The 68,485-nt window shown below is 49.8% G+C and overlaps 1 protein-coding gene across 6 annotated transcripts; it reads right to left on the bottom strand.

Annotated features, from left to right (window-relative positions):
• Positions 1-11,093: 11,093 nt before the first annotated feature.
• On the bottom strand, positions 11,094-56,661 carry FGD3 (FYVE, RhoGEF and PH domain containing 3). 6 transcript variants are annotated; one of them, XM_022564529.2, is made up of 20 exons: positions 56,585-56,658; positions 55,374-55,486; positions 45,932-46,115; positions 45,654-45,782; positions 44,540-45,059; positions 34,696-34,785; positions 33,851-33,987; positions 32,113-32,269; positions 30,549-30,687; positions 29,933-29,991; positions 27,025-27,171; positions 26,588-26,680; positions 25,304-25,383; positions 23,895-23,925; positions 22,865-22,972; positions 21,751-21,813; positions 13,541-13,663; positions 13,102-13,242; positions 12,300-12,446; positions 11,094-12,037 (listed from the first exon to the last, which is right to left on the bottom strand). In XM_022564529.2, the coding sequence occupies exons 5-20, from the start codon at positions 45,008-45,010 to the stop codon at positions 11,795-11,797; spliced, it is 2,229 nt and encodes a 742-aa protein (XP_022420237.1). In that variant the 5' UTR covers positions 45,011-45,059; positions 45,654-45,782; positions 45,932-46,115; positions 55,374-55,486; positions 56,585-56,658; the 3' UTR covers positions 11,094-11,794. The 6 variants fall into 6 exon arrangements, with proteins under 6 accessions (XP_022420237.1, XP_022420238.1, XP_089769102.1 ...); XM_022564530.2 differs by having other exon boundaries at positions 45,654-45,749; XM_022564531.2 differs by having other exon boundaries at positions 11,926-12,037; positions 12,300-12,522; positions 56,585-56,660.
• Between the last annotated feature and the right edge of the window lie 11,824 nt (positions 56,662-68,485).

Genomic DNA, 68,485 nt, shown 5'->3' with positions numbered 1-68,485 from the left:
TATTGTGCCCAGGAGTCTTCCTTCGCATCAAGACCCAGCTCAGCCCAGGTGGTTCCAAGCTCATGTAGATCTTGGATATCGCTGTACTCTTTTCTCCCCTGTCCTCTGTACCCCCATGGTCCCGGTCCTCCTGGAGACCACCTTGTTCTCAGCTCCTTTGAGAGGCTCAAGGAGGGCCAGGGGAGGCCAAGGCTAGCCCATCTGGTGAAGGCCAAGACGCTGAGGGTGCTGCACGGGCTGGATCTCTTTGTATCTCTGCGCTCACTGGGGCCCCTGTGCAGCAGACAATCTGTCAACTGAACACTGTGACCCTCTGTGGGGAACATGCCCCTTCAGCCTTCAGAGGACTGTGAGTGCAGAGGTCCTGCCTTCCCTTGCTTTAAGAGATGGCCACCACCTCTTAAAACCAGACTCAAAAGGTGATTAGGTTAAAAGGTCCCTGCCCAGCTCTTCCTTGACTCCCTCTCTTATTCCATCCAGTCATCAAATACCTGCTCCTGCCTGGCTCTGTGCCCCATGCTGCTGACCTCTGTGATCTCTTGGGTCCACAGGGCCCAGGAATAAAGCCCTCAGTTAAGCTGACTTTCCTTGCAGTCTACCCAGCCCTGTGGCTCTCCTCGTGCTTCCACAATTCACTCAGGTGCCACTGCTTCCAGGAAGGACTCCTTGCCTACCCAGGCTGGCTTGAGGCAGACCATAGGCTTGCGACTCCTTCTCTCCCACCCAATAGAGAGATTGTACCTGGAGTGCAGGAACCACACCTGGTTCATCTCCTTGGCCCCAGAGCCCAGCACAGGCTAAGCACAGGGCAGGTGTCACTAACTGTTTGAGGAATCTGAGAACGAGAGATGGCCCAGGTAGAAAATGTTGGTGACACCTTGGGCAAACTCCTGCTGTTCCTTTCTCTCCACTCACCAAATTGAGCTGTGGATCAGATTGTGGAATTTGGCATCAGTGACCTTAAGCTCAAACCCTGGCACTGCTGTGGTGACTTTGGGCAGGTCGTCTGTGACAGATGCTGCCTGTGCCCACCATGTCTCCTCTGCTAAGCTCACTCAGGGCCCTAGGCCCAACTCCCAGCTGCCTGAGTCTCCCTCTGGGGTCCTGTGTTAGTCATGTCTTTTATTTTCTATGTTCTGATGCTTTGACACAGGCCAGGCTGACCCTGGAGGGATGGCCTCCAAGTCCTAGAGAGAGTAAAGCAGTTGCCATGAGCACACCTTTCATATGCAAACCAACACATCCAGAGCTAACGTCACACTCCAGACCAGTGTCCACCCGCCCTAGTCACCCCAGGGCCAGGTACCAGACAGCTAGTCTCTGTGCCCTGGTCCACTAAAATGATTCAAACTGGCCAATCCTAAGCCTGCTCACGCTGCTCACTCGTTCCTTCCTATGGAAACCACAGTAAAGGCCCTCACCACATGTCCCCCTCTCCCTCTGCCTCCTGAGCAAACCTGGTGCTTCCCTGTGTGGCCCTACATGGTGCAGTGTGCTCCCAGCCCCCTGGCCCCTCAGGCAGGTTAGCTCTGAGGTGCTGGTTCTATACAGTGAGAAAGCCGGGCCCTGGGGCTCTCCTGTTGAACATAAACGGTCACAGAACATCAACATCAGACAAGATCACTCTGAGACAAAGAAACAATCAACTGTACCTATCCTGGGGATATAAGTGGCTGCTGCTTTGTTACCAACTGCCACTTGTGCTTCCCTTCATTCCTTATACTTTCTAATAAAACTTATTGATACGCAAACATAGAACAAACCCCACTTCCTAACAGCATCCGGTCCAGCTCTGCTTCTTTGAACCTCTTCAAAATTGCCTTACATGAGCCCAAACCCTACTCAAGTCCTCCCTAACACCATTGCACTGAGACGCCTTACGATTTCGCGTGGAAAGTGTTTCCCCTCACCTCATCATGGCAGGTCTAAACGATCCCGGCGTCATCCTGGGGTCTCTGCTGGGACAGGGTGAGTGGCACACAGGCTTCCCCTACAGCCAAACTTCAGTTGCCTCCAGACCTAAGTTGCTTGATACCACACTCTGTGTATCAGTGTCCTGGGGCCACTACAACAAAGTATCACAAATCAGGAAGCTTAAAACAACGAATGAATCCTTGGCCTTCCTTGGCTTGTAGCTGCACCACTGCAATTCCGCTTCCACCATCACATTTCTGTGTGTCCTTTCCCTCTTCTTTTTTTTTTTCTTTTTTTTATATTACACACTTTAAATATATGTAGTTTATTGTGCATTAATTATACACCAATAAATCAGTTAAATAAATCATTAAATTATTTTGCAATTTTCCTGCTTCTGTCTTGAAAAAATAATCTGGAAATATTATACCTCCAAAATAATAGAGAAATATTTAGCAAGTCTTTCCCTCTTCTTATAAGGACACCAGTGATTGGATTTAGGGACCACCCTAATGCAGTAGGACCTCATCTTAACTAATTACATCTGCAAAGACCTTCTGTCTTGGTCACATTCTGACATTCCAGGTCGACATGAATTTTGGTAGGGGACACTATTTAACCCATCATAATCTACCCTTTGACCCCCTCAAAAGTCACTTTGGTCCCACTTTCAAAATATATCCACCCCATCCCAACATCTCCCAAAGTCTTAACCCATTCCTAAAGGGAGAAAAAGGAAGGAACGAAGGAGTCACTGGTCCAAAGCAAGTCTGAAGCCCAGCATGCACATTCCAGTAGATTTCAAGGCCTGCAAATAACACTTTGTGGCTTGATGCTCTGTCCTTTGGGTGCAGGAAGGTGGCCCTGCTCTCTGGCGCTTTGGCAGCAGCTGCATCCCACCTTCTCTGGTCTCTGCCTCTGCATTCATGGCTCTGCCCTCCAAGCCATTCTTTCTTCACTTCATCTCTGGGCCTCTCAATCTAGATTGGCAGAGTTTCCACTAATGTAACAGTCTCAAAAGCCTTGTTGGTCTTCTGCATAATTCACAGGGAGCTACACCATCAGGTAAGAGGCTCCACAGATCTTTCCTGAATAGCCCCACCTCTCTTCCTGCATTCCGCTGGGATGGTGGAGTATACCCGCAAGTCACAGATTTAATCTCTTCAACACTAGGTTCTCCCACAACATCTTTGGTGCTGTCTTTAGACCACACTTTCTGAACAGTGAATTTCCTAATTTTAACAGCCTGAGGACTTCTCAAATCATCAAGTGCTGGTTCCTTTTGCTTAACAGTTCCATCTGCAATTTATATCTTTCCTCTCAGATTTTACTACAAGCAGCAAGGAGAAACCAGGCCATATCATTCATATTTTGCTTAGAAATTTCCTCAGCTAAATATCCAAGTTCATTGCTTACAATTTCTACTTTCCACTCACCACTAGAATACAATTCAGCCAAGTTTTTGCTGCTTTATGGCCTTTCCTCCGGTTTCCAATAATTGGCTCTTCATTTCCATCTGAGACCTCACCAGAAGCACCTTTCATGTTCATACTTAATACCAACATTATGTTCATGACCATACATGTATTCTCTGAGACAATAGACACTTTCTCTACATTCTCCTCACTTCTTTCTTTTCTTTTTTGGAGGTTCTTTTTTTTTTTTTTATTGAAGTATAGTTGATTTACAATGTTGCATTAGTTTCAGGTATACAGCAAAGTGATTCAATTATACATACGTATATATCTATTTTTTTCAGATTATTTTCCCTTATAGGTTACTACAAAATATTGAGTATAATTCCCTGTGCTGTATGGTAGGTCCTTTTTGTTTATCTATTTTATATATCGTAGTGTGTATATGTTAACCCCAAACTCCTCATTTATCCCTGTCTCCCACTTTCCCCTTTGGTAACCATAAATTTGTTTTCTATGTCTGTAGGTCTATTTCTGTTTTGTATATAGGTTCATTTGTATCATTTTTTTTAGATTCCACATATAAGCGTTAACATATGATATTTGTCTTTCTCTGTCTGACTTATTTCACTCAGTATGACAATCTCTAGGTCCATTCATGTTGCTGCAAATGGCATTATTTCGTTCTTTTTTATGGCTGACTAATATTCCATTGTGTGTGTGTGTGTGTGTGTGTGTGTGTGTAGATCACGTCTTCTTTATCCATTCGTCTGTCAATGGGCATTTAGGTTGCTTCCATGTCTTGGCTATTGTAAATAGTGCTGCGATGAACATTGAGGTGCATGTATCTTTTCAAATTATGGTTTTCTCCAGCTATATGCCCAGGAGTTCTCACTTCATTTTGACCTCTCTCTCCCCAGAATTGCCTTTATTGTCCATATTTCTACCAACAACCTCTTCAAGGAAATCTAGGCATTTTCTATCATGTGCCTCAAAACTCTTCCAGCATGTATACGTTACCCAATTCCACAGCCACATTTTTAGGTATCTGTTATAGAAGCATCTCCCTTCCTGGTACAAAATCTGTGTTAGTTTTCTAGAGCTGTTGTACAAATTTCCAAATTTAGTGGGTTAAAACAACAGAAGTTTATCCTTTCAAAGTTTTGGAGGCCAGGGCTCTGAAATCAAGATGTTGTCAGGGCTGTGCACCCTCTGGAAACTCTAGGAAAGGATCCTTCCATGCGTCTTCCAGCTGCTGGCCACTCTGGGTGAACTTTGGTGTTCCTTGGTTCATAGCTGCAGGATGCCCATCTCTGCCTCCATCATCACAAGGCCTTCCCTGTGTGTCCCCTCCTCTTCTTATAAGGACACCAGTCATAGGACTTAGAGCCCACTCTATTCTCATCTTAACTAACTACATCTGCAAAGAACTTATTTGCAAATAAAATCACAGTCTGAGGGTCCAAGTGGACATAGATTTAGGGTGGGGGATACCATTCAACCCAGGAAGCCAACTTGTGTGGGCTTTCTTCCCTTCTCTGCCTTATTCTCCATCCCCCTACTATTCTTCCTGTGTTGCCTCCCAAATAAACTCCTTGCATTCAATCTGTGTAGCAGGATCTGCTGCTGGGAGAAAACTACCGAAGACACAGGCCCCCTGCTGTGAGCCAATGGGGACCCACCTAAGACATGCCTGCCCCCACCCTGTGACCTACTGGCAACCCATTTAAGACATAACTCCTGGTGCTGAGCTACAATGTCCCCCTCTGTGAGTGGAGTGAAGATAATGGCCCTTTCCTTTGAGGTTTCGGGAGCACAGAGGAGAGAATGCTGTAGGGCTCTGGGTTTAGGACCACACACAGGGAATGGCCACTCCCTACTTCTGGGAAGTGGGGTGCTTTGGGAATGACCCCAATATTTTTCCTTGCAGTGGATGGGCTACTCTTTTGTCAGTTTTCCAGTGCCCCTAGGGGGCAGATGTCGTTCTGGGGGGCTATAATGTGCTTTCTGAGTTCTGATAGAGCACAAGGAAGTGGAGCTCCCTCTCCAAGATGGAGATTCATGGGATGGTGGCATGTGCATTTTGAAGTGCTTAGGACCAGGCTCCCGGGGCAAGCCTGGCCCTGGCAGGAAATGGAAGATTTTTGTCCCTCTCAGGGATACTGCCAGCCTGGATTCTGCTGCGGAGAGAGGGTCAAGGCAGGACTTTTTGGAGGGTGCAGGCTGGTCCCTGCAGATGGGGTCTGGGGGGTGGGGCAGGGCCATAGAAGAAATCAGACTCCAAATGAACTGTATTCTCTCATGGCTGCTTCAGGTGAAGTCAGAGGTGGGTTTCTTCCTGCCTCTGTTCTCCCATCCTGGTTTGGGCTCCCCGGGAGGCCCTTCCATCCCATTCCAGGATGGCCCCCTCCACCCTCAAGCGGGGGACTATCTTAGGTCACGTGGCCATCTTGGACCAACCCCAGCAGAGGGAGCGGGAGAGCTGGTCAGTGAGCCTGTACCACAGGAGGGCTAGCTGGAATCCTTCCCCTGTAACCTTCACTTTCTAGGATCTTGGGGCCAGATGGCCCACCCAAGCCACCAGCTCTTCTCCTTGGCAGGAAATTCCCTAGGCACTACCTGGTATTTGCCATCCTGCTGGTCAGAGAGGACCAAGTCCAGTTTGGGGACAGCACAGAGGGGCCATCAGGAAGGTAAGACAAGGCTGAGAGAGCAATGTGGGAGTGCCACCATCCTCAGGGATCCCTGGTATGCTCCCATCAGTGTGGGGGGGGCCACTGAGGCCCAGCAGACAACGGCTTGAGCACACCTGGGCTTTGAGGGAAAGAAATCTGCAGGCTGCGAGATGGCGCGGGTGCCATGGGACAGTGGCTTCCTGGGGCTGCAAGGGCCTCCATCAGAGCTTTGCACCTGTGAGCACGGCACCAAGCCCAGAAATTTGTTGGGTCAGCAAGACCAGGCCTGGTGGGCCTTGTGGCCAGGAGGGCGGGGGAGGCCAGCTTTCTAGGACGGAATGTGCAGAATGTAGGGTGGGAACCTGGCTGCTCCCCATGGCCTGTCCTAGCCCCACTTACTTCTCTGGCCCTTTTTCTCTCTCAGTTTTCTCTTTTGTAAATGGGGGGCAGTGGTGGGTGTGGGAGGGTATATGACCAGGGAGCAGCCTGGCCTCTTGTCACAGCTGGTTGCCTTGGGACCATCTGGAGCTCCTCAGATCACTTGGAGGACTTAGGAATACCTGGAGCCCCCAGGGGACACCTGGAGCCTCACAAGGACCATCTGGAGCCCCTGGGGACCATCCGGGGCCCCCTGAGACAAACTGGAGACCCTAAAGAATCCCTGGGGCCCTCAGAAACACCTGGAACCCCTCAGGACCACCTGGAGCCTCCTAGGACCCCCGGAGTCCCTCAGGGACTGCCTGGGGCCCTCAAGACCACGTGGAACACCTTGTGACCACCTGGAGCCCTCTGGGACCACGAAGAGCCCCTTGGAGACCCCATGAGGAGGGGGAGGTGACTGAAAGGAATGGGCGGTGGGGGGTCCATAGTGCAGCCACCCTCTGTTGCCAGCTGGGCCTCCCAGAAGGATCATTCAGAGAGAGCTCATCTGTAGAAACATTGCAGTGGCTCTTGGGGAGGTGAGCCCACCCTCCTTCCTAGATGCCAAGCACCTGGACTAGCTGCTCACAGGGGCTTGGATTCTAGGGCCCTGTCAGACCCCAGGAGGTGGGGAGGCCCTTTGAGCATCTGGGGGATGAGGGCTAGAGCCCCCCAAGGCCTGGGCTCTGAGGCTTAGGGTAAGCAGGGACTTCAGGTGCTGATCCTGCCACTTCCATGTGCACAGTGGTCCGCTGTCCCCTTGGAGGGTGGTGAGGGATGCGCACAGGTGTACGGCGGACCCACCTGGGTCCAAATGCCCCTCTGCTGATTTCCTGGGGCATGGCAGCCCCTTTGGGTCTTGTGTGCTGGTTTCTGCAATGGGACCAGACATCTGAGGAGGAATTGGCTGTATGTCCTGGAGACCTGGGGACCTCAGCGGAGGCAGGAGAGCACTGGGCCTTTATGATCTCAGGCAGCCTCTGTCTCTCTCTGAGCCTCGATTTCCCCATCTGTTAAAAGAGGACTCCAGACCCAAAGTGCTCTGGGGCTGCATGGCAAGAACAAAGTCTCTGAGCTCTCACCCAAGCTGTTGGCAAATATTAACTGAGCACATACTCTGTGCCAGGCACTATTGTAGGTGTTTCATTCTGCTCTCAGAACTTCTGTTCTAGATGAGGAGACAGAGGTTAAACAAGAGAGCAAATACCCCAACAAAAAGTAGAAAGCCTGGGGCAAGGGCTGTTTGTTGAGGTTCACGGAGCAGACTCTTGCAAAGTCCTGCAGGAAGAAACCCCAGGCAGACAGAACAGCATGTGCAAAGTCCCTGAGATGGGAAGGAGACTGGTGTGTTCTGAAGGTCCAGTGGCTGGAGCCTGGTGACCTGGGGTGGGAAAGGAGCAGTGCGGGGGCGCCGGACAGGAGAAAATGAGGCTGGAAATGTGACAGGGCCAGAGGCTACAGGGCCTGAGTCCAACCCCTGAGTCCCAGAAATCCAAGTGGCCGGCACACAGGAGGTATGCCAGCAGTGCCTGCTGCATGAAGAAATGGACAAAGAGTGAATGAGTGACTCCTGGCTGGGTCCCTAACTCACTGTGTGACCTTGGGCAAGTGTATTTCCCCCTCCCTGGGGCTTAGTTTCACTGCTACTAAGACACCCTGAGTTGTCATTATTTTCAGCGAATGGCTGGGCTGGGTGCCTGGCTGCAGCAGGCCCTTGTGTATGTTGGCTCCTTCCTCTTCCCAGGACTGTGAGGGACACGGCCAGCATCCCCCCTGGGCCTAGTGGGGAATGTGTGTTCCCCAGGCTGAAGAGGAGCAGCTCCCGGGGGCACAGAAGACCCTCAGCTCAGGCCTTTGACTCCTGTGACAGTTGGGTACTTCAGACCCTTTTCCTGCCCCGTCTGGCATTCTTTAGGACCCCAGAGGCCCCAGGGCCCACCTCCTGCTCCGCCCACTGGCCTCCCTTCTCCCTCTGTCCAGGGGATGGCCTCCTGTCCTGCAGGGTTGGGGGCTGGACTTGGGGAGGAGGAGGAGGAGGGACAGAAAAGGAAGGTCAGTGGAGAGGCTGAAAGCCAGTGTGCGTCCAGCCTCCACCCTCTGTGGGTGGGCAGTGCAGACTGCCCAGGCCTCAGGCTATGGGAGCAAGATGAAGGTGGACAGAGGTGGGCAGTGTGCAGGTAGGAAGAAGCCCAGGCCCAAGGGTCACCCAAACACATGGTGTGGAGACTCCAGGCAGGCAGCCTGCTTCTCAAGTCCTTACTGGGGCATCCAGAGGGCCAGGCCAGATGCCCCAGCCGGAAGGGTCCCTGGGGACAGACCTGCCTTCTGGGGCCATGCACCGGCCACCCACCCCATGACTTCAGACTCCACAATAGTTATTAACATTTATCAGGATATTTCACAAGAACACCTGAGTTTCTTTCATCTCCTGAAAAGCTGGAAGCTCTGGCCACTCAAGTCCATACCTGCGTGGGGACAGCTGGCAGAGGCTCCCCTATATCACCATGCCTGCTGGCCTCCAGCATGCCTGTCATGGGGGTCTGTGTTGAGACTTGCTGGAGACACCAGGCCCTGTCTCCAGCTCTGCCCTGGTTGCCCCCATCGCGGCCAACTGGATCTGTTAAGACCCCCAAGCCTGCCCCGTGGCTCTTGCCTCCTGGAGCATCACCAAATGAGACTCCGTGGAGACCCCACGACCAGGCCTTGTCTCCCCCATGCTCCCTCTGCTCCTCGCTGTGTGTCACTGGCTCCTCCAGGCCTTGGTGGTCCTGCACTCAACTTAGGCACCCTTCCTGCAACCCCTCCCCCAGGGTGTCCTGGCTGGGAGTGGGGCTCCTAGGGACCTCCTGCCACACCCCCTGCCATGCCCACTCCCCTTCTGTTCCTCCCCTGTGGCTGCACATCTTCTCAATGTCTCAGTGGGAATAGCCACTCCAAACAGAGGGATTCCTTTCCTCTGTGTTCTCAGGGCCCAGCACTGTCCAAAATGGACAGCGAGGACATTTTTCCGGGTCCTGCTGCAGCCACAGCCTTTGGGACGCCTCCTGCTTTCACCCTTGTAGCTGGCCCCAGGACATATGGACCGTGATGGAATATAATGTCCTGGTGTACCCCGAGCTGCTAGGGACAGAATGCCCACCTTACCAGCCTTCCGATGTGCTGACTGAGGACAGGACCCTCCTGAAATTACTGTGGAAGCTTGCATGCCGGGCCCCCCAGGCTGTTGGCTGGGAGAGGATAAGGCTCAGGTCTGCCCTGGGGCACAGAGAGCTCACTGGGAACTGGCCACGGGGACCCTGGGCGGGAACCCACAGTGGGGGCCGCGGGTGAGGACCCTGGATGAGGGGCCCAGTCTTGCCCCCTCAGACCCCAGCAGAGTGGCACCATGTCCAGCAGGTCAATTCCAGCTGCCCACTTGGTCTGGAGCTGTGGGACTCTTGGGGGCATCCTTTCTGTGACTGTTTCCTCAACTGTCAAGTGGGAACATCCTGGGGTTTAGGTGAGACTGGAGTATTACAGAGTTGACCCTGAGAAGGAGCCCCACTAGGCCCACGCTCAGTCAGTGCATGAGGCAGAAGGAGCCCCACTGAGCCCCACGCTCAGTCAGTGCATGAGGCAGAGAGCAGAGCTCCGAGGGAGAAGGGGCAGGCCCAGCGGGAAGAGGCCGGCTGGGCTCCAGGTCCCTTCAATGCCTCTGACACCTGCTGTCCCTGCCTTGGCTCCATGGGCAGGGACTTTGCTGTATTTCCTTGAGTAAGAGCACGGTTGGAAGGGCCTGGCCTCCCCTTCCCAGTGGGCAAGTTGCTGGTATCAAGCAGCTTCAGAACACCCACTGCAGGGTGGTGAGCTCTCACAGATGCAGGATTGAGGCCCAGGTATGCAGCAGGTATACAGCTGCAGCAGCATCCAAGCATAGCAGGGTGGGTATGTGGGGGACAGCGCTGACTCATGCCTAAGCTCACCTGTGCCCTGCCCACCTCACCTGGGTCTCTACTTTACCCGTGTCCTGTCCTACCTCACCTGGACCCTGACCACCTCACCTGGGCCCTGCCCACTTCACCTGGGTCCCAACTCACCTGTGCCCTGAGCACCTCACCTGTGCCCTGTCACTCCTTGCCTGGGCCCCACCCCTGCCTCACCCATGACCAGTCATCCATTTCTGGTTCCCACAATGACCCTCTCAGCCCACAGGTATGTGCCCTGCAAGTCTGCCCATGGCTGGGCAGTGACAGGCATCCCTTCAGGGTGCCTTGCGGATGTTAGAGGGATGGGGGTCCCAAGGGACTGGACACCCCTCAGTCATCAGTTCCTAGGTCCCTCTGCTCTCCCTCAAGGCCCTCGGGGCTCTGGTGCAAATAGACCTTCCTGACATCTTTGTGAGTAGCCAGCACTCCCACGATCCCGTATCTAAGTCTGGCTCCACTTGCTACAGGGGCAAATGGCCCTGTCTACCTCACTAGCATGACCAGGGACACAGAGCAGGTCTCCAGGCATGGCACCCTGTCTAATGCCGCTACATCCTGGGGCACCCACAGGGGTGTTACTTGCACCCTGCAGGCCTGGATTGGGGTCCAGGGCATCATGACCGGCTGTGCCCATCTGTTACCCTCATTCTCCAGCCAACCAGGCCCACTGTGGGGAGACCCTGCCCCAAGGCTGCGTCCACCTGTTGGCTGCCAGCATTTATTTATGTAGATAAGCACTGTCCACCACCGACCAGGGGAGGCAGGCACAAATCTCAGGCCACAAATCACGACGCCTGTGTGGTCCCCCTGTAGTTTCGCAGCATGGCTATTCAGGAACCCACCACTCGCTCCCTTGGGCATCTCCAAATGGGGTGGCGAGCTACGAGGTGGCACAGGGTGTGCCCAGTCCCCGGGAGAGGAAAGAGGAGAGAGGAGGAGTCCAGGGGGCCAATATGGTTCAGCTCACATGGATGTAGATGGTATAGATGGGTGGGCAACCATCAGGAGGGGTGGCATGACTGCAGACATCCACCAGGTGTCCCTGGGCACCACCCATGAGCTCCTTCTGTCTTCCGGCGCAGATGACCCCTCACTGCCCACTCGGAGTTTTCTTGACAGTCACCCCACGCCTCACTCTGGGCCACACTTCTGGGCCTACAGGCAGAGGCCCGGGTCTTTGAGGGACGTGCTGGGTGACCCTGGGCAATTGGCTGCCCCTGTTTGGGCCTCACTTTTCTCCTCTCTGACATGGAGGAACCCTCCAGGGCCAAGTGCTATGTGGCCTGTTGGTCCCTCAGCAATCCAGGCTCCCTTCATGCCTGCATGTGGCCTGATGCCACCTCTCAGATGAGTACAGGCCCTGCCACGGTGGCTGTTCAGCTAGGAGACACGGCAGAGACTCAGCTCATGGGGCAGCTGGGGCCTGGGGCTGCTGGGCCCCTGGGCTGGCCTGGGCCAGATGCCCGTGGGCTGCTGAGCTCAGGGCCTCCAACCACTGCTGCTGCAGCTCGGCGGACGGGGCACTCAGGTACAAAGACTGCTGGGCCTGCTGCAGCTGCCACATGTGTCCAGCATCCAGCCTCTCTGCGGGGTCTGGCACACTCACCCTGCAGCCAGAGAGGGGGATGGCATGCAGCAGCTGGCCATCCTGCAGGAGAGGAGAGGAGCGTCAGCACTCCGGCCTCTGGAGTCCTGGCATCACTAAATGGCCCCACAAGTGGGCAGCAGAAGGGTGATTCTGGACAGCCGGGGAAACTGAGGCCCTAGGGTCACATGAGCCACCCACCACGTGGGGTTGGGCCCAGGCTGCATGGCTCAGGCCTATCTGGGCGCCACGGGCTTGAGGCTGTGGGCTGCCGGAGCAGGGTGGACCCCCACCCCCAGTGCGGCCCAGCGTTCAGAGGACACACCTGGCTGCCGCCTCGAAGGTGCAGCACCAACTCCAGGGAGTCCGACTCAGAGATGGCAGCCCACACCTTGCTCCAGGCTGTGCCGCCATCCGACACCAGCAGGGGGCCACAGAGCAGGCTGGGCGGGGGGTCCACCGTGGCTGGCTTCTGGGGACACAGAGGACAAGTCAGGTGGAGTCTCCCTTGTAAGAGCCACTCTGCAGGAAGCACCAAGGCTGAAGCTCTGGGGGGAGAGAGGAGGGGGAGACAGACTGGACAAGGCCTGGGCCAGCCTGAGCTTCCCCAGGGTCACTGCAAGGCCACTTGGGATTGGGCTGGACCTTCTAGGCAGTGAGACCACAAGAAGGGTCAGGACAGAAATAAAGATAAGGTAGGAAAAAATGGAACAGCAGGGAACCAGAATGTGGCAGCTGTGGATGATTTCCCTGTACACACACACACCTCTCACACACAACATCACACACCGCACACATTCACATCCTCCAGGACTATGAGGAAATAAGTTTCTGTTGTTTAAGCTGTCCATCCTGTGGTATTTGTTACACAGCCTGAGCTGACTAATGCACCATCTAACTCCTGAGTGCAAATGGTTCCCAAGCTCTCGGCCATGACTGGATCCTAAGAGCCCAACACGCACACACGTGATATTTGGCATTCAACTGCTAGCTGCTCTCAGTGGCCTATGGACCCAACTGAGCCCTACCAGTCCTGGTCCCAGGGAAGGCGACAGCACTAGGAGCACAGTCTGTCAAGGCTTCTGGGGTCTTGTGTCTGGAAGGCTCACCAGCCCCAGCCCACCCACCTCTGTGCTCTGCTTGGGCTCCAAGGGCTCCTCGAGGCTGGGGCTCGAGGGGGCCACCGGCTGGGTCAGGAAACACTCTCGGCAGACACGGCTCTGCCTGCCGTTCTCGGCCTTGAACTCGGAGCACTTCCCACAGATGACCTGCAAGACAAGGGCACCTGTGACCCCAATGCCCAGGGACAGAAGACTATCCAGAAGGAGGCTGGAAGGAGAGGTGTAAAGGCCTGTGGAGGGGAAGGGCTTGTCTGTGAGCCATGGGAGTCGGGAGCCTTGTCCACAGGGCAGAGACCCCAAGTCTGGCCCCTGCTGGGCCTCCAGAGCCTGACTTCTTGCTCAGAAGTTCCAGGATCCAGGGGTCTGTGTGCATGGAAAGAAGATTTGGAGGAGGAACTAAGCACATGGAGGTCCCAGCAGCTGGCCTCCTCCCACCTGGACTCACCGCCCCGCACAACTTGCAGTGGTGCTTCCTTTTGGTGATGGAGTTGAAGGTCTCGCCGCAGCTGCTGCAGCCCTGCTTCTCCTTGTCACGTCTGGTCTTAGACGACCCTCTCCTGGGCTCAAGCTGTGGGAGGCAAACGGCTGCAGTCAGCTTCCCAGCGCATGTGGAGTGGCAGCTGTGCGATACACAGGCAATGCACATACAGGGCAAGAAAGCCGGACGTGCAGAAGGGAATTAAGCAGGAGCCACCCTGGCCATGGCCCCCTGCCCAGCCTCACTCCCCAGAAGCTGCCCTGCTGTCACACGGGGTGAGATTCCAAGGGGAACAGGAACTCTATGCTTGGAATGACTTGTCCCACCATGGAGGTCAGTGACTTTGCGTGTCTGCAAAGATAACAACCGGAACCCACACTGGGGGAAACGGTGGCTGCTCTGCACAGGAGCCCAGACGCCAAGGACTGGGGTGTCCGCACCCAGCATCCAGCCAGGTGGCCCTTGCTTCCATGCTCTGCCCTTTATTGGACCCCAGAGCATGGTCCCTGCTCCATGCCAGGCACTCAGAGGTGTGCAGTTGCCCGCCCAACACGTGTGAGAGCACTCTCCAGGGGTGGGAGCAGGGTCAGGGGCTGGACTCCCCTCTCTATCTCCTCCGATGCTGCCTGAATTTCCCACAAAAGAGGGCAGTGATGAGTCCTTTCAGCAAGACAACGGGAAGTCATGAAACATGGTGTGTGTTCAGAGAGGTTAGAAGATCTTTAAGACTAGTCACAAGAACACACTATAAAATGCTTTTACTTCTTTTTTGTTTGTTTGTTTTCTTTTACGTTTAAACAAGCTGTTTTGTGTAAGGTTTCTCAAAAAGTTTTACAAGAACCACATCAAACTCCTTGGAGCAAAAAGGAATTGGAGAGTGGCAGGCAGCAGTGGGAGAGAGGTTTTCATTTTATTCTATCACTTTACTTTTTTTTTTAAAAAAGTATTTATTCCTTTTTTAGTTAAACATATTTACAAATTTTAAAAAATCTAATGCAGTCTAAAACTAAGGAACAGGTATATAAATCATACATGGGAGGTAGATGTCAAGGCGACATGTTGGAAGACTGTTTAAAGGTGTCAAGTTATATTGCTAAGGGAAACAAGCAAGTTGCAAAATAATGTACAGTAGCGTATAATGTTTATACCAAAAAGAGTACGTGCATGAAAAGAAGACTGGAAGGAAGCACACCTGATGATCTTATTGGCTGTTTGGGGTAGAGTAACTCTTATCTACTCTCTTATCTGGATTTTCTCAAGTGTTCACCAAGAACAGCTTGTGAAAGAGGAAGAAAACCAATAGACACGTAGAAAAGCAAACCAGCCACTCACTGACCAGCCCCCCTAACCCCCCCACCTCCTGCCTCACATTCCCATTGAGGACTGTGTTCCCTCTGCACTGTGGACAGCGGTTTGAGAGCTGGGTGAGGGAACCTATGTGGTCCACTCTGGCTGCCTACCCCTGGCCATAGTGACATCAGTCGTGTCCAGGACCCCAGCCCCACCAGATGCAAGGGCTTGGGAGGTGAGCAGGAGGCAGGAGGGAGTGAAGGTGGGAGTGGGCACCGACCATGCAGGGTGAGGCTGGGGTGGGGGCTCAGTAGCGCTGTCTGATTAGGTTTCCCCATATGATTAGGAGTGGTGCAAGTTGGGGGACAGCTCCCAGGCCCTTGCCCTGCCCCTCATCAGCCATGAGACCCTGCACAAGTCACTTCTCCTCTCCAAGCTTGATTTCCTCATCTGTAAAGTGGGGTGAGGAACCGCCCCTGGCCCTGAACCCCATCACAGCACAAGAATCCTGACTGGTTTTGCTGATTGCCCTTACATGTTACCATGGCTCTCAGGAAATGCCCCGTTGTTTGATGAAACAGCTTTCTAGCTTTGAACCCCCCCAGCCCCTTAGCATTTCCTCTCTGGGTGGGTAGGGGGCGCTGGGGTCCCAGCAGAAAACAGAGTCAATTCACCACAAACTTAAGATTTTAAGAAATGTCACAGATATGTATCAAATTCCCCAGAATGTCAGAGCTAGAATGGCTACTGGAAGTGCTTGTCTCAACCTCTCCCCTGCACAGATGGGGAAACTGAGGCCCAGAGACAATTTTTCTGTTTAAAAGAGAAACACTTAAAATAAGTTTAACATTAGTGTTTCTGAGCAGAATAAAATGAGGTCTGAGATTTGTTTTAAAATATTCCAGAAGAAAGAAGAGTATGTGGGGGTGGGGTGAGGATAGGGGTGGAAAGACAGGTAAAACATGAACAGCACAAAGTTGAAGTTGCTCCAGGCTGGTGTGGGGGGTCTCGCCGTCTGTTATTTCTACTTGTGTGTGTCCAAAGCTTCCCTAATAAAAATTTGAACAAAATAAGCTAAAAATATGTTTAATATAAACTCTGCAAGTTTAAGGAGAAAGAGATGCACTAGTTGGGGGTGGGGGAGACAGAAGGGAGGGGCTTGGGCATTGGAGGCTGTTACGGGCTGAATTGTGTCCCCCAAAAGTCATAGTTTGCAGTTCTAACCCCCAGCACCTCAGAATGTGACTGTATTTGGAGAGAGGGCCTTTAAAGAGGTGATTAAGGTAAAATGAGGTCACTAGGGTGGGCCTTAATCCAATATAACTGGTGTCCTTATAAGAAGAGGAGATTAGGACATGGTCACACACAGAGGCAAGACTATGTGAGGACACAGGGAGAAGATGGCTATCTACATGCCAAGGAGAGAGGCCTGTGAACAAAAGAAGAACAAAGAGTGCCACTCATCATCCAGTTATATAAGGGTTAAGATGCACCCACTGCAGTCACCCACGACAGTGCACCCGGGAGGGAATTCAGGATGAAAAAAACAAGATGAGGCATTCTGTGTGTTGGAGAAACAGGCCCCGAGATAGAGGCACATCTCAGAAAGAATTTCAGTGACCCCAGATTCTTGCATCTTCCCATGCAGAGAAAATCACTTAAAAGTATTAGCTTAAGATATCTGCTCTTTGTGATATAGCAGGAATCTTTTACCAAAATGTATGCTTGACTACATGTATTTCCTAGCCAAAAAATTCGTACATATACTGGCTCCTCCCCTCCCTCTTACAAGCAGTTCCTCAGAGCTGTCTCCCAGGCTATAGTCCTCAGTAAGATCCTGAGTAAAACTGAAACTCAACTCTAAGTTGTGTGTTTTTCTTTAAGTCGACAGGCCTCAGGAGAAACCAGCCCTACCAACACCTCGATCCTGGACTTCCAGCCTTCAGAACTGTTAGAGAATAAGTGTCTGTGGCACTTTGTTAGGTAGCCTGAGCACACTAATTCTGGCCTATGCTTCCAAGCTCTGCTGCCTCTGCTCATAGACCCCACTGTGGGCCCCACCACTGTGAGGCCAGTGCTGGCCCCCTGGTACGAGGAGCCCTGGGACCAGCTGGTGCCTCTGAGGGTGATAGGGACGCTTGCTCTGTCCAAGACCCCATCACCCTCCTCCTCCATCTCATGACCCCTGACCCCATGGACACTGGGTGTAAGAAAACCTTGGGCCCCCTCTCGGTTTATTCCATGCAGCTCAGGACCACAGAGCCCTGTGGGTGGAAAATGGGTGGCACAGACACGACAAGCAATACTGACGCTCCGCACAGCCACATGCCTTACTGGAGGCCACCCCTGTCACCCGGCCTTGGCTGCCAGCCACACTCTAGCCCTGAGGCACATCTGTCTGCCCCACTCAGGGCTCCTCCCCTTGAGACCATCTCTCAGGACTGCTGGGGCTCAGACATGAGAAGAGAGAGGAGGGGCCATCCCTGGGTCTGCTGTGGCCCAGGAGCCTCAGCCCTCTACCAACCTTCATGGTGACCCTGCCATGCCTGTTTTCCAGGTGAGGACACCAAGGGCACTCGAGGTGGGAGTGGTCAGTGGCAGGTGGCTGGATCCGCGTCTTGCCTTCAAGCACTTACATGTGCTGCAGAACCTGGGCTCTCCAGACCCTGAGAACAGCGCTGCACAACTGCTGAGAACCCAGAGCGGCCCTGGGGGCTACTGGGGCATCCCTGAGGGGCAGGGCTGCCCACAAGATGGAGGAGAGGCTGTAGCGGGTCAGGGGTATGTGGCCAAGAGCTCAGGTGCTGAAGGTCAGCAGGGACCCCGTCCTGGTCAGAGGGACCAGAGGGCAGTTCCTAGAGCTGGGCATCTTAGGGCTGGGGCTTGGAAGAGCGACCCATCCTGGCTTCCTTTTTTTAGGCTGCAGTTCGGTGATCAGACAGGGTCTGAGTACCAGCTTTCTTGGCTGGGTACCAGCTTCCTCGGTGCTGAAGACTGTAAGCCACCATGGCCCATGCTTGATGCAGCTCCCCCAGGCAGTTCCCGACACCAAGGGCTGGTGACCAGGTGGCTGAGGTGAGCCCACCTGCAACGTTGAGGACAGGTCTTCCTGGCCAACCATACTTCCTTTTTGGATGAGGATATAGAATAAGTCAACCAAAGGGAGGGGCTCAGATTTTCTTTTTGGATGTGGAGACATTGGAAAGGCCTGGGCCAAGTCTAACCAGGGAGGTGTGGAACCGTGGCTTCCCTAGTAACAGCCAAGCGACTTCACCCAAAGCGCTCCAAATGCACAAGCGTGGGCCTGGGAGGTCTGTGCTGAGGGCCTGTTTTATTCAACGTTTTCTCTTCAGCAGATTCACTTACAAAGCAGGGAAGCAGGAGGAAAATTCAGGTAAGAATTGGGTCCCAAACAGTGGCCCTGACAACCAGCCTCAGAAGATGGAGCCACACAGTTATCATCAGTCCTAAAGGGTGTGGACATAGGCCCGGGTCTTAGGCCCGGCCCTGTGGTGGGTGCAGCCCAGGCCCTCTGCCCTTCACAGGCAGCCCTGTCCTGGGCTTGGGGTGGAAGGGCAGCACTAAGTTCGTGCATGCTGAACGACGGGTGGCAGGGATGGGGCCTTTCACGACATCGTGGAAGGGTCCATATGTTGCCATGGTGGCTCTGGAGCCCAGGGAGGCCTTGACATTTCTGTGCTTCCGTGAAGAGAGACACAACTTTTGCAGAACGGGGAAGTCTTTGGATTCTGCAAGACTCCCTTGCAAAACTTCCTGGTTTGGGTTTAGCTTTTCTTAGGAAAGAGGGCCTAGTGGGAACTGTGCGTCTGAGGACAGCACCAGGAAATCAAATGAGCACATCAAGAGTGAGTGTACATTTCCTCTCCAAAAGCTTACATCTGGCATGTTGTAGCAAAGATCACTCTTTCTAGTGTCAGAATTAAAACCCACTTTGGGGTTCTTTCCACAAATATCCACTGAGCACATCTCGGACTCGCCCTGTATGGCAGGAGCTTCACTGAGCTGCCCTCCTGGGTCCACCGAAACCTGTGCTCGTCAGAAACACAAATGAGAAAAACCATGGCCGGGCCATGTGTGCCGGGGCCGGAGCGGCAAGTCTGTTGCTGACAAGCGTTTGTCTATTGTAGGGCCTGGGCCTGGCTTGGGGTAGATAAAGGAACTGGGACAAGGAGGCCTGAACTTAAATTGTGATCCCAAGCATCTGGCAAGTCAATGATGCTTCAGAGCCCTTGGAAGCCTGAGCCCCTGGGTAGAAGAAGGTGGGGTGGCCTGCATATCCACTGGCTGAGCGTTGCCATCGATGCACAGCAAGTCTGCAGCCTGGCCTGGGCAGACCCCTGGACTGCGCTGAGGCCCTGAGCCTCAGGGGCTTGTAGCTACCTTTTCACCTGTCAAAGGAGTTGGGCAACCAATCGGAGGGGCACCCGAGTGGCCAACAGACACCTGACACAGCTTCTCTCTCTCTTCTCCCCACCCAAGGGAAGGTGAGGGCAGAGGGGGAGGAGTTGCCCAAGGCCTCATGTCAGGACCCACTCCACGTGTTAAAACATTAAACATGTGACCTTCAGGTCCCTTCCAGCTAGAACATTCTCCGATGGGCACTGCCTGTCGTGTGTGCCAGCCCCACCTCCTGCTCCTCTGTCTCTGCCTTGGCACTGGATCTTCCTCAGCCCTGTCTCCCTGACCACACAGCCCACAGCCACTTCTACTTTACCCTGCATCCATGGACTGAGGCCTGCCTGTGGACTCACCCTACAAAGAGTGGGGGTTGCTCACGGCCCTTGATGCCTTCCAGCATGCCCCAGGCCAAGGGTCGGATAGCAGAGGGCCCTGCAGGGGGTCCAGCTCAGCTCCTCTGCAGAGACAGGGAGAAGCTGTGCTTCATGCAAAGGGCCATCATGGAGGTTGTCAGAGACCCTGGCCAAGGGACCCTGGAGCTGATTGGAAAGCTGAAGAGGCCCCATGTGTCATTTTTCTCTGGGCAGTTAGTTACACAGATGAAGCTTGAGTGTGCAAGCTGCTTTTCACGATGTTCCTAGACGTTCCAGAAAGGAGCCCAATAGCACACTGCCAGCCTCACACGCACAGTCTGGTGATTCAGAAAGCTGATGCTGGGTTGCTTCATGTGAGAAACACTTGTCAGTGACTCTGGGGTCAGCTGCGAGGGCTTCACAGATGAGGCCTTGGGGCACAGTAGGCATAATTGAGGCATTCTGCACAGAGGGGATAGCAGGTGCAAAGGCCCTGGGACATGGCCAAGTGAGGGAGGCCAGGGCATGGTGGGGGAGGGTGGGCTGGAAGGAAGGCAGGGCCAGACAGAGCCACAATGCAGGAAGCCCCTCAGGGAGTTTGAGGGGCTGTGACAAGACCATCTCTCCCCTGCTGATAATGCTGCCTTCAGATTTCCTGACTGAGTTCAAACAAATTAGCACAGACTCCCTTTGGTTCTCGCAGTGCCACCCTGTGGCAGCAGTAGCACTCAAATAAGGGGGTTCCCTCCTCTCACTTGGTCCCTGAAGCCCATCATGCCCTAGAAATGCTCCATCCCTCCATGGGAGCCCAAAAACTCCTCAAGGTTTTCCCAGTGCCTGGCAGTCAGAGACACATCGGGTCAGGGGTCGTGTGGTGACCTGGCAAAGCTTCTGCTCTTGTAACAGAGCAGGGGACTGGAGCATCTGGGCACACCTGTTCTGGGGCCTCAGCTGGGGCCCAATGCTACCCAGCAGCATGGATTGTGTGGGAGGAGGGGACTAGTTTTCTTACTAAAAATCTAAGCCAGGACAGGAACATTTACTCCCCGTGATGAGCTAGACATCCGTCCCTCCCTCTGCTGCTGTCCCAGGAAAGTCAAGTCCCACCACAAGGCCTTTGAGCAAAAGGCCAGGTCTCCTCACCTATCAAGCCCGTTTCCTATTCCTAAAATGGGTTGACCCTAACAAGTGCCAACCCAGAATGGCTGTGATGACCAGCAGGGTGGCCCTTGTAGCCAGGAAAGAAGGAGCTCTGCAAGTTGGTGCTAAATTCAGGCAGACTTTGCTGTCCAACTGGGGGGCACCTGCCACCAAGGGAGTGCTGGCCCAGATGAGGGATGTGAGAAAGAGAAGTCAGGGGGAGGGAAGGAGAGGCAGGCCCAGTGGAGAGAATGTGGGGGCAGTACCGACCTACCCATGGAAGAAGTTCCCCTTTAGGAGCAAACCCCCTGTTAGGGGTCAGGCTGGGGCTCAGGCCTCCACTCATTCCTTCTGAGCCTGGAAAATTCAGGGATAGGGCAAAGCAAAGATGCCCAGGAGAATCCCCTCTCAGGATGCAGGGTACAGCAGCTCCTTGGTAGTCTAGGCTTATAATTGTCATCAGACTTCACGACTATTAGGCCCAGTGGTTAATAATGATGCTTCCCTGTACTGGATACTCATTGCATGTGAGGCGCACACATTTACCCTGTTACTAATCTCCCAAACTGACAGAGCAGGAGGGACTCGGGCATAGTCCCGTGGCCTGGCCCTGTCAGGGTGGGGACATGCACACAGGCTATCTGACCCTGGACCACGCCTTCTCCGCCCACATTGACTGAGCCTCCTGAGGGCCAGGTACCGCCTTGATCCACATTTCATCCAGGCATACTTTACCTGTGGTAAAGAGCACAAGTCTTCAGAAGAACTCAGCTGCGTAACCTTCACCCACCCAAGGAAATGGACATTTGGGTCCCAGCGGGCTTGCCCCAGCCCTCCACCAACAGGCCCCAGAGGCCATCACTGTGAGGACCCAGGTCACATGGAAGGCGGAGGCTAAACCCTCACCCTCAGGTCACCCTGGTCTGACCCCAACTTCCACCTCCCACCCCTGTCAAAGCTGGGGGGGTCACTCACCCCTGCAGCACCCCCTCCACCAGTGGCTACCGCTGCAGGCACCTCTGAGTTGGCGCTCACCATCTGGAGGGGACAAGACAGCTGGCATGAGCAGAGGTTCTGTGGCCACATGCTGACATCCAATGCAGCGTTGGAATGCCACCATTCCTTCTGTCTGGTCACAGGGTCAGGAGGAAGACTGTCGGGGCCTGGTGTTTGCTATGACTTTGGGAATCTGTCCTCCCTGGCCTGAAGGCATCTCAGAAGAGTTATCATTTCCCAGCTGGGGTGGAGGGCGGTAGGCAGGTATGAACCTTGAGGCCCACCAGGCCTAACCAGCTGCATCACACCAAGTGAGGTGGCCCTGGCCTCTAGCTTTCCTCAGGCATCTGTGGAGAGCTCGGTGCCCTGCCTTCTATGGTCAGGCTCTGTCCCTGCACCAACTTTAATGGCAGGTATGGGGTGGGGTGGGGGGTTCTGTTTCCAGGTCACCTCTTTTCAAAGTAGGGGACAGTACTTTCCCTGCCCGGGGACAACACAAAGTTTTCTTCTAAAATAGTCCAGAAAGCAGACAAAATGGAGATTTGATGCAAATATTAAGTGGATAATGAGGTGGCCTGTGGCCCACAGACCAGTGAGACCACAGGGAGGCCCAGCCCGGCCTGGTGTCTGGGACTCAGGGCTGCTCAGCCAGGCTGGGCTGGGTATCCCTTAGCTTCAGGGATGTCCCTGAGGCATGGAGTGAGGGACCCTCACTGTGAAGTCATGTTTGGTTGTACCTGGACAGAGGGGATGGCCAAGGCCTAGGGGGGACCCATCTGGCCCTGGGTGGGGATCCTGCTTCCTGGCTCCCCCCAGGCCTGGGGACAGCTTCCCATGGGGAGCAAGCTACCCCTGCTGATAAGATCACAGCCCCTAGGTGCATGTGATAGGACAATGCCTCATGTAGCAGCTTTATCCAGGCCTGTCTTTCCCTCCCTCCTGTCCAAGCGTTGACCACCCCAGCTATAAGGTACAGGCGTCCCCACATGGATGCTCAATAAAGGTGGGCATGAGAGCATGGGGACCAGCTTCCCCCCCAAACACCAGTCCTTGTGCAAAGGGCCTGGGTTGCCCCAGGGACACTGGCACTCACAGGCGGGTCTGGAGTGAGGGAGGAATCCTCATCCTGGCCGAAGGAGCCACTGAAGGCCTTGAAAGTCTGGCTGTTCTGCTTGTGCTTCTCAATGGTGGCCTCAATGACCTGAAACAAAACCACAGAGAACAAGGGCCCTCAGAGAGCATTCCAGGAGGGTGAGGACAAGGGTCCCGTGGTCATTGCGTTTTCCCCTGACCAACAGCCTCACATGTCCTCTGAGATGAGGAAACAAGGCTCAGGGATGTGCTCAGTGACTGACCAGGTCCCCACTCCAATCTCCATGGGTCCCAGTGCCACCCCACATGCAGTACTCCAAGCCACGGGCAGATGCTCTTGGAACATTTTATATGGATTCGAGGCCATGTTTCCACTTCCTGCAACAGCATTCCCATCTAATATCTGTTTGAATTTCCTTTTTCTCTTCTCACTCAGATTTCTGTGTTATGAATTTTGGGAGCCGCTAATGGTGGCTAACCATCACTAATGGTTAGCGTTTGGCCTGGTGGTGGTCTGCCAACCCCGGTCACTGCCTTGGCCTCCGCTCTGACGTGGCCCTCCTGACCTGTGTCCCTACCATGGCTGGTTCTGAGCTGAGCCTGCTCTGGCTGCCCCAGGACACTGCCTGGCCTGTCTTTGGAAGCACAGGCTCCGTCCTGGAAGTCAAGCTGCTCGTCCTGCAAGACCCACCGCTCCTGCCAGCCATGGAGAGAGGGACAACAAGGACCCACCTTGGAGCTGCCAGACAGTGGAGATCTTCCCCAGGGTGAGGGCACCTCCCTGCATGTCCACCTCCAGGCCTTTATGTTTATTTGTTTACTGGGGAGCCCCAAATAAGAGAATGGATTCAAAGGTTTGTGGAGTCCGAAGGTGCTTATAAACTTGGCCACCCCATCACTTCAAGGTGGATAGGTGGGTGGGTAATACCTGGGGGGGACACGGGGCCATCCCATCCCTTGCTCCAACATGAAATGGCCATACCGCTCAAGAATTTGGTCATTTGGTTACTTTAAAACTTTAGGAGCTTCACCTGAATCCATTCTTTCTTTTCCTCTTCTGTCCTATAAAAGCCAAAAGAGTATTTTATTCATTTAGTCTTGGATACTGACTCTAAACCACCTGATTCCTCTCAGCCCTGAAGTACATGCCTGTGCTGCTCACTGCCTGGAAGGGCAACTCACGGCTTGGGAGAGCGGCCCCAAAGGCTCTGGAACACTGTGGCCAGTACCACCAGGTGCAGTCAGGCGAGGTCAAGTGTGGCCAGGTGGAGTTAAGTGTGGCCTTGTGGGTGCAGGTGGGGTCAGGTGTGGCCAGATGAAGTCAGATGTGGCTAGATGTGGTAAGCTTGGTATGCAGAGCCCTCTGCAGTGGATGTAAACCAACGCTTCGGTGGGCCACAATGGGTCATTGCAAAGATCTCACGTCATTGGCGGAAGTGAGAGATGGGCTCTCCCAAGCCCCGCCACAAGTCACGCACCATCTTACAGGGTAGTGTGACAACAACCACCAAAATTTAAAGTGGACATGCTACCCTTTGGCCAGCAATTTTACTTCAGGAATCTACCAGATGGACGTAACGACACATATGTACGAAACTTGGTTCATGGACACTGCTTGCAGCACCATTTGCGACAGCAAGACCCCAGAGGACCTAGGTGCCCGTCAATGGGAACCAGCCAACGATCATATTGGAAAATTATGCTGCTTTAGAAAATGGTGCTCATATATGGGATGATTTCTGATAAATTAAATGAAAAAAGCAAGATGCAGAACAGACTAGATAGAAAATGGTCATCTGTGATTTAAAAAATAGAATACAGGGCTTCCCTGGTTGCACAGTGGTTAACAATCCACCTGCCAATGCAGGAGACAAGGGTTCGAGCCCTGGTCTGGGAAGATCCCACATGCCGTGGAGCAGCTAAGCCCATGCACCACAACTACTGAGCCTGCATTCTAGAGCCCGCGTGCCACAACTACTGAAGCCCATGCGCCCTAGAGCCCGTGCTCTGCAACAAGAGAAGCCACCGCAATGAGAAGCCTGCGCACCACAACGAAGAGTAGCCCTTGCTCGCTGCAACTAGAGAAAGCCTGCGCACAGCAACAAAGACCCAACACAGCCAAAAATAAATAAATAAATTTATTTTTAAAAATAAATAAATAAAATTAAAAATAGATACATATGTATGGGGACAGAAATTCCGGAAGAATACTTCAGAGATGGTTAAGAATGTCTGCTGGGGGTGGGGAACAGGGTGTGGGCAGAGGCTTAATTTTCATTGACTTCCCCTTAGTACTGTTACATTTTAAACCACAAATAAGCGAGTAAAATGAACACAAACACATCGAAAGTTTATCCAGTTTAGAAAAGGAAGCCATCTGCTAAAATTTCAGGTCAAACATATTCACACAGCAGCAGACACCAAGGCAGCTGAAACCTACCGAGTTTGTAGCTCCAGGGACCTTTTCTTTCCAGTTATGATGAATGTGTAGGCTGCATTTGACTTGACGACATCCTGCACCTGAAGGCATACAACAAAGGACAAAACAAAAACAGTAGGTCACTTTTAGCAGGTCCTGAACTGCGGACTCACACTCTCAGACTTGGAGGCCTTTCCCTGAGAAGGGTGGGGAGAGGTGACCCAGTGAGTCTGCAGGGAAGTGCTCGGCTTAGGGTCATGGTTGCTGCGGGCCACTCCATGAGTCAGTCCATGGTGGAGGGTGGACCACCGACCTGCTCAGGCAGGGCTAGAACCGCTCATTCACTGTTCTTGGAACTGTGCCGGCCAAATCTGCCTGCTCTCAGGGCTTCCCAGGAAGTCAGCCCCAGTGCCTTTCCCCACAAAGGTACCCACAGGCACTCCCAACACAGGGATGGGAATCTTAGGAGAAGAGCCAGGAGGATCTCCACTACCCTGCCGGGGTTTCTGAGGCCCCATGGGCAGGTACCTTCTATCTGCAGGTGTCTGCAACAGGGAGCCTTCCCTCATCCCCTAAACACTCTACTCCCACAGCCCTTGGCTGGATGTGGCCCACAGGCTGGCCACTGTCAGAAGGGATTTTTTTGTATCACTAATGCAACACTTCACTTTTTAGAATAAAGAAATACTTTGATTTAGCCAGTATTTTTGGAGTGCCCGTTAATTCAAAGCACTCTCCCACAGAAGAGGGGGACTGACTCCAGCTCCAGCAGCCCCACAGCACGAGACATCAATGGACGCAAGGAATAGGGACAGCAGGGACAACAGGTCATCTGGACCTTGGGTACAAGTGCCTGCAGAACCTCATCTGGGCTCCAAATTGGTGCAGGAGTGGAGAGAGCATGGACCAAGGACAAGGGAACAGGCAGGATGGGCACCCCATCTGCATTCACCCCAAGTTTCCCTTAGAGTCTGTAAGTGGGGCCCTTAGGGCTGACTTCACAGGGGACAGGGGATGGCCCAGGTCCTGGCATTGCCCTTCATCCCGCCAACATGAAGCCGGCAGCGCACTGGCAGGTAGGCCAAGTGGAGGGACAGGGGATCCTGCCCATTCAGCCCAGGATGCTAGGCCATGGCGCCCTCAGAGATGTTCCCCCATGCCTGGGTCAGGATAGAAGCAAGGCTCAGAGAAGTAGGCAGGCAATCAGTTGCACAGCAGTGAGTACTTTGGTGGCTAAAGCGCTGTGTCCCTACACCTGCTCTGTGCTTTCTCAGGGGAACAGATCGGTGGGAGGGGCTCACCCACCTGGAGGTCGGAAATGTCCATCTTCTCCCGGACACTGAACTTCTGGCCCATGAGCCGCAGTTTGGGCACACAGTAAAGGATCATGCTGTTGAACTGCGATAGTGACGGGCACGTATGGGGTGAGGGGCGGTTGACTCCACAGAGGAGCACCCCAGGGAGGAGGTGGGGCGTGGCTCTGGCAAGAGTGGGCAGGGCTAGGCGGGGCTGGGCTGAATGTGGGAGTGGTGAGGGCACGCTGGGGGTTGGACTGGGGGAGTGGCTTAGTGGTGGGGCGGGGCTCTGCAGCTGGTTGGGCCTGGGTTGGGTGAGGGTGTGGCTGAGTGGCTGGGTAGGCCCAGGCTCTGCCGCTGGGCTGGGTGTGGCGTGGCAGGGGCGTGGTTCTGCAGCTGGGCTGGGCAGGACTGGGCAGGGCTGGGTGTGACCGGTTGGGGGCTCACCAGGAAGAGGTGGCGGTCCTGGGTCGTGCCATTCTTGGCTGATAGCTTCTGGATGTGGCCCTCCTTGATCAGCTCGTTCGCAGGGTTGACGATGTCCTCCTCCCCACCCAGTCTCTCGTATACCTCCAAGAGCTTGTGCATTTTCTCCTGAGAGGGACACGGGGCTCAGGCAGCTGCACCACCACAGGGATTGGAGGCCTGCCAGGGCTGGGGACCCAGTGGTGTGTGGAACCCTGCCCTGCAAGTGTGGTCCAGAACCAAGGAGGGACCACGATCCTGCTGACAACTGTGGGAGGGAAAACACGGGCCTTGAACAGAGGTTCACCTTGCAGAGAGTAATAAATAATAACAACAGTTAGCACCATTGCTATGTGCCACACCTTGTTCTAAACACAATGTGGGTATTAATTAATTTAATTCTAGCACCCGCCTTAAGAGGCAGATGCCATTACTATCCTCAATCTATAGACAGAGAAACTGAGGCACAGAAAAATCAAGTGAGTTGCTGGAGATGTCTCAGCTAGAGAACTGGGACTGGCTTTCTTAGCCTCCACAGTGAAGGGCATTGGGTCAGAGGAGATACGTTGGGCAGCTGCAGCTTTTGCCCTGGACAGTCATCCCTTCTTGTGGTAGCCTTACCTGGTTTCCTGCTCCACCCTCAGATGGCCCAGGGCCATGATGAGACCAAACCTCTGCCTATTTGCAGGTCATCGCCCTCTGTTCTCGAGACTGGTTGTGTGGTCATATGGCCAACCAGCACCCTTGTGGTGTGAGGGGAGAGGGTAGGCAGCTCGTTGCTCCAGCTCTGGGCCAAGAGGCCACAGGCCCTGATCAGGAGCTTGAGCCAGGAATGAAGGAGTGAACTCAGCAAAAGGCAGAGCTGAGCCTACAGGAACCTTAACCCAGCAACAAGGAGCATGGATCCACCATGCTACAGCAGCCACTGCCCTTGGACCTGACCAATCTTAGCCTGCACTCCCTGGAAGCAGGCTGGTTTGGTAGCTCTTCTGCCTCTGGTATGGAAACAGGTGGTAGATGTGGGCATGGGAGCAGGAGGGGGAGCCAGCATGGAGACTGAGGAAGAGCAGGCTAGGCAGGGCCAAAGGGCCTTGTGTGTACCAGGGGCTGGGCGTGCAGTGGACATGTAGGAGAGCTTATGTGTGTACATGTGAGGCAGTGGCAGGCCAGGAGGCTTCTGGACAGGGAGTGACAAAATAAGCAACCCATAGAAAGCTCTGAGTAGAGAAGTACAGACCAGAGACCAGGGAGATTGGAGGTGGGGAGGCAGGGGTGGTGGTCCAGGTTGAGGGGATTAGGGATGGACAGGTAGAAGCATGAAGAGGGTCCCATGAGCACACATTGATAAGCCTTCCCCCACACCTGACCAGAACCCCCTGCCGGTCACAGAGGCCTCACCAGACTTGGAGCGAGAACTGCCACACAGTGGACATGCTATTGTGGGACAGGAGTCCACCCCAAGCCCCTCAGAGATGTAGGCCCATGGGGGCTCCTCCATGGGCTCTGTGTGAGCTCATGACCACAGAGTTCCATGAAGCAGCTCTTTCTCCTCCGTTAGATTTAGTCTCGGGGAGGAAAAAAAGGGGAAATTAGATAAAAAGTATCTAGAGTGAAATGTCACCTGTTTAGGTTGCCATGGGTGCCCCACTGTGGGCCTGACCTCAGGCGCATCTGGTCTGGGGGCTCCAGACCCAATCCCGGGGACAGGCAGGTAATGAGGACACAGAACGTGGACCACACATAGCAAGAGCTGCCCCAAAACAGGTGGCCCGTCTCTCATTTCTCCTTTTTGAGAGATGTGGGGTCAAAGAAATATTTCACTTTCTTTTTCCTCTCAAAAAACAACAGTGCCCATGTGAAAGTAAATAGGTCTCAGGACTGAGGCAACCAGGGCTGGGTAGGGACTGTGGCGGCCTGGAGAGCCGGCCCACTTAGGGGGCACCTCGCCTCGTCCCAGGTTGTAGTGTGGGCCTGGGGTTTTCAGAGTTTTCCAGTAAAGCCAGGAATTTGGATTCTCCTGTGAAATGACCTGATCTCTAATTCTGGACAAGGATTTAGAAATGCTTACACCATGTCCAGGCAGTGTGCAGGCCAAACAAGGGCCTCTGAAGACAGGGCCCACTGGGTCAAAAGGCATTGGTATGAGCTAGGAGGCCTCCCCATCGGCAGAGCCTATTACTCGGGGGCGTTAGATCAACAAGAGGACACCATCTCCTCCACCTTCAGGCTGTATTTGGAGGTGGGGCCTTTGGTAGGTGATTAAGTTCAGATGAGGTCATGGGCATGGGGTGGGGGAGGGGTGGGGGCATGATGAGATTAGAGCCCTATTAAGAGAGACACCAGAGAGCTTGCTCTCTCTTTTTGCCATGTGAGGACACAGCGAGAAGGTGGCTGTCTACAAACCAGGAACCAAATCCGCCAGCACCTTGGTCTTGGACTTCCAACCTCCGGAATGGTGAGAGTAAATGTCTGCTGTTTAAGCCGTCCAGTCTACAATACTTTGTTAGAGCAGCCCCAGCTGACAGAGCTTCAGTGAGTGAATGAACGAACAAATGAATGATGCTGACACCAAGAGCTAACACTAAATTATGCCAGGTCCTGTTCTGAGCACTTCATGTAGAGTGATTTAATCCCCACAACAGCCCAATGAGACAGATTCTGTCAGTGACCTCATTTAACAGATGGGGAAGCTGAGGCATGGAGTGCTATATAACTTACCAGCAATCACCAAGCTAGTAAGGGACAGGCCTGTCTGGCTCTCAGTGGAGTCTCTGTCTTCCTGGGGGACAGGTGGGTGAGTATGCATGCTGACAGTGCCTGGCCCACCCTGTGCCCTCCCTGCCCCAAACTACTGGTCCCTTGGGCATCTTCCAGGGTCGCCCACACTCACCATTTTCCGAATGGCAGCGTTGGAGTGGTTGGCAGCTGTGGAGATGAGCTCCAAGGACCCTGCAGGAAGAAGACAGAGTCAAGCTGCAGGGCGCCTGGTGGCTCCACCCAGGTAGTCGCCCCACGAGGCTTAGTGTCAGGTTCTGCCCTGCTCCTGCCCTTTCCCACGGCTGTACCAGGCTGCTCATGAGACCTGGCCCTGGGTGTGGGGATGCGACCCTGCAGATGCATCCCATTTGCTGGGGGTCCGCTGGGGCTGGCATGCCACTCCCCTGTGCAGACCTTGCCCCATGCTGCCTGCCAGCTGCTGCCCATGCACCAGGAGCAGCCTTGCCAGCCCCATAAGGTCCTCCGTGAGGCCTAAGCTCTGCCAACACTTAGCAGCCCCCTCCACAGAACCATCATCCACCCCTCGCACTGCAATGGGGGCAGGGGCGGTTTCCCCTTACACTCAGACTCTCAGTCACCTCCTTGTTTAGGGGTCACTTGGAGCTCTCTCCGTCTCTCTGTCTATCTCTTTGTCTCTCTTTCTGTCTCTGGCTCTCAATGTGGGCTTTCAGCAGGGGCCCCAGCTCCCACTGCCCAGGAGCCCTCAGCCTGCGGCCGGCTTGGCTCACTCTCTGCATCCTTCCAGTCGGGGGCATCCTCTGGGAGCCTCTTCAGATAGTCCTTGAGCAGCAGCTCGTAGCGGGGGACCCTCTGCACGGGCTCCAGCATATGGTGCTGCAGTGTCAGGTTTCCGCACATCTCCTGCTTCTGTGGGGAGACAGAGGCAGTGTGGGGCACCCGTGGACACACATGTGGATCCCCCAGGAGGCTGCCTGGAGGACTGTACCCAACTGGCTGCAGACCACATCTTACAGCAGAGGAAACTGAAGTTTGGAGAGGTTGAACGATGGAGTAAGGAGCTGGACCCCAGGCAGGCCTGCTCTAGACCCAGTGCTGGCCTTTTTATACACATCCTCATTGGAGACTGTTCTGTGGGGACAGCTGGGAGGGCCCAGACATAAGTGAGGGGGTGAGCGTGCAAGGAGTGCAGGCAAAAGGGGAGAAGGAAACACTCTGATAGTATCAGAGCTATCCTCTCTGGGGAGGGACAGGGATGCTGAGAGATGCAGGGGGATCTAGGACCCTACGCTGAGAAATCATGGGTGACTTGATTACAGTGGGATCTGGGGAAAACACAGAAAGTTATCAAGGGGCCACCCCAAATCCGAGCCTGGCCTCCAAACCCTCAGCACAGGGGGACTCTGTGCCCATTAACCCTTCAGGGTACAGTGAGGAATGTAGGTGCACGTATGCATGTGTGAACACATATGTATGTACACATATGCACATGTGCCTATGTATTACGTGTGCACATGTATGCATGTATGTGCATGTGGCACATACTTGAAATATTTTTTAAAGAATTACTTTATTTAAAATTGGTGAATGTGGCTAATTAAAACCCCAAAATTTTGTATGGAAAACAAAATCATACATAAAGTTAAAAAATAAAACATCAATGGAGAAAAATAATTTGCAACACATTTGACAGTTAACAGCTGACATTCTTAACATATAAAAACCTCATGAATCAGTAAGAAAAAGACCAACATGGCAGCAGACAACAGCAACCAGAGGTGTGAACAGGCTGTTTGCAGAAAAAGAGAAAGAAAAGATCAATGCAACATTTTCCTAAGTGCTTCCACTAGCCATTGAGAGATGCTGTGGAGGGAGACCAGCATGTTTGGATCCAGGTCCTATTGAATAATAGTTTCTGATGACATAGATCGCACAAACTTTTTTTTTTTTTCTTGCGGTACGTGAGCCTCTCACTGTTGTGGTCTCTCCCGTTGCGGAACACAGGCTCCGGACGCGCAGGCTCAGCGGCCATGGCTCACGGGCCCAGCCACTCTGCGGCACGTGGGATCTTCCCGGACCGGGGCACGAACCCGTGTCCCCTGAATCGGCAGGCGGACTCTCAACCACTGCTCCACCAGGGAAGCCCTGCACAAACTTTTTGAGCCACGATTTCCTCACCCATGAAATGAGAATGATGATTTGTCCCTGGAAGTTATTTTAAGGATCAAAGCATCAATAGAGCATCTGGACACATCCCACAATTTTACGGATTTTCTCCATGTTGAAACACAAAGCCAGCACTGTGCCCATGAAGCAGAGGTGGGACCGCCCTACCTGGATGCCTTGGACAATGTCCTTAAATACCGGTGAGCGCTGGGTCCAGGTGCTCACCAGCTCCACGGCCCGGTCAAAGTTCTTGACGTATTCACCATACATCTTGAGGAATGGGGCCAGCTTCTGCAGGATGTCTCCAAGCCGGGGGTTTGTGTCCCTTTGTGGGGGAGTGAGTGAGATCGTCAGGCAAACAGCTCCACTGAAGTGCCAGGGTGAGACAGGGACTTCACCAGGGAGCTATGGGACAATGGCCTGACTCCCAGCTCTGTGTGATGGTGGGCAAACTGGTCACCTCCCCTAAGCCTTACTTTCCTTCCCTGTATCACATGGGATGGAAAATAGTGTGTTACCTAGAGGATCATGTAAAGTACTTCAACCATGCAGTCATAGAACGATTGCTCAAAACCAGGAGTTGTTAGTAATAATGGAATCACTTTAATGATGAGCCACAGTTATCAAAAAGAATCAAGAAAACCCCATTATACTTCTTCTATATGAGCAAAGATTAGGAACAATGGGGCAATCTAACTCTGGCAATGTCATGGGAAAGCAGCACCGTGTAATAATGAATGGTTTGGACAGGGATTTGGAAATAAATTTCAAGGAGCAGAAAATATATTAATAACCTTTGACCTTAGAACTGTGGGAGATTTATCCTAAAGAAATAATCAAAAAGAAGAAAAAAAGGCATATGCATAAAGTCATCCTCCGCAGCATTACTAGGAACATGCACTCAGAGGCCCACCACCTGTGAAGACGGATGGGCAAGCTTCTGGACTCTCGCACCCTTATTACACAAGGAGTGTCTGTGTGCTGACAGTCACTCCAGGGCCTTGAGGAGAAAACTTATATCTAGCGGGTGTGCACTGCATCAGCCAGAAAGCCAATCTAGCCCTGAGCTTTAACCTCATGGCCTTGGACACAGTATAACCTGCTCTGCAGGCGGAGCATGTCTTTCTAAATATTTACAAATTGCCCTGGACCCCTGCTGAGCCTTGCAGGGGCAGGGACAACCCCCAATCAAGCCCCCTGGCCTCTGTGCTCTCCCTGGCCTGGCTGCAGCTTGGAAATGGCCTCTTCTCTTACCACAGAACCACACACTGGCTCAAGCCAGGCCAGTGAAGAGGGGAGACAGCAGAGACCCCAAAGCAAAGCTGCAGCAGCACCCAGAACAGAGGGGGAAGCACATAATATGGAGAATGGCAAGCTGGGGGCCATGCCTGTAATGTTTTATTATCATTTCTTACAGCTGGGCAGTCCCTCTGCCACAAATGAACGGAAGCGGAAGAGGGACAGAGGGACAGCCCTCTGGGGACACTGCTGAGGAAGAAAAACATCTCATTTTTTAAAGCAGAGGTGCAATATACACTAGGGGGGAAAATAAACCAATAAGCACTGTCTATTCACTGGTGTTTGCAGATGGCAAACCTCATTTAAATTCCACAAAGCCCTGAGCAGGTATTGCAGATGAAGAAGCTAAGACACTGAGAGGGCTTGGGGTCAGGGTTGGCCCAGGACCCTACAGAAAGAGAGCCCAGGGCACTATGAGACAGGCTCCCCAGGTGTCTCCTGGCTTTTGGGCATACAAACCCCAGATTCAGAGGCTGCTTGGCAGACAGTATTCAACAAAACCACTGCAATAGTGTCACCATGACCCTCAACCACCAAGGGCATTGGAGCCAGACTCCCTGGGAGATGCCAGCCCCTACACTTCCCAGGCACCATGAGCTGCACTTACCACTCATTCATGATCCGTGTCTGCAGCTCAGGAAGGAGGAACTTCCCGTGGAAGCAATAGATGGAGGAGATGTTAGAGAAGATGCCTGTGGTGACTTCCGAAGGGATCCCTGCTTCCATCAGTCGGGTGCAGAAAACCTGGGAACGGAGAAGCCCATGCAGTGGTCACTGAGTGTGGGTCACTGCAGATGGTTACGATCATGCTTCTGCTGCAGGTATGGGAGCTCAAGAGAGGCTGCCGTTGCCTTATGTTTTCTTAGTGAACCTTCCACTTCATCAAACTGGCTCAAAGAACCTTATGGTCTTAAAGCAAGCTTACTTATGGCTAAGAATTGGGGGTGAGGCAGGGACAGTCCCCTCTAGATGGGGACAGGCCATCTTTCTTCCATCTGCCCTTCAAGGGAAATGGATGGTCCTGATTTCCTTTCTTTGCTTTGTGAGCTACAAAGAGAAGAAGCACCTGTCAAAACCCAGTTTCTGTTGCAGTTTTACTTCCTGTGCTCATAAACCCCACGTTGCCAGGTGGACAGGGAGAGTGCCACCCACTTTCCCAACTATTTATGCAGGAAGAAGTCCAGAGGCCATTTAAATGCTCAGATAATTTAACTGCCAAGAAGAAAAAAACCCCAAGGTGACTGGATGAGACCATTGCCCCAAAGCCACAAGTTCTGAAAGCAAAAACTAAGACTTTCTGGAGGAGACTTAAATTTGTCCAAGTTTTAGTATTCACGTCAGTCATACTCCAACTGCAAGCCCTAGCCAATGCTAAGAGAGAAAGTTTGCCTCTGAAACTGTCCACTGAAACTCTGGAAGTGGACAAAGGCAGGCCCAAGCCAGGAGGGCTACCTGGTCTAGCAGGTGTAGACGCTTCACGTAGGTCTCCTCAGTATGCAGCAGCTCCTGGGCAATGTGGAGCAGCTTCTGGGGCTCAGCGCACTGTAAAGAGAAGAGCCATAGCTCACCTAGGGAAGATGAGTTTTGGGGAGGCAGCATATGACAAAGGCTACCCGCTGTATGCCAGGGATGACCAGGGGCCCCAAAAGACCAGAGGAGGCTGCTGGGACTGGGATGTGGGGCTCAGTTCTCGCAGATGGAATTTCCAGGGAGGTTTCTGGGGAAGACATAATAGTTTCTGCCAACCCCCCCAAACCTTCTGCAGCCCAGAGAGAACTCTATCTTCCCGGGGCTTTAACTACAGAGGAGCTGCAATAGCCACATCAAAATATATTGTGGAGTGACATCAGCAAGGTGGCAGATTAGAAAGCTACAGGCCCTCCCAACAGGCACATGAAAAGATGCTCCACATTGCTAATTATTAGAGAAATACAAATCAAAACTATAATGAGGTACCACCTCACACTGGTCAGAATGGCCATCGTTAGAAAGTCTACAAATAAGAAATGCTACAGAGGGTGTGGAGAAAAGGGAAACCTTCTACACTGGGAATGTAAATTTGTGCAGCCACTATGGAGGTCCCTCAAAAAACTAAAAATAGAGTTGCTATATGATTTTGCAATCCCACTCCTGGGCATACGTTCTGACAAAACTGTAATTCAAAAAGATACATGCACCCCAATGTTCATTGCAGCACTATTTACAATAGCCAAGACATGGAAACAACCTAAATGTCCATCAAAAGATTAATGGATAAAGAAGATGCGGTACATATATACAATGGAATATTACTCAGCCATTAAAAAGAATGAAATAATGCCATTTGTAGCAACATGGGCTAGAGATTATCACACTAAGTGAAGTAAGCCAGACAGAGAAAGACCATATGATATCGCTTATATGTGGAATCTAAAATATGACACAAATGAAATTATCTATGAAACAGAAACAGGCTCACAGACATAGAGAACAGACCTGTGGTTGCCAAAGCGGGGGGAAGGGATGAATTGGGAGTTTGGGATTAGCAAATGCAAACTACTATATATAGAATGGATAAACAACAAGGTCCTAGTGTATAGCACAGGGAACTATATTCAATATCTTGTGATAAACCATAATGGAAAAGAATATTTTAAAAAATATATATATGTATATATATAACTGAATCACTTTGCTGTGCAGTAGAAATTAACACAGCATTGTAAATAAACTATACTTCAAGAAAATATATTAAAAAAAAAAAAAGAAAGTTATAGGCCCTCCTTCCCCCACACATGAGTTAACAATATACAAACAAGAATACCTCTGTGGAAACTCTGGAGACCAGCTGAGAAGCTACAGCTTCCAAGGCATTGTAAAACTAAGAAGCGATTGTATCAAATAGAGAATGAAAATTGGCATGTTTGGAACACCCTTTTGTGTTCCTCCCCCACGCAGCATAGCACAGCACAATGGGGAAGAACCGCCTCCCCCCCAACTAGGGCTCCTCCCTCAGGATGGAAACAAAGGAGTGAACTGTGCATCCAAAATTTTGGCTCATCTGGAAGCTGCCTGAGGGACTGGTTTCTGTCTTGCCTGATTTGGAATGCTGTCATGACCAGCGCCAGAGTTGGAAAACAGAGGCAAGCAGCATGTTAGAGCTGATGTTCTGCAGGCAGATGCCAGGGGAGCAGGAGATCAGAAAAATTTTAATAGGTCTTAGAAATTCCAGCCTGATTGGCTAAGGTTTTCCCTGCACAAAGCCAGCATGCAAAGACTGGAGAGATGGTCATTTTTCAGATGCTCAAATTCCAGCAAAAACTTACAAAGAAATAGGGAAACATAGTGTGATTAAAGGAACAAAATAAAATTCCAGAAACCAAACCTAAAGAAACATAGCTCTATGAGCTGCCTGTAAAAAATATTAAATACCTGTCATATAGATGCTCAATGAACTAAAAAAGAACACAGACAACTAAGTGAAATCAGGAAAGTGATGCATGAACAGAATATCAATAAAGAGATAAAAACTATTTTTAAAAAAAGAGCCAAACAGAAACTCTAGAACTGAAAATTGCAATAACTAGACTGAAAAGTTCAAGCTAGGTCATTTGAAATCAGAAATCAGGGAAACAAAAAGAAAAAACAATGAAGAAAGCAAAGAGAGCCTAAGAAACTTATGGGATACTACCCAAGGGACCAATATATGCACTTTGGGAGTCAAGTACAGCATACTTGAAGAATTAGTGGCTAAAAATGTCCCAAATATGAGGAAAGAAATGGACATATGAATTCAAGAAGCTCACAGAACTCCAAATGGGATAAATCCAAAGAACCACACTGGGACACATTATAATAAAAAAAAAGGGGGGGTGGGAGGAGTGGGATGATATATTTAAAGTGCTGAAAGAAAAATAAAACTGTCAACCAAGAATATGTATCCAGCAAAGCCATCTTTCAAAAATGAAGAAGATGATACCAAAACCAGATAAACATATCACAAAAAAAGAAAATTACAGGCCAATATCACTGACAAACATACACACAAAAATCCTCAACTAAATACTAGCAAACTGAATCTAACAACACATTAAAAAGATCATACACCATGATCAAATGGGATTTATCCCAGGGATGCAAGGATTCTTCAATATACACAAATCAATTAATGTGATACACATATTAACAAATTGAAGAATAAAAACCATATGATCACCTCAACAGATGCAGAAAAAGCTTTTGACAAAATTCAACACCCATTTATGATAAAAACTCTCCAGAAAGTGGGCATAGAGGGAACCAACCTCAACATAATAAAGGCCATATATGACACATGCACAGCAAATATTACTCTTAATGGTGAAAAACTGAAAGCATTTCCTCTAAAATCAGGAACAAGACAAGGATGCCCACCCTCGCCAACATTATTAAACATAGTTTTGGAAGTCCTAGCCATGGCAATCAGAGAAGAAAAAGAAATAAAAGGAATCCCAATTGGTAAAGAAGAAGTAAAACTGTCACTGTTTGCAGATGACATGATACTATACACAGAAAATCTTAAAGATGCCACCAGAAAATTACTAGACCTAATCAATGAATTTGATAAAGTTGCAGGATACAAAACTAATGCACAGAAATCTCTTGCATTCCTATACACTAACAATGAAAGATCAGAAAGAGAAACTAAGGAAACAATCCCATTTACCATTGCAACAAAAAGAATAAAATACCTAGGAAAAAACCTACCTAAGGAGGTAAAAGACCTGTACATAGAAAACGATAAGATACTGGTGAAAGAAATCAAAGATGACACAAAAAGATGGAGAGATATACCATGTTCTCAGATTGAAAGAATCCACACTGTGAAAATGACTATACTACCCAAAGCAATCTACAGATTCAATGTAATCCCTATCAAATTACCAAGGGCATTTTTCACAGAACTAGAACAAAAATTTTACAGTTTGTTTGGAAACCCAAAAGACGTCAAATAGCAAAAGCAATCTTGAGAAACAAAATTGGAGCTGAAGGAATCAGGCTCCCTGACTTCAGACTATACTACAAAGTTACAGTAATCAAAACAGATGATACTGGCACAGAAACAGAAATATAGATCAATGGAACAGGGTCAAAAGCCCAGAGATAAACCCACGCACCTATGGTCACCTAATCTATGACAAAGGGGGCCAGAATATACAATGGAGCAAAGATAGCCTCTTCAATAAGTGTTGCTGGGAAAACTGGACAGCTACATGTAAAAGAATGAAATTAGAACACTCCCTAACATACACAAAAATAAACTCAAAATGGATTAAAGACCTAAATGTAAGGCCAGACTGTATAAAACTCTTGGAGGAAAACATAAGAAGAACACTCTTTGACATAAATTGCAGCAAGACCTTTTTTGACCCATGTCCTAGAGTAATGAGAACAAAAACAAAAATAAACAAATGGGACCTAATGAAACTTAAACCTTTTGCATAGCAAAGGAAACCATAAACAAAACGAAAAGACAACCCTCAGAATGGGAGAAAATATCTGCAAATGAAGCAACTGACAAAGGATTCATCTCCAAAATATACAAGCAGCTCATGCAGCTCAATATCAAAAAAGCAAACAACCCAGTCCAAAAATGGGCAGAAGATCTAAATAGACATTTCTCCAAAGAAGATATACAGATGGCCAACAAACACATGAAAGGATGCTCAAAATCACTAATCATTTGAAAAATGCAAGTCAAAACTACAATGAGGTATCACCTCACACTGGTCAGAATGGCTATCATCAAAAAATCTACAAACAATAGGACTTCTCTGGTAGCACAGTGGTTAAGAATCCACCTGCCAATGCAGGGACATGGGTTCGAGCCCTGGTCCAGGAAGATCCCATGTGCCACAGAGCAACTAAGCCCGTGCACCACAACTACTGAGCCTGTGCTCTAGAGCCCGTGAGCCAAAACTACTGAAGCCTGCGCACTTAGAGTCCATGCTCCACAACAAGAGAAGGCACCACAGTGAGAAGCCCACACACCTCAATGAAGAGTAGCCCCCGCTCGCTGCAACTAGAGAAAGCCTGTGCACAGCAACGAAGATCCAAAGCAGCCAAAAAGAAGAAGAAAAAAAAAACTGCAGACAATAAATGCTGGAGAGGGTGTGGAGAAAAGGGAACCCTCTTGCACTGTTGGTGGCAATGTAAATTGATGCAGCCAGTATGGAGAACAGTATGCAGATTCCTTAAAAAACTAAAAATAGAACTACCATATGACCCAGCAATCTCACTACTGGGCACATACCCAGAGAAAACCATAATTCAAAAAGATACATGCTCCCCAATGTTCATTGCAGCACTATTTACAATAGCCAGGACATGGAAGCAACCTAAATGTCCATCAACAGATGAATGAATATAGAAGATGTGGTACATATATGCAATGGAATATTACTCAGCCATAAAAAGGAGCAAAATTGGGTCATTTGTAGAGACATGGATGGACCTAGGGACTGTCATACGGAGCGAAGTAAGTCAGAAAGAGAAAAACAAATATCGTATATTAATGCATGTATGTGGAATCTGAAAAAATTGGTATAGCCAATCTTATTTACAAAGCAGAAATAGAGACACAGAAGTAGAGAACAAACATATGGATTCCAAGGGGGAAGCGGGGGATGGGATGAATTGGGAGATTGTGATTAACATATAAACACTATTGATACTATGTATAAAATAGATAACTAATGAGAACCTACTGTATAGCTCAAGGAACTCTACTCAGTGCTCCGTGGTGGCCTAAATGAGAAGGAAATCCAAAAAAGAGGGGATATATGTATCTATATAGCTGATTCACTTTGCTGTACAGCATAAACTAACACAATGTTGTAAAGCAACTATACTCCAATTTATAAAATAAAAAAAAATAATAAAAATTTTTTAAATGAAGAAGAAATTAAGACTTTCCCAAATAAACAGAAGATAAAGAGTTCATTACCACTAGACCTGCCATACAAGAAATGCTAAAGTAAGTCCTTCAAGTTGTGAAAAGATGGTAGATAGCAACATGAAGCTGTACAAAAATATAAGGTTCTTCAATAAAGGTAAATGCATGAACAAATATAGTAACCTGTACTATAATAATTTTGGCAGAAAATAACACAAAAAGGACAAAAACATTTAAAAGCTATAAATCTATGTGAAAGTGCATACTATATATATAAATACATAATTTGTGACATCAATAACATAGAGTGTCTGGGAGGGGGAGCTGAAAAGGAGTAGTTTTTGTATATCATTGAAGTTAAGTATTGTTCAGCTTAAAATAAAATGTTATACAGATGAAAAGATGCCCAACATCACTAATTATTAGAAAAATGCAAATCAAAGCTACAATGAGGTATTACCTCACACCAGTCAGAATGGCCATCAGCAAAAAGTCACAAAAACTAAATGCTGGAGAGGGCGTGGAGAAAAGGGAGCCCTCTTGCCCTGTTGGTGGGAATGTAAATTGATACCTCCACTGTGGGGAATAGAATGGAGTGTCCTTAGAAAACTAAAAATAGAACTACCATATGACCCAGCAATCCCACTACTGGGCTTATACCCTGAGAAAACCATAGTTCAAAAAGACCCATGTACCCCAACGTTCATTGTGGCACTATTTACAATAGCCATGATGTGGAAACAGCTTAAATGTCCTTTGACAGATGAATGGATAAAGAAGATGTGGCATATTTATACAATGGAATATTGGCCATAAAAAAGAACAAATTGGGTCATTTGTAGAGATGTGGATGGACCTAGAGTCTGTCATACATAGTGGAGTAAGTCAGAAAGAGAAAAACTAATATCAAATATTACCGCATATATGTGGAATCTAGAAAAATGGTACAGATGAACCTATTTGCAGGGCAGGAATAGAGATACAGGTGTAGAGAATGGACATGTGGACACAGGGGAGGGGAAGGGGAGGGTGGGATGAATTGGGAGATTAGGTTTGACATAAATACACTACCATGTGTAAAATAGATAGCTAGTGGGAACATGTGGTATAGCACAGGGAGCTCTGCTCAGTGCTCTGTGATGACCTAGATGCATGGGATGGGGGTGGGTGGGAGAGAGGTGCAAGAGGGAGGGGATATATGTATACATATAGCTAATTTACTTTGTTGTACAGCAGAAACCAACATAACACTGTAAAGCAATTATACCCCAATAAAAAGCAGATGGAAGATCTTTAAAAAAGTAAAATACTATAACTTTCACTATTTTATGTAATTGCAATAGAAAAAATATATAGAATATACACAAGAGGCAATGAGAAGGGAATCAAGCATATTATTACAAAAAAATCAATTAAACTTAAAAAAGGAAAGCAGTAAGATAGGGACAAAAAGCTACAAAACATACAGAAAACAATGAAGAAAGCAATAGTAAGTCCTTCCCTACCAGGAATTACTTTAAATGTAAATGAATTAAACTCCCCAATCAAAAGACATGGATTGATTGAACGGGTTAAAAATAAAATCCAATTATATGCTACCCACAAGAAATTCACTTTAGATTTAAGGACATACATAGACTGAAAGTGAAAGATGGAAAAAGATATTTCATGGAAATGGTAAACAAAAGAGATCACGAGTGGCCATATTTACATCAGACAAATGAACTTTATGATCTTTTTTTTTTTTTTTGCGGTACGCGGGCCTCTCACTGTTGTGGCCTCTCCCATTGCGGAGCACAGGCTCCGGACGCGCAGGCTCAGCAGCCATGACTCACGGGCCTAGCTGCTCCATGCATGTGGGATCTTCCCGGACCGGGGCACGAACCCGTGTCCCCTGCATCGGCAGGCGGACTGTCAACCACTGCGCCACCAGGGAAGCCCCAGACAAATGGACTTTAAATTAAAAAACCATTACACAATACAAAGAAAGACATTATATAATGTTAAAAGGACCAATTCACCAAGAAGGTATAACAATTATAAATATTTATTCATCAAACCTCAGAGCTCCTAAATATATGAAGCAAACTTTGGCAGAATTGAAGCAAGAAACAGATAGCAACAGAAGAATAGTAGGAGATGTCAGTACTCTACTTTCAATACTGGATAGGACATGCAAAACATCAATAAGGAAGCAGGGGATTTGAATAATACTGTAGAACAAATGAACCTAACAAACATATGCAGAATATTCCATATAACAACGGCAGAACATACATTCTTCTCAAGTGCACACAGAGCGTTCTCCAGGTCAAACCACGTGTTAGGCCACAAAACAAGTATTAACAAATTCAAGAAGATTGAAATCATATAAAATATCTTTTCCAATCACAACAGAATGAAACTAGAAATCAACAGCACAGAGAAAACTGGAAAATCCACAGATTTGTAGAAATTAGACAATACGCACTTAAACAGGAGTCAGTAATAGAGATTAGAACAGAGGTAAATGAAACAGAGGGTAGAAAAACAAAGGGAAAAAACCAACAAAACTAAGAGTTGTTTTTTGAAAAGATAAACAAAATTAACAAACCTTTAGCTAGACTTACCAAAAAAATGAGAGAGAACTCAAATAAATAAAATGAAAGAGGAAATATTACAACTGATACTACAGTTGAATACAAGGGATCAGAAGAGACGGCTCTGAAAAATTAAATGCCAACAATTGGATAAGCTAAAAGAAATAGATAAATTCCTAGAAACACAAAACCTACCAAGACTGAGTCATGAAGAAATAGAAAATTTGCACAGACCGATAACAAGTAAGGAGGTTCAATAAGCCATAAAAAACTTCCCAACAAAGAAAAGCCCAGAAGCAGATAGCTTCACTGGGAAATTAATACCAATTGTTCTCAAATTTTTCCCAGAAAACTAAAGAATAAGGAATGCTTCCTAACTCATTCCATGAGACCAGCATTATCCTGATACCAAAACTTTGGGGCCTTGTTGACCCTGGAGGGACTGTCCCTCCCAGGGTTCGCTGATTCCTAGAGATGTAAAGGATTCGCTGGCAAGAATGTCTTTCAAGCGCAAACCAACCCATCCAGAGCCCACACCCAACCACCTTCTTTATACTTGCTTTCCCCTATTCCCCTGCCCTAATTACGTGAGCTATCCAGGGAGAGCCCCTGTGCACAGAACCCACTGAAATTATTCAAACTGGCCAATCTTAAGACTGCTTACCCTGTCTCACCCATCCCTTTCCTCAGAAACCACAATAAAGACTCTACTGTAACTTATATAGTATTTGTACATAAACTATACTTCAATTAAAAGAATAAAACCATTACATGGTTAAAAAAAGACTCTTGCTCACAATTTCCACTCCCTCTGCCTCCTGCCCTACCCTGGTGCTTTTCCCTCTGGTTTCCCATGGTGTGGTGTGCCCCCTCCTCTCGGGAACTATGAGTAATAAACTGTCTTTAAATGGCAGTCATCTCCTGATTTGTGGGCTTCACCATTCCTGAATAATAATAAAACTTAGCTTAAAACATGCCCCCAGCCCACTCGCTGAGAATTTAGCTTTCAACAGTGCAGGCCTGTGGCTGCCCTTTGCCCACGAAGCCTGCCTCTTGATGCGGCCATGTTAGTCCATACCATCTCTACCAGGAGCCAGCAGGTCTGACCCTGGCCAAATGCCACTTGTGCTTGTCTTGGGACCCAGTCACTTGCAGCTTACCTACGCTGTTCTCCTCCCATGCACAGGTGGTCTCTCTAAGCCGGAGCTGTCGGCTTTACTTCCATGTCCCCACAAGTCCCAGTGTAGAGCCCAGAGCCCAAAACGCTAAAGGGACACAGATGAGCTTTCTTGCAAGGCCGAGCCCCCACAGGTGGGCACGCCTGCTTCCCGGAGCCATCTGCACGGGGCTCCCCTCGCGTGCCTGGGCTCCCTTCCTGACTCTGCCACACACCATGCGAAACCCTGGGGTTTCCCCATTCATAAAATAAGGTGACAAGCATGCTGTCTTCCTCATGCGGGCTCTGCAAGGCAGGCAGCAAGCACTGGCAAAGAGTGGTGGCAGCGCTGTTTCCGCTCAGTTGGACCGCCACAGCCACCCTGGGGTGGGGTCCCTGTGCCACCGTGGGGCCATGGAACTAAGGCTTGGGAGTGAGATCATTGTCTGATGTGTCAGGGAGACCCCTGCCTGCGTGGTCCTTCCCCAGAGCCTGCCCATCAACCCGTAGCAGGGGCTTCTCTGAGCATGGTGTCTGAGTGTACACCCTGCTACTGGCACCAGGCCTGGGTGATGGCCCTGTAAACCTCAAATACCCTCAGAGGAGAGCTCTGCAGCCCCTGACACCTGGGACGGGAAGGTGGCCTACCTTGGCTGGATCCGCGTCAGCCCTCAAGGGGCTATTCTCGGGGTCTGGCTCCTCACTGCTGCCCTCGCCCATATCGCTATCGGCCTCCTCCCGTGGGGCCTTGCCACCTGGGGCTGTCTCCAGGTGCAGCCCTTTGCTGGTGGGGCCTGGGCCCGCCTCGCTGCCGTCCTCGCAGGAGAAGTGCTCGCCGACCACGCTGCAGGAGGGGCTGTCTATCCCGCTGTCCCGGTTAGGGATCTTAGTGCCGCTGCTGGGTTCGCTCACAGAGCCCGCGTCCCCCGCAGAGGCCTGGCTGCCAGGGCTCCCGGAGGCAGGGTCACCGCAGTGGGCTCCAGGCCCAACAGGGAGCGCTCGGAGCTTCCCCGGGTCTGTGCTTGGATGCTCCGGGGAGGAGCCGCTAGGCCCAGCATCTGGCTCCCCCCGGGTGGCAATGGGGGCTGGGGGCATTGAGGACACCCCTCCTGGCTCCATCCTCAAAGTTGAGTTCTCTGAGCTCTGTGAGGGGCTGGCCGGGGTCTTCCTGTCAGGGAGAAATGAGCATAGTCAATGCCAGCTGGGCCATGGACCAGCCCCCAGGTGGGGCCCTCTGGAGAAAATCAACATGGAGGAGGGGGCTGGGTCTGAGTGTGAAGTGAACACCCTGGTCAGCCTCAGCTGGGTCCTGACTAGGCAGGCTTTGGGGCAATGGCAAGTGGAAAGCATTTTATTCTAAAAATAAATTTCTTCATTAAAAAAAGAAGGAAGAGAGAGAGGGAAGGAGGGAGGGAGAGAGTGAGAAAGAAAGAGAGAAAGAAAGAAAGAAAGAAGGAAGGAAGGAAAGAAGGGAGGAAAGAAGGAAGGAAAGAAAGAAAGAAAAAAGAGAGAGTGAAAGAAAAAAAGGAGAGGAAGGAATGAATTCTGTAGCGTGACGCTACCTGCCCCTCAGTGAATTCAGAATATATGTGTAAACGAGTAGCAATAACCACCATGAGCACAGTGAATCGGGTCTGTTCTGTGCTTTTGGCACTCTATCCTACCATGTAGCTCTGAGGTGAGGCAGGATCCCCATCGAGACCCTCCCTCAATATCACTGTCGATATTCTGTCTGACAGGTGACCTGTCATTTTCCAGAGACCTGGAGGCTGAGGAGGCTGGATCTTGGTTCCCAATTCCTCTTCCTGCTAAGCACTGGAGCTACTTCATGCCCTCACATGGTGCCTCTTCTGGAAACCTTCGTGGAGGAAAGACACCTTCAAGTGTCAGTCTAGGTGCACAGAGAGGGTCAAAGGTGAGACTAGACTGGGAGGAGATTGACATTTCCCCAAATCTTCCACTTGAACCCCCAGTGGAGCTGCAGAGGAGGTCAGGGACCAGGAGCGGCAGTCACATATTCCTGGGCAATAGGTGGGTTACCTGAGGCTGTCAGACTCCGCAAGGACACTGAGGTGGAAGGGTGGGTGCCAGGCTCCCTGCTGGCTGTGTTCCGGGTCCTTTGAGTTGGCCAGGCCAGGCCTTGCACAGGGTTGGAGGGCTGGGGGGATTTGCTGAAAATCTTTTTCTTGCCCAGCAGTTTTGAAGTGGAGCAGTTCAGGAGGTTCTAAAAAAAAAACGTGAAAGGAGAATGAAAACCACCTTCTCCACTGGCACTTGGAGCAGCGTGGGTGACAGACCCAGTGCTCAAGGGAGAACATGGAAGGGCATCTTCATGCCACCACCCAGTGCAGGAGACCCCCGGGCAGGCCATAGAGGTCTGTGGGTGGATGGAGCATGGCTGAGTCCCTGGCCCCCGTGCAGCAGCTTCTAGGCCCTGGCTTAAAACTGGGGCCAGAACTGAGCTTGTCCCCAGTCATGCAGTGACTCAGGGAGAAAGGGTCCCCTTGAGTGTGCAGTGCCCACTGTATCTGAGGAGAGCTGGCTGGCATCTCCACGTGCCCTCCCAGACACAGGCACTCACTCAGCTCTGCTGCCAGTGGCTTCTTCACACATTCCCTTCCTCCCTTGCTAAACAAAATAAAGAACCATCAGTGGAGATGCAGTTTCCCCTCCCTGCAACACACACAACCAAAAAGGTGTCCTGAAGCCTGACCCTCGGCCACCCATGCAGCAGAAGGGCCTCCGGTCAGAGTGTGCTCAGAAGAGAAGCATGAGCCACCTCTGTGCGTGCGTGGCCTTGAGGGCTGGCGAGGGCCCAGGAGTCAAGCACCAACTCCAGCCCCTGTGATAGTCTCCTACGCTCTTGCCTTCCAGTGCAGTCAGATTTCTTCTGAGTGAACCTTTTTTTTTTTTGCGGTACGTGGGCGTCTCACTGTTGTGGCCTCCCCCGTTGCGGAGCACAGGCTCCAAACGCGCATGCTTAGCGGCCATGGCTCACGGGCCCAGCCGCTCCGCGGCATGTGGGATCTTCCCGGACTGGGGCACGAACCCGCGTCCCCTGCATCGGCGGCGGACTCTCAACAACTGTGCCACCAGGGAAGGCCTGGACCTTTCTTTAAGTGACACCAAAACCAGTGCAGGGTGCACATTTAGTATTGGCTACTACCACATTCTTAAAGAGCTTAATGGGGAGAAATATCAAGATTTCTAAACAGAAAATGCATGCTTTGCTACATTTTTCTCATAGCACAGGTGATAAACTCCAGTTTCCGGAAATCAGACATGACACAGCAGTCAAAATATGCCAGATGGAATGCAGGCCACGCTCAGCTTTGGTGTGTCCAATGCAGCCATCTGGTGCCAGGTGGAGCCTGCTGCAATCACACCTCAGGGATTCCTCCTTCTGGTCAAGATGGAATAACAGAAACTGGAGATACTCTCTCACTGGAAACAACCAAATCATGGATAAAACATATGAAACAACAGTTGAGAGACACCTTACACCAGGCAGCAAAGCGCGGTGCTCCTGAGAGGTGGGTACAAGTGCAGTGATCCCTCTCTCACCCCAGCTTCCTGCCCAGAGAAGGGGATCTCAGGTAGACCCCTGAGTAAGGAGACAGAGCTGGGAGTCCAGGAACACGAAGGCAGCTGGAGGTCACAGGATAGAGCACTAGAGAGAGAGCTGCACAGAGAGAGCGCAGAGAGCTGACAAGGGCCCTCGGAGATGGCTCAGTGCATGTGTGAGGAAACTGCAATGCTGGAGAAAGATCTACGTGAGAGGGTCAGAGGGAACATCACCTGGTGCTCACACAGGGCAAGGAATATGCCTGTTTCCACCAGCTAGACTGGAAACCCCAAGATCCACAGGGAGTTAGAGAACTTGGAAGGGTCTTGCCTCAGTGTGGGGCATAATTAGCCCCATGGTGAGCTCTGCTCAGGTCCCACCTAACAAATACTGATGAATTTTAACAGGAAAGTCCATCTGTTTACAAACGACTTAACTGCCTCCCTAAACAATGCCTAAGGACAATTATAAGAGCACAAACATATTCAGCATCCAGTAAGGTGAGATTTATAGTGTCTGGCATCCAACCAAAAATTACCAGACACGGAGGGCAGGAATACACAACCCATAGTGAGGAGAAAAAGGCAGTGAGTTGAAATTGACCCACATATGATACAGTTGTTAGAATTACCAGACAAGACAAGGTCATTAAGGCAGCAGCAGTTACCCGCATTATATTTAAAAGGTCAGTAGAAACATGAAGAATAAAAAAAAGATGCAAATCCAACTTCCAGAGATGAAAACCACAAAGTGTGTGATCAAGACCCACTGGAAGGGACTGATGGCAGATTAGATATTGTAGAAGAAAAATTAGTGAGTTTAGAGAGACAGTAGAAGCTATCTAAAATGAAAGAGCGAGAATGAATTGTGAGATGTGGAGAAACTTTAAGCAGCATAATATCTGTGTAACCAGAATATATATGTGGAGTCTCAAAAAAGGAGTGAGCCTGAAAAATATTTGAGAAAAATAATGACCAAAATTGATACCAATTCTACACAAATCTTTCAACCATTGAGGGGAAAAGAGAATACTTCTGAACAACATGGATGAATCTAGAAATAATCATGCCAGGTGAAAGAAGACAGACAAAAAAAAGGCACCTACTTTTTTCTCATTTACATAGAATTCTAGGAAATGTACACTAACAGGTGCTGCCAGAAAGCAGGATGTTGCCTGGAAGGAGGGGTAGGTGTGGTGTGGGGGTTACAACGGAACACAGAGAAGCCTTCAAGGGGTGACAGCTATGCTCATCATCTTGGCAGTGGCGACACTTTCACAGGTGTATATGTGTATGTTGAAACGTCAAGTTGTACATTTTAAACATATACAGTTAATTGTATGTTGATTATACCCCGTGGAAGGTGATACCTCTGAGCTGTGCAAACTTGGTGAGTTGCTGACACTCACCAAGTGTCATTTTCCTTGTTACAGAAGGGACAATGAATCATGTAGAGGAGGGTGGTGAGGGGTGTGGCAGGCCCAGAGGCTGGGGAGGCTGGCCTGCCTGGATACCCTTCAAAGGGAGGAGGTGTGCCTTTCCTCTGGAGGCCCTTTAGCCATGACCATCTTATCTTCCAAGGGTTTTAGTGCAAGGGCAGCTGAACCATGCTCGGCCAGACTGGGAAGCCCAGGGCTCAGCATAAAGACATCCTCCAGGGAGCAGAGTACGTGGTGGAGGAAGGTCCTCGTTGCAGAGCAACCTTCCTAAAGGTCAGGCGACCCTCTGATCTGATTTGGGAAGCCACAGGATACAGCCCACAGCCTCGCTTACCTCAGGACTGGTCTCCCTGCTGCCTGTCCAAGGCCAAAGTGAGTGCAGGGCAGGCCAGTCCAGTTCCAGCCTCCCCTCCACACTGCTCAGAGCCGGAGGCTAGGGTAGGGTTGGGGGAGAGGAAACACATGTCCAAGGGTGCCCAACATACACACATATAAACACACACATGCCTCCACATGTGTACACACATATGCACATGCACACATACACAAATACATATAAACACATATCCAATTATATATACACGCCCACACACTCCATGTGCCAGGAGATGTGCTGTGTGCTTTTGTACCCTTGCTCAGTCACAATCACCAAGGTGGGTGACATTCCATGTTTCAGACAAGGACGCCAAGGCTGACCCTGGCCATGCTGGCCTGGGGTAATCAGCACCCAGGAGCTGGGTCCCCCAGACATGCTGCTCTGAACCCCCTGGACTGGGCTCCGGGCTCATTCTGACATGCCCAAGGCCAGGGACGTGTAATCACAGAGGAGCCAAGGAGCATTTGTCATTTCTGTCTTCCCAGCCACTCAGCTCTCCCTTTAGAAGCCCTGAGCTGAGGGATCCCACCCTAGGTGAGTTGAGCCTGCTGCCGAACTCAGGACCCAGGGCCCCTGACACCCGAGGCTGCCACCACCCAGCATCAAAGGCCCCAAACCTGGGACTGGGGGAGGTGTGGGGACTGGAGAAGTACAGAGAAATTAAATGTGCCCCACTATCCAGTGCGTTGTGGACCGTTAAGTGGCTCCATCCACAGTAGCCAGTTGGATGGGGTAGCATGAATGCTGTGGTGCCTGCCCTGGAGTCTTTGAACCACTTGGTAGCTGCCTGAGATGGGCAGGGATAGTCTTACAGATGGGCCACAAGTCCGCTCCACCTGCCGCTGGACGTCCCCACCTTGGAAACAGTGTAGGAACCCCCACTAAAACCACCATTATGCCCATCTCACTTGCTGCCTGTCACCTGGTACCCTGGAGGCCCCAAGTGGGCAGAGACCTCAGTGTCTTGTCACTGACATGGCTTAGTGGCCCCAGCACGTGGGGCCCCAGCTGACAGCTGGCAGCAGCCATCAGATGTGTGAACCTGAGAAGAAGACTTTGAAACAGTTCCAGCCCTCACTGGCGACAGTCCCAGAGAAACCCTGAGTGAGAGCCATGGGAATGCACCCCACGAGCCCCAGAATCATGAGAGATGACAATCCTTGGTGGGGTTGCTCTTTACCCTACCATGTCCAGGTGGTTGGTTACGTGAAGGAGGTAATCCAAACAATACTGAAAGCACCATAGGGCAATACCAGAAACTGCTGGGCTGCACACACCTGCACGCAGGTTGCAGGCTGGGAGACAAGGCTGCAGAAACCCACAAGGCTGTATTAGCAGTGACAAAGCTCTGGCTGCGCTGGCCATGCCAGATGTAGCAATCAATGACATGTCAGCAAAGCTGCCCAGTGACCCAGGGGTGCCTGCACTCCAGTGTCAGGATCCAGAAGCGCAATACTTGCCTTGGGGCCTCAGCCTGGGAAGTGCTCTGGCTGCAGCTGGTACAGTCTGCGTTCTCCATCCTGTGTGCTGAGAACACAGAGATGGACACAGGTACTGTGGGGCGCCACATGCTTCAAAATTCGCTGGGGTCAATGGGACCTCGGGGCGGGATGGGGCCAGCAGAGTGGGGAGGAAAGGAGACGGATCAGCACAGCACCATCCCAGCTTGCTGGGACGCCCTGCTCAGATGTTCCCCAAACAGTTCACACCATCAGTTTAAAAAGTTACTGTTATTTTTTTAAACCGCATGAGTGATGGGTCATTTTTTTTTAAAGAAAACTTAGATATTATGGAAAAACAAAAAAGAAGCAAAAGTTACCTGTCCGTTCTAGTACTGGGATACTGGTGAGTGGGCAGGGGCCTGCAGGCTGGACAGCGGGGGTGTGAGGTAGGTGGGGGTCCTAACGCTCCTAGGTGTGCTGCAGCTTTTCTTAGAGAAGCTGCATTTGTTTCAACACCAAATTCCAACATGAATCCCTTATGTCCTCAAGAACGCATTTCTCCCAGAAGAATTGAAAGCAGAGACTCGAACAGATGTTTGCCCCCTGTTCACATGTGAACAAAGGTTCAGAGCAGCATTTTTCACAGTGGCCAAAAGGTGGAAGCCTACTTCAACATGAATGAACCTCGAGGAAGTGTGTGTCTGGAACAACCCAGACACAAAAGGATAAATATTAAGATTCCGCTTGTGTGAGGTACCTGGAGGGGGCAAATCATAGAGACAGAAAGTAGAATGGTGGAGCTGAGACTGGGGAATGGGGAGTTAGTACTGAATGGAATAGATTTTCATTTTGGAATGATAAAAAAGTTCTGGAGATGCATGGTGGCGATGGTGCATAACAACGTGAATGTGCTTAATGCCACTGGGCTGTACACCTAAAAGTGGTTAAAACGGTAAATTTTATGTTATGTGTATTTTACCACAGTAAAAAATAAAAAAGTTTTTAAAAAAAGGAATGCATTTCAGAAAGGTTTGCATAGAAAGTTCTGTAAATTAGGGTCAAAGTGACAGTGATTCAAAAGCACTGAAAACTTACTCCCTGCCCTGCATTCCTGTCACCCTGGGCCTCAAACCCAGACTTTTTCTCCACTCACCCACCCGGAAGCCTCGAGGCCCACAGTGACGTGCGATTGTGGAGAGGCCTGGCCCTGAGCAAGAGCTGCCTGTAAACCTCTCACCCCGCTGTTGATGCATCGTCACCCTGCACTGCCCACGCTACTCCTCAGGAAACACGGCCCCCAGGGCTGGGCCTCGAACAGACCTGGGGGGTGGTTGGATGGTTGGGCTGTGGCCCACGCTCTGTGTGGCTCTGGCTCTGACCTCGGCCTCCAGACCGTCTTTTGGTCCCCCACCTGACGAGGTGAGGCTCAGAGACAGCTCATGGCCCAGCACAGAACATGGGTATCATTATTAGAGGTTCAATAAATGATTGTGGGGAAAATGCAGGATGATTTCCCGGTTGATTACACTCCTGAGACCACAGGTGCCTCACTGGGAGGGAGGTGGGAGGGCTAGAGCCCCCTGCCCACCAGGGAGGGTCAGCCAACTCCAGCTATGTAGAGGCCCTGCCTGGACTCCTCCCTGCTCTGACCCCAGGTCGTCTTCTTGGGCCTATGGGGGCATGACAGCCCCCATGGATTGCATGATGCATCTTTGGCTCTCCTGTGTGGATCCAGGGAGGCAGCAGCACAGTGGGCCTGAGGCCCTGCATCCAGAGCGATCAGTTTCTACCACTTATTGACCCGGTAACCAGAGATAAGCTCAACTTCCCCAAACCTCAGTTTCCTTGTCTGTAAAATTGGACCCAACAACAGTCCTGCAAAGGTTCTTAAAGCTTGAGGCAGTGCACAACACTCTACCCTCAACTGGCCATGTCATACATTTTTAGTGGCCCTAAATGACAAACATGGGCAGGACACCTCACCAGGGTGATGGTCTTCAGCCATTAGCATCGCCTGAAGCTCCCAGGTCCCCTGTCACAGGGCCTGCTCAGCTGCAGTAGGAGTTGTGTGAAATCACACAATGAGCCCAGTAGTGATGACGTGTGCCCAGAGCTGGATTGCCAGAAACTCAGGGAACGCACTGGGTGCCGTGTAAGGAGCTATGACAAGAGGGGTTACATGCAGGGCTGCACTGTGCGCAGGGTGGTTGTGCCTGGGAAACAGACCACTGCACATGTGGAATCTTAGTCCCCTGACCAGGGATCCAACCCATACCGCCTGCATTGGCAGCATGGAGTCTTAACCCCTGGACTACCAGGGAAGTCCCTGCACTGTTTCTACTTAATCTTTTTACTTATGTATTTACTTAATATTTTTCTTTATTTCCTATTTTTAAATTTTCTATACTTATTTCTGTTTCATATTTTGTTTCTGTTTTTATTTTACTTTCATCTAGAAGGAGTATAAATATAAACACTACAGACACTGTACATTACCATACATTAAAAGCAACTATAAAAATAAAGTCACAACCTTTGAAATAAAAAATAAATCCTTCCTTGCATAGGCAGGTAGATGTGTGATAAAGCAAATAGAATCTCAGGAGGGGACATTGTAAAATTCTTGGAGCTTTGCTGTATGTTTGAAATGTTTTGTAATAAAGCTTTTGGGGAAAAAAGTTGATCTCTGCAGTACCCAAGACCTCCAGGCCCACACTTGGGGTGGGGCAAGGGGGGCTCCTTGTTCCATTCTGACCTCCTCCATGGGGCACCCTGGGCTCACTACATACTTCTCTCTACTTTTGATTATGTTTGAAATTTTTATTTAAAAAAGTAATGAAACAAAACAGATAAGAACTTTCCAACAGCTTCCGATTGACACTGAAATCCTTGAGCACAGATGTAACTCTGCCGCTCCTTCCACACTGAGCCACCTCAGGGGCCTTTGCAAGGTGCTCCCTCTAGAGGAACAGCCTGGCGCAGCTCCCTGAACTCACTCCCTGCTCTGTGACAGGCCATCCCCAGATGAGGCCGCCCCTCCTCCATCCCCGCTACTCCTCCAGGCTCACCCACACCTCCCACCTCCACTCCCCACTGGCTGCAGCCCACACAGGTGGAAATCTCACCTCCTTCACATGGTCCCCCACCTGGCAAACAGCAGGACTCAGTAAGCATGTTCGGTGAGAAAGTGAATAGATGAATTTGAATCGGCATCGCAAGCGGTCTTATTTCCCTTCTAATATGTACTTTTACATAACCATACAAAAATGTCCTCTGGCTGAGTCCAAATTTTGAAAATATAAAATGCAAATCAATATTACAGAAGGTCAAATCCCACCTCCTACAGTCCATCGCTCGACAGCCCCACGGTCGTCTCATCTAACTTCACAGTGACCTTGTTAGGTAATTACAGCGAAAGGGACACCCAGACAATGGATTCACCTTCCTAAAGCCACACACCTGCACCAGCAAGAGCTCTGTGTCCTGGGCACCGAGGGGCTCCAAGTGGGCCCCACCAAAACCCCCAGAGCTGATGTGTAAGGACAGCCACCATCCACTTCACTGGGGACCTAGGTGACCAGTCATCACACATGGGGGCTCAGACAGAGGGGACAGTATCCCAGACAGATGGAACAGCATTACAGACAGAGGAAACAGCATCCCAGGCAGAGGGAACAGAGCCTCAGACAGAGGGAACAGCATTGCAGAGAGAGGGAACAGCATCTCAGACAGAGGAAACAATGTCCCAAGAGGGGAAACAGCATCCCAGACGGAGGGAATAGAGTCTCAGACAGAGGGAACAGTGTCCCAGGAAGAGGCAACAGCAACTCAGGCAGAGGGAACAGTGTCCCAGACAGAGGAAACAGTATCCCAGGCAGAGGGAACATTATCTCAGACAGAGAGAACAGCATCTGAGGCAGAGAGAACAGTGTCCCAGACAGAGGGAACAGCATCAGATAGCATCAGACAGAGGGAAGAGCACAAAGCAAATAAGAGTCAGCCAGGCCATCTGAAGAGCTGACAGTGTGCCTAGGTGGGTGAGCCCAGAAAGGGAGGGGATGGGACCTGGTGGTTGGAGCCAGGATGGATCTCATAGCTGTGGGTAGCCAGGGGGTCATGCAAGTGAGTGACACCCCATCCAGGTTTGGATTTCACATCTCGGCTATGGTTAGTACTGCCCCAAGGTTACATTTTTACCCCTATGTTCACCCACTTTTTCATGGACCTGTTTCCTCATCTGTCAGGGGGGTCGTCAGAGCCCACCTGGAGAAGGTGGCAATGATGCAGCAAGGCAGGTGCTCCTGGCACTGGATCAGCGACTCTTCCATGGTCACTGTTCTGGGTCCAGGGACACCCGCCACCCTAGGTTCTCAAGGGGCTCCGGGCAGCAAAGCCTCACCCTTCCTCTGGGGCCTCACTACCACATCTCAGCTTTAACCCCAACAGACCTACCACAGTCCAGGCTTCTGTGTGTGCAGAGCACACAGCCTTGTCCAGCTTTGCGAGGCACTGCATATTTGGAGGTGCTGGTTTTTGTGCGGAGACAGACATCAGCCCGAGGAGCGGAACCAGGGCCTCTGGCCTCCTGCACCCAACCAGCTGGAGACAAACCACTTCCTCCCCCTCCGCGCCCGGCCCCACCCAGCCCCAGGGTCACTTGCCAGTCAAGCTGTCAGGCTCCAAAGGTTTGACTTTGCCTGGCTTGGCGTCTTGCAGTCCATGGTCTAGGGCAAACGGTGGGCCTCAGTTTCTCTGTGACCTTCAGTTTCCTCTCCTGAAAGAACAGCGGAGCAAGGTCACCCTGGGCTTTGTCTGAGGACTAATCCGAATAATAGCAGAGCTGCCCCAAGCACACCCAGCCTCCAGGGGGCTGTGCTCACCTCCGGAGCCCGGCACCACTCAGACCCCAGTTCACATACAGGAAAGCTAAGTGGTCGAAGCATCTGCCCAAAGTCACAAGCTGGGGGAGGGGCTGCAAGCCAAACGTCCCAGCTGGCCACGAACACCAGCAGGGCACCAGCCACCTGCTGCCCCATGCTCAGTTTCCCCTCTCCAGTGGGGTCTCAGAGAACCCCAGGCCCAACTTTCCACCTCCCAAGGGGACTCCACAGCACCTCACCGACTGCAAGAAGCTGTAAATGGGCTGATTGTCAGCAACCACAGGGACTCCCACACTACAAACCCCAGAGGGTCCTGGGAGCCAAGTGCTCTGGGTGCAGTCGTACCCTAGAACGTGTCTGCTCTGTACAACGGGCACAAACACGGCTGCCTCTGGTACCCCATGGCTGCCCATGAGCCTCCCCCAGTCTGCGAGCCTCTCACAGGTGGTCTGCCCACCACCCTGCACTATCTGGGCACAGTGTGGGATTCTGAGGAGACCCTGATGGGCTTGGCCTTCCTTCCTAGTAGCACTGTCATGGACAGGCCCTGTCTGTCAGTACCTAAAATGCAGATTGCAGAGGAATCTTCTGGAGCCTCACCATGTGGAAAGGCCTGGCCCCCTAGGGACCGTGTTTGGGACCATTCATCCGTCCTCCGTAGGCCCAGCCTACTCAGGGACCCTGGCCTCAGGTTCATCTTTGCTAGAGTCTAAGCCACTGCAGATGACACCCAACACTGTCCTGGCAAGTGTGCTTGTTTGCTGTTCGATGATGCCCACAATAACCTGACTTGTTACAACATGCCAGAGGCACCACAGGAAGACAAAGGGACACAAGACATCACTCAGCGCCATCACGGCAGCTTCCTGCCTTGAAAACATCCGACCCCGAATGGGTCCTGCTCTGAACTTCCCCTGACCCTGAAAGTACCCCTTACAGGACCAGCACAGCCTCTCAGGGCTGGCGAAGACCCCGAAGCCAGCACCACTCACCTGTCTTCTGCGGCACACACACTTCTCTCCAGGACTGACTTCAGGCAGCAGCAAAACACAACTTCCTTTTGCTGGTTTTCGCAATATGGGTCACTAAACGACAGTGCATTTGCATTTCCGCACTATCACACATCCAAGCTCACTGGTTCTCCCCCTGCCTTATTTGCAAAAATACAGCCCAAACCGGCTGGAACGCTGTCCAAGGCCCAGGCCAGCCTGGCCTGTGTTGGTTTAAAGTTTAACAGGCTGCTTGGGTGTCCCTGAGTTGTTCTGGGCGTGGAGGCTGCAGCCATTCTGCCTCTGCCTCTGTGGGTTTTTCTAAGTAGACCTCCAGGCGCCTGTCGCTCAGACCCTCAGAGTGGGATCGTCAGTGGGTTCAGTGCCTGAGCGGTGGGGCTGGCCCCAGACCACACAGGCAGTGGCCCCTAGATCAAAGAAAGGGCCCAATGGGCCCCCAGAGGCTTCTTCAGGTCTCCTTTGGTGGGAACGGTGAAAATGGCCACAGACGGTTGGAAAATTGAGAGGTCCCACTGAAAACAGATTATTTCAAGATGCTCCCAGGGGTGAAGCCAGTCCTCCGCCACTTCCTGAGGAGACCTGTTCCACAACAGATGCTCCAGCCCAATCCAGCACCCACAAGGAGGGCTCCATGACTTCTAGGGTGAAGGTAAATATATAAAGATACAGGATTCCTACAAGGCTTAGACCACGAATTCTGACCTAATTTAAATGATGGATTCTTCATACAGGCTTACATGCTTTTTAAAAAACAAAGCAATTTCTCTGGGCCTTAGTTTCCTTGTTGTTGCAGGGGTGTCACCATAGAGCCCCCCTCAGAGGCAGTGCCTAACACACAGGGATCATGTGAGTGTAACGAATGAAATCATCGAAAGGGCCATTTAATGAGATCATTTCTCCAGCCCACCCTGACCTCCCTTGGCAGAGCACACAGCCATGTTTCTCCACGAGTTCCTAAGTGATGCCCACACCAGCTGGAGAAGGGACTTGCTTCCGCCCTCAGTTCTACTAAATATTTACCCGTTGTTTGGGAGGGGGTAGGCTGAGACATGCTACCCACTTTCACCTCCAGATAGTCTTCCTTTCAACCAAAGATCTGAAGAAGTGTACAGCTAGGACTCTGATGAGCTCTCACTCACCTCCATGAATAAGTGCAGTGAAAGCCACCATGCGCCAGACCCTAGGAGTATGGCCATCCTGGACCCAGGCCCAGCTCTAGGATACATAGGTGCATCTCCCTCCAGGAATCTGAAGACCAAGGTGAGGATGAGTTCCATCTGGCCCCCAGCCTTTGCTGAGGTCTCAGAGTAGCCTGGCCAGAAGGTGACAGAAGACAGGGTGGCCTGTGTTTCAGGGGCACCTGGCTTCACATCCTGGCTCACAGGTTGTGTGACCTCCACACATCACTGAGCCCCTCGGAGCTCCAATTCTTCTCTTAAAATGGAGATAATACAGGATGCGTGGTTGGAGTTTTTGTGAGGAACGAGAGCCTGGCCTGTGGCAGATTGACCACTGGAATGCTTCCAGCCCAGGCTGGGAAGGACAATGCCTGCCACCATCCTCCAGCACAGCCCTTCCCCTTGTTGACATCCCTCAGACAAGAGAGGGGCAGGGAGACTCCATCAGGACATGGAGACCCAAGCCCAGACTCTGCTGTACAGAACTGACCTAAGAAAGCAGAGATGAACTCTGACAGCACAGCAGCAGACCAGGTATAATGACCCAAAGGTCATGTGGTGGCGGGGCTTGGCCAAAAAGCAGAACTGGGGTGAAGTGCCCTCTCACCCTGAGATGGGGGTCTCCACTGGGGGGTGACACCATCCAACAAGGAGTGTGCTTGTAGCAGTCGGCTCCCAAGATGGTTCCTGGTGATCCCACTCTTCTGCAGCCATGCCCCCTTTGAATAGGGTTGACCCCGTAATGCAGCCAATAGGACACTGCAGAAATATCGAGGGTGACTTCTGAGGCCAGGTCACCCATCACATTGCAGCTTCTGCCTTTCTCTCCTGGGTCAGTTGCTCTGGGGGAGCCAGCTGCCATGTCATGATAGTGCTCAAGCATCTCTGAGGAGAGCCCCATATGTGGAGGAGCTGGGCCCCCAGCCAACAGCCAGCACCAACTTGCCATGAGGGAGTGAATTACCCAGAGTCAAGTCTCTGGGTAAGACTGCAGACTCACAAGAGACCCCAAGCCAGAGATAAACTGTATCCAAATTGCTGACCCACCAAAACTGAGTTGGTAAGTGTTTACGGTCTTTTTAAGCCACTAAGGTTTTGGGCATTTCGTTACGCAATAATAGATAGATCTGTTATGCAATGATATAATATGGTCATCAGGAAATGGGCATCACCTTAAGGTCAGGGGGCATCAGCCCAAAGTGAAGAGGTGACTACAGGGTATTAATGGTACACATTCCTATTTCTCTATCCAATTATTTCATCAGTGACCCAATGGTCCAAATTGTTTCCTCAACCCTGAAGGGTTCCCTGGTAACAATGGTGAAGATTCTGTCATTCACTCTCGATGGCCCTGAATAGCTTCACAAATCAGAGGCTCTTCAGGGGAAGGCCAAGTGCCCCAAACCGTCCTCCCTCTGCCCATCCATCCTCCAAAGGGGATGCTCACTCCTCCCCCAAGCAGCTCACTGCACAGGGGGCAACACTGATCAGGAGGGCTGCCCCTACAGCCCCTGCTCTGCCCCAGAAACCCCCAGCCCCACCTACCAGGACAGCTGGCAAGGACCTGGGGGCGGCCCTAGGTCTGAGGAAGGCAGAAAAACCCTGAAAGCAGTCACCAAAAGGGACTTGTGTGGAACCAAAGGCTGGAGAGAACGGGTGAGCAGAGACCTTTCTACCAGGGGGAATGTTCACTCATTTCACTCAAGAGGTGATCCAAAGGGAGAGTGCCTCAGGCCAGCCATAAGAAACTGGTCTTGGGGACATTGAATGGGGCAGAGCCCACATCCCGAGGTGGGGCTGCTGCCTAGCTCTCAGCCCTCACAGAGGAGAGTATGGGGCAGTCTCTTGGAATAAGGGACAGGCCGGCGCGGAACCCAGGAAGGTCTTGTGATACGATTTATTTTGTGTTATGATTCCTACTCATCTTGTGTGAAACGCATAAGATTTAAGCTACATTAAGTAATTCAAGATGGAGTCACAGTGGTGAACGTGAATTTCCATACTGGTTGTTTTGAAATGTCCAATACAGGACTGTGAGTGTAATACACTGAGAGTGTAATATAGATAAGGAGCTTGTTTGGCAACATCCTTGGAAAGATTTCGGGAACAGAGGGGTGACTAATATAGACAAAACTCCCTGGGGTGTAACCATGACACCTTACTGACTTCTTAAACGTTGAGACCACTGAACCAAATGACTTAAAGGCTCTTTGCTGGAGGACCCGCCTCCACGCTGCTGAGAGCTGTTCCAGATGGACCTGCTGGAGGCTCTGTTGGAGCAGAAGCGACTTTCCACTCACACTTGTCAAGACACCCGTTGCTGGACCAGAGACTGCTGCTGGTGCTGAGATACCTCCTTCAGGGACTTGTCCCTGGAGTGGTTCATTACCCCCTTTCCTATTTTCTCCCTACTTTGACTAAGCTCGTTGTGTGTTGATTGTGTGCAATAAACCGAGTGATTCGTGAATTGAATGTTAGCTACGTTTCGTGTATCTCCAATCCCGTGATTCTTACCTGACTTTCCTGTTGTGCCTTCAACAAACAGGTCTGTACGAAGAACAGTGGAAAGCGTGAAGAAAGAGGCCTTGGGGGTTAAGTCCAGGGTTTATGGAGTCTCTCTATAAATTTGTTTGTCTCTCTGTACATCTGTACATTAATTTCCTGCCCAACCCTGAACTCCCTGGTTCTCCATTCACTCCGAGAGTGCTGTGTCCCAGCTTGAGGAACAGAGGTCATCCAAAATGAGTATTTTTTTTTTTTGGCGGTACGCGGGCCTCTCACTGTTGTGGCCTCTCCCGTTGCGGAGCACAGGCTCCGGATGCGCAGGCTCCACGCCCATGGCTCACGGGCCTAGCCGCTCCGCAGTATGTGGGATCTTCCCGGACCGGGGCACGAACCCACCTCCCCTGCATCGGCAGGCGGACCCCCAACCCCTGCACCACCAGGGAAGCCCGAAAATGAGTATTTTTATAGTATAAAATATTGAACATGAAATGGCCACATCTGGTTGTTTCTTATTTGCACTTCCTTGAGTGTGAGAAGTACAGGACAGTACCGCCTCCACTTTCTTCTGGAGAGTGAAGTGACCACATCTTATCACTCCCGACCTCCCCGGCTGATGATGGGCCATGTTGTCAGCACTGGACAATGGGAGCGACATGCCCCCTTCAGGCCTGGCCTCTCAAAAAATGTCCACGCAATCTTCCAGCTCCCTCTTCCCCATCTGCCAGGCAAATGCATGGAAGTCAGGCCAGGAGCTACCAGCTGGAGAGGACTGGACCCCAGACTGTCGACGAGCTAAGCTGGACCTTTGTCCCCCAGAACGCATTCTCCCTGGGGACCTGAGTTAGGGCTGGTCACAAGGAAATTTGCCCATGATCTGGGAGACGAAAGTGAAGCGGTGCCTCCCTTTCTGAAAGTCATTGTGATTAGATGAGAGAGACCCAAACAGGAGTGCTAGCAGGTTCCAGCTCATCACCATTCCTCTCTCTCTCTGTCCGACTCCGCATCTCCCAACAACCACCATCAACCCAGCCCCAGAAGCAGGGTCACAGCCTTCCTTGAGTATCTCCACCAGTCCCCCTTCATGGTTCTGGTCTGCTGGTAGGACCCTTCTTTCCCAGCTGGTATTTAGTAAGCACATGCCTGAGCCAGACTCTGCCTGGGCTGGATTTGTGGGGTAACTTGGCACCCACAGGCCCACCCCAAATGCTGCTCAGAATAAGATCAACCACCAGGGTGCATCCTCTGGTCATGCAAGGGTGTCCCTGGCTGTGGACATCTGATGGCCCCAGAATGTGCAGGATCAAATGTGTGGCCAGACCTCACTGAGGTTTTCCTGCAGACACAGAGGCCAGGGGACAGCAAAGGCACTAGCTCTGGGCAAAAGTCTCCTCTCACCTATACTGTATGTGTCATTGAGCTTTGCGATCATATCTAAGCCCCGTATGAGACTCTGATGTTTAAGACTCTTTCCCATGGGGACAAATTCAGAGTTTACTCATAGCCGCCAGCAATGGAAAAGCCCCTGTTAGAAAAGGGGGTGCCTAACCCACCTGCGTACATTCTGAGTGGACGCTCAGAGACCCCATCAAATCCTCTGTCTCTAAGCAGAGCAGAGAACAGAGCCTCCAGTTTCCTTGTCACCAGGAAGTGGCAGGGCTGGGGGTAGCCCTGTCTTCTTGCCTGTGCTGATCTGAGATGACCTAGCTCTTGCTGTCCTTCAGTGCTGTAGGTGCCAGCGACCTCTCCCAGGAGACTCTTTTGAACCATCAGGTGGACACTCTGGACCAAGGGTGTTGGGCAATCGCTGTTTCAGTACTGGGCAACTTGGGAGACACACGGAGCAGCCACTCTTCTGGATCCTCCAAGAGCTGTCAGCCCACTGGTCTCCCATCAGAGCCCCTCAGCACTGCTGCTGGCCCCTGCATGCACTCCCTGCCCCACGGTCCTCTCTGTGTCCTTGGGGATCAGGCCAAAACCACACGCCAACACCACTTCAGTGTCCCTGATGGTGTATCCTGTGCCAACACAACAACCCAGAGCAGGCATCAACAAATCCCTCCTCACCGGCCAGGCAGCAGGCAATCCTCACGGGACAGCAGTGTGGAACCAAGAAAATGGCCTGCAAAGTGGTCCCGACCAAAGGGGAAAACTACCATTTTCCAGGACCTTTAGAAATGTCTTTCAGAACATTGAAAATCTCTCACTGTTGCTATAAATATAGAAAGATGAAAAATGGTAAAACCAACATTTATTCAATATGCTGTGACAAGACATTAGAAACATTAAGACAAGGTGTTTTATTTCCTTGTATAAAAACTTATACAAAGAGAACCTAATTCTCTCTTCTATCTTTTAGTAGAACTCTGGGCACATATAACATTAAAATCCAATATACTGCAAGAGTGAAACCTAATGTAAACTATGGGCTTTGCATGATTGTGATCTGTCAATGTAGGTTAGTCAATTGCAACAAAGGTACCACTCTGGGGGAGGTGCTGGGGTTGTTAATGAGAAGGCTATGTATGTGTAGGGACAAGGGGTATGTGGGAATATCCCTTTGCCCTCTTAACGTTGCTGTGAAAGAAAAACTACTTTTAAAAAATAAAAGCTTAAAAAAAATTTTTTTAAATACAATACACTAAATATAAGATGGTACCCCAGATTGGATGCTGTGAAATCTGACTACAGACTGCAGTTTATGGTATTCTACCAATGCCAATTTCTTGACAAATGGAACCTGGTTTTGTAGATGCCCATGCTGGAGCAAGCTTGGTGAAGGGTATAGGAACTTGTATTATCTTTGCAGCTTGTCTGTATATCTAAAATTACTCCATAATAAAGGGATTATAAATTCAGTACTGAATATTTTAATGAGATGGAACAGTCCTGTTGCGAGGCCATGAGCAAGGTAGGCTTTCTCACAAAATCTTGTCTCTTATGGCATTTCACATTCTAAATAACTTCCTGGCTCATGTGTCAATCAGTGAGGCAGCATGAGGGACAAAAGGATGATAAAACCAGCTACCAGATGTAAAGTAATTTGTTTGCTGTTTATCAGATTTATACATGTGGAGTTAGATGAGTTAATCTGACACAACCTAAATTTGGTTTTATTCCAAAATGGTTCAGTTTTTTTTTTTTTTTTTAAGATTCAGATGGCTGATCTGCCATCAGATGAGTCATTCTCCATCATTTAGTCCAAATAAGGGTGTTGGGGGTGGGGGGTGGTGAGTGGAACTGTGGAATGATCCACAAGCCAGTAACTCTGGGCAAAGGGCAGGAATAGATAATCATAGAAAAGGAAATGTGAGTGGTTCTTAAACGCCTCACACATAATGAGAGAACTACAGATTACAGCCACACTGAGATACATTTTCTCCCCGTCAGATTGGCAAAGACTGGAGGAGGGGGGAGGTGAGGCTGTGGGAAGAGGCTCCTTCCACATGGTGGATGGGAGGGTGAAAGGACACATACGCCCTGAATTCAACTCTCCGGAAATCAGTTCTGCAGGCACACTTGCCCAGGTACACAACAACAGTGTGCCAGGTGGTTCCCTGCATCGGGCTGGTAAGAGCAAGTCTGGAAACAACAAAGACCCACCTAGGGAGGACTTGCTGATAAATCACATGGCCACCTGCTAACTGCAGAGAGAAATTTACACAATGGGGGGATCTGGCAAAGCCACCTCAAAGGATGATGCAGCTAGTCACTAAAATGAGATGACCAGAGCCTGAGTGACACAATGGGAAGTACCTAGCCACAAAACGTTCCATCCGTGAGCTCTGAAAGGTTTTGTTTTCAAATGGTTCTGACAAAAAAAAGTCTGCCTATGTATATAGAGAGAGGCAGCAAATATGGAGAAATATTGACACTTGGTGAATCAATTCTTACAATTTTTCTGTAAGTTTGAAAATGTTTAAAAACAGTTTAAAATGGCTATCTATAGAGAACAAGAGGAAAGGGGTGAATGAAGATAGGGGTGGGAGTGAGATTTCTTTTGTAGCTTTTTGGTTTTTTTAGCCATATAACCATATAACCTAATTTTATTTTAATCATTTTGTAAGACTAAGATAATTAAAACAAACAAAAAAATTCTACTTCCTCTCATGGCTGTCTCTATGACAAAGCACAGGGCCAAGACATGAGATAGCACTCCACAGGCACCAAACACTGGAGGTTGGCTTGGAAAGGGTCAGAGTAGTGCCTGAGGTGCACCACTCCCCCACCCCCCACCACCTTGTGGGAGGCAATCTGGAGCTTCGACCAAAACAAGGATGACAATACACAGGTCACCCCCTTCCACACAGCTCTGCCTGCTCCAGGTGTCTATCCTTCATGTTCACACAGATGAGCAAGGACATGCAGTACAGTCATATTTGTAATAGGGGAAAATTGGAGGTGTTCTGGATGTCCAACAATAGAGAACCAGTTCAATAGATTACCACAGCACAGGTCTTACTATAAAATATAAAATGATTTAATTTATTAAGTAAAATCATTACTATAATAATAAGATTAAATTAAATAAAAAATCAAGACAGTGTGATATTAGCATAGGGACAGAGAAATAGATCAATGGAACAGAATAGAGTCCAGAAATAGACTCACATTCACATGATCAAGTTGATTTTCAGTGAAAGTGCCAACACTTGTCAATAGGAAAGGAAAACCCTCTCAACAAGCTGGAATAAGTGGTTATCTACATGGAAAAATGAACCTTGACCCTCCACTCACACCACACACATAAAAATAACTGGAAACGAATCACACTCTTAACTGTGAACAGTAAAACTAAAAAGGTTCTAAAAATAAATAGGTGAAAACATTCATGCATTCAAGGTAAGCAAAGATTTCTTAGGCTATAAAAGGCACTAGCCATGTAAGAAAAACTTGACGAACTGAACTTCATCAACATGAAAAACCTGTGCTCATCAAAAACCTGTGCCCATTAAGAAAATGAAAATGCATGCCACAGACTGAAAGCAAATATTTGTAATACATCTATCTGACAAAGGACTTGTGTCCAGAATATATAAAGAATCCCTACAAATCAATAAGAAAAAAGACAAATGATCTAACAAAAAAATAAATTTGAGGAAAAGACTAAACGAAGCACTTGACTAAGAAAAGTTATCTAAATGGGCAAAAAGCACATGGGAAGGTGCTCAGCATCACCTTTATCAGGGAAATGCAAATTAAATTCACAATGAGATATCACCATGCCCTACCAGAATGGCTACAATGAAAAATACTGACAATACTAAGTGTTGACAAGAATGCTGAGCAAACAAAACTCACACAGTGCCGGTGGAAGCATAAAATTGTACAACTGCTTTGGAAAACTGCTTGGCATTTTCTTATGAAGTTAAACATACATTTGCCCTGTGACCCAACAATTCCACTCCTAGGGGAGTCTACCCAAGAGAAAAGAAAACATCTGTCCACACAAAGACCTGGTCACAAATGTCTATAGCAGCCCTATTCATAATAATTCATAACTGGAAAAAACCCAAACAGCCACCAACTGGAGAATGAATAAGTGAAGTGTGGTATAGCCATAATATGGAATTAAAAGGAATGAATTACTGATATACCAGTGATACAGATGCATCACAAAAGAAGCCAAGCACAAAAGACTAATTTAGATGAAGTTCAAGAACAGGCAGAACTCGTCTATGAAGTTGAAGTGTGGTATTATCTGGGGCTCTGTGGTGAGGGTGGGTATTAGTTTGCTTGAACTGCCATAACAAAATTCCATAGAAACAACAACAAAAATTTATTATCTCAAAATTCTGGAGGCTAAAGTCTGAGATTCATGTGTCAGCAGGGCTGGTTTCTCCTGAAGCTTTTCTCCATGGCTTGGAGATGACAGTCTTCTCTCTGTGTCCTTACATGGTCTTCCTTCTGTCTGTGTGTGTCTATGTCCTAATCTCTTCTTCTTATAAAGACACCAGTCATATTGGATTAAGGTCTACCTGCAAGACCTCATTTTAATTTAATTACCTCTTTAAAGGCTCAATCTCCTAATATAGTCACTTTCTGAGGTGCTGAGGATTAGGATTTCAACATATAAATTTTGCAGGACACAATACAGCCCATAACCTCCCTTAAGAATGAGAACAAGGCAAGAATGTCTGCTTTCACCATTCTTATTCATCAGAGTAGTGGATTCTCTAGCCAGTGCAATAAGGCAAGGCAAGGAACTAAAATGCATACAGAACAGGATGGAAGGAATAAAAACATCCATATTTACAGATGACATGATTGTCTACAAAGAAAATTCCAAGAATCTACATCATACTCACTGGTGAAAAGCTGAAACCATTTACTCTAAGATCAGGAACAAGACAAGGATGCCCACTCTCACCACTTTTATTCAACATAGTATTGGAAGTCCTAGCCACAGCAATCAGACAAGAAAAAGAAACAAAAGGAATCCAAATTGGAAAGGAAGACATAAAAATGTCACTGTTTGCAGATAACATGATATATACAGTAAGTCCCCTACATATGAACCTTCAAGATGCGAACTTTCAAAGATGAGAACATGCATTCCACCAATGTCAGGTGTGAGTGAAATTGCAGCTTGCTCTTTGTCTCCTATTGCTGATGATCTTTCAGCTCTACTATCTCCCACCTCCTCTCTCTCCTCTAGTCAGTAACTCTTCTTGCCTGTTTACTTGATGCCAGCCCCTGTATGCCAGCTGTTGTACTGTACTTTTCAGTTACTGTATGATTAAAAAGTGTTTTCTTTGTTTGCTTTTTATGTATTATTTGTGTGGAAAGTATTATAAACCTATCAAAGTACAGTACTATATAGCCGATTGTGTTAGTTGGTTACCTAGGCTAACTTTGTTGGACTTACGAACGCATTCTTGGAATGGAACTTGTTTGCATGTTGGGGACTTACTGTATAAAAAATCCTAAAGATGCAACCGAAAAGCTATGGGAACTAATGAATGAATTCAGTAAATTTGCTGGATACAAAATTAATATACGGAAATCTGTTGCATTTCTATACACTCACAATGAACTATCAGAAAAAGAAATTAAGAAAACAATCCTATTTACAATTGCATTAAAAAGAATAAAAATACCTAAGAATAAATCTAAACAAGGAGGTAAAAGACCTGTACTCAAAAAAACTCTAGATATTTTTTTTTAAACTCTAGATATTGATGAAAGAAATTGAATACAACACAAACAAATGGAAAGATATACTGTGCTCATGGATTAGAAGAATTAATATTGTTAAAATAACCATTCTACCCAAGGCAATCTACACTTTCACTGCAATCCCTATCGAAATACCAATGGCATTTTTCACAGAACGAGAACAAATAATTCTAAAGTTTGTATGGAAACACAAAAGACCCCGAATAGCCAAAACAACCTTGAGAAAGAAGAACAGAGCTGTAGTTATAAAGCTCCCTGACTTCAAACTACACTACCAAGCTATAGCAATCAAAACAGTATGTTACAGGCACCAAAACAGACACATAGATCAATGAAACAGAATAGAGAGCCCAGAAATGAACCCACAATTAAATGATCAATTAATCTATGACAAAGAAGGTAAGAATATACAATGGGGAAAAGATAGCCTCTTCAATAAATGGTGTTGGGAAAACTGGACAGATACATGCAAAAGAATCAAACTGAACTATGTCACACCATATACTAAAATAAACTCAAAATAGTTTAAAGACGTAAATATAAGACCTGAAACCATAAAACTCCTAGAAGAAAACATAGACTGTACCCTCTTTGACATCAGTCTTAGCAATATTTATTGGATATATCTCCTCAAGCAAGAGAAACAAAAGCAAAAATAAGTAAAAGGAGCTGCATCAAATTAAAAACTTTTGCACAGTGAAGGAAACTATCAATAGAATGAAAAGGCCTCCTACTGAATGAAAGAAGATATTTGCAAACAATATATCTGATAAGGGGTTAATATCCAAAATATACAAAAAATTCATACAACTCAACATTGACCCAATTAAAAAACGGGCAGACACTGAGGTTGCTTCCATGTCGTAGCTATTGTAAACAGTGCTGCAATGAACATTGTGATACATGACTCTTTTTGAATTATGGTTTTCTCAGGGTATATGCCCAGTAGTGGGATTGCTGGGTCATATGGTAGTTCTATTTTTAGTTTTTTAAGGAACCTCCGTACTGTTCTCCATAGTGGCTG

The sequence above is a fragment of the Delphinapterus leucas genome, chromosome 6 (assembly GCF_059928025.1).
Source record: "Delphinapterus leucas isolate spDelLeu-1000000601 "Yukka" chromosome 6, BTC_Dleu_Yukka2, whole genome shotgun sequence".
In the NCBI taxonomy this organism is placed as follows: Eukaryota; Metazoa; Chordata; class Mammalia; order Artiodactyla; family Monodontidae; genus Delphinapterus; species Delphinapterus leucas.
This window is presented reverse-complemented; position numbering and strand designations above follow the sequence as displayed.

Bases quoted from the DNA above. Each gene is read 5' to 3' on its own strand.
- FGD3 (XM_089912975.1), bottom strand. From the start codon at position 45,010: ATGGAGCCAGGAGGGGTGTCCTCAATGCCCCCAGCCCCCATTGCCACC. The intron at 29,992-30,548 runs GTGAGCCAAGCC...TTCTTCCTGCAG, and splicing joins CGACTGGAAGGATGCAGAGA to GGTCCTTGGAGCTCATCTCC. The intron at 25,384-26,587 runs GTGGGTGAGCCC...GTATGCCTTCAG, and splicing joins TGGACATTTCCGACCTCCAG to GTGCAGGATGTCGTCAAGTC.